This window comes from Sorghum bicolor, chromosome 6 (assembly GCF_000003195.3).
Source record: "Sorghum bicolor cultivar BTx623 chromosome 6, Sorghum_bicolor_NCBIv3, whole genome shotgun sequence".
Lineage (NCBI taxonomy): Eukaryota > Viridiplantae > Streptophyta > Magnoliopsida > Poales > Poaceae > Sorghum > Sorghum bicolor.
Genome location: NC_012875.2, coordinates 46,371,595 through 46,436,700, shown reverse-complemented (window position 1 = coordinate 46,436,700; position 65,106 = coordinate 46,371,595). Strand labels below are relative to the sequence as shown.

Below are 65,106 nucleotides of genomic sequence, written 5' to 3'. Positions count from 1 at the left end.
GATTATGCAAGCGCCTGTCTTTGCCACGGTGTGCGAGGGGTACCTGGGGATCCCTCCCCATTGGAACCTCTAGCTCCACCTTTTCAACGCGAAGATGTCCTCCCGTAACGAGGGCGGGAGAAGAGGCCTTTGAGGGCCAGCGGCTGCACGCTCCAGCTTCGGCAGTCACGCTCCAGTCTATACATCTGGAGCATCATGCCCTCATCGAACTGTGGGTGGCAGAACGGGTGGTTCTACCTCCGGAACGACCATGGCCTGCTCCCGGAGTACACGGGGAAGATGGTGCTTGAGTGCCCCACAAAATGGGGGTGGGGCGCTCCTGCAGCAGAGCAGAAGAAGTTGGACCCCCTCCTTGAAGCCCTCATGAAACTGCAACACGAGGGCGTTACTGCGGCTATGGTGGCGGTTGCTTTCCACAAGCGAAGCCTCCTCCCATTCGCGCAGTGGGTGTTGACACTAGCTAACACCACTTAGATACTAGGTTGTTATCCCTAGCATGGCGCCAGAGTGTACAAAGGTATTTATAAATGTAAAGGCTCTCTAGAAAATAATCTATTCTATCCGCAAGCGCACAGATAAAACACCTCATTGTAGCATTTCACCAGCATAAGTATTCCAGGTATCGTTATTTATAATTTTGCTCTAGGGATCTCAAGAAGATGGAATTAAATCAATGGGCAAAATCTATCAAGGCATAGACTAGAGATAAACTTGCAAGAACATGATTACAAATGAGAAACTCGTCACACAGTCACTTACTTTAGCAGGGGGTAAACCATAAAGATAATGATAATAAAGTATAAGTTCATGGGTAGATAACACAGCGATTAGAAAATAGACTACTCCTCATATATGTAGGTGATGTCGGATTAGCTAGAGAATGGATTCTAAGTTATCTACTAACTACTAAGTCATAATCTACTCTAGTTATCTACAAGATCATGTATAGCATAAAAGACTCTTCATTCATGTATAAGGAACATTGATAAAGTAAATCAGAACATCGCATGACTTACTCCACAATACCGGTTCTGCCTGTCCTATCAACGGAGGGTGGACTATATAAGAATCAACGAAGCTGTCACTATCGCGAACTACCACACGACCCGGCCAATAGGATACATTTGCAGATAAATAACATCTAATCACCACGCTCGCATGTGATCTATCACCTAACTCCCTCGCGTCAAGAGCTAAGCGCTTTGCAAACTTATACATAAACTCATTATCAATTAGAACTATATCAAATATAGAACTAGAGCAAACTAAGAGCATAATAATTAGAGACATAATGCAATTAGAACAATAGAATTAGAGAAAGATATGAATAATACCAATCTTTATTACCGAAGATCCGAATCCACAGCGTAGTGCTCTACTTCTCTAATTGCTGTCTAATCAAACCTCTAAACTTGAAGGATTAGGGAGTAGCTAATTCTAATTCTCTGTGGGAGAGAAGCTCTAAACCCTAACTTTGATGGCTACCTCTGAATAATGATTTCTCCTCTCTCCTCCAGGGGCCAGGGGGTCTGGTTTTATAGTCCCCTCAAGTGAACGTGAGCCATTGGATCAAACCGACATAGATTGTATGGTTTAGATTGATCCTTTAGGTCGGTGGAGTCTTGCCCCGAAGCAGAGTCCTGTTTGGCCTCCAACCCTGGGCGGGCGCCCAAGGGGGGTGGGCGGGCGCCCAGCCCCCGAGCCCGAATCGCCTCCCGTTCGTTCCCGTGGCTTCTGGATCCTTCTAGATTGAGGAAAATTGCGCGGCACGTAATTATCTCATTGTAAACATGACATGTGGGCCTTCTCCCCATAATTCCTGATAAACCCCTGCAGAAATAGATAAACACCAAAGCTCGTGGAATTCTGTCAGATAAAACCCTAATTCTAGATGTTTGTTTCATATTGATCCTTTTTCATGTTTATTTGATTATTAATTTTAGTACTTAAGGACCGTCAACAAACTCCCCCAAGCTTACCCTTTGCTCGTCCCTGAGCAAACAGCTAAACTCAGACGGATCAGGAGTTGCTTCGATGTTTTCTTTCCTGACAGGCACACATGCTTTTACATAAAATTCTTCCAGATTAAAGTGAAGTGGTATGAAGTTTAGTACCTGCACTTAAATCTTAAGTAATCGAAAGACAAAATAGTTAAGTCAAGCACTATCCCTCCTGTCTATACTTCACCTTTGTTCTAGAGTTTTTCATAAGTTTTCAAAATAAAATTCAGAGTTCCCAGCAATGATTCTCTCAAGTCTCTCTATATGTGGTATTTGTGGATCCTTACCATGATATCACTTACCTATAGCTAATGGAATATTTAAGTGGAGCTCATAGGAGTGGAAAACAGCTCATACATATGTTGTCTAATCGAGCCATGGATCCAAAAGAACTCAGCATATAATTAAATCAAGATGTGCATGTGTGATGGAGTAAATGATAGTGAAAATGCATAAGTGATAATAAAATTTAGTTCTCATTGCTCTTTATATTGCTATCTCTCCTCCTCTTTGATCTTTGCTTTGGGAGAACATGGGCTATCTTCTTCTCTTTTTTTTAGATGGGTAGTAGAAACCCCTAATTCTACTGTCGGACACTTGTCCATTTTTTCCGCTCAAGTGGGCATCTTTGTACCCCTAATTCTACTTCGGACACTTGTCCATTTTTACCTCTCGTCTCACTCTTTTTCTTTCTTTTTCGAGGTTCCGGGCACTTGCCCCTTTTTATTTCCTCGTGTATTTTTGCATAACCCATGCCTCTTCTGCATTGAATCTTTTTAGAGAGAGAGAATAACAATATTCGGGACAGTGAGTGAAAATATTTTTAGCAATTTTAATGAATGATGATGAATGCTGTGGTAGATGTGTGCAAGTGAATATCTTAATTTAACCACATGAAAAGCTCCTAAGGGTCTACACAGCTCGATCAAACTCAATGTAAATATAGTGAAAGATGTTATAGCAAGTATGGCTGTGGTAGGTAGTTTTGTTATGCTAGGAACTCATCATGTGATTTGTAAGTTTTCAAAATAAATCTCCAGAACTTAGTGTAGTAGGGACAAGATAAACAGGAGCTCGACTTTATATCATGCCTTTCTCTTACCTAGACTTTAGTTTTATGCTTCCCATAGATAGTAATTTTAGTTTTAGTAATTCCTGGAAGAACTCTAATATAAAAGCTAGGTACTTGTAAGTAAGCAAACAGAGCAACTGTTCATCATTTCCATCATGCATATTTTTGGTCTTTTTATTTTTTTTAGAGATTAAACTTAGCAGGAAAATAAAGCACACTTATCTACACACTCTTTTTATTTTGTTTTCATGTTTATTAAAGTGCAGTGAATAAAAGCAAGAAAATATTTATTTGGTTTTCTAAGTTTTTCCTTTTAAAATAAAATACTAAAATAGAATAGAATAAATAAGAAGAGCAAATAGAAACTTACTTGATAAATTTAGGGAGGAACTCCCCCAAGCTGGATGTTGTCGTCGGTCTTACCCGATATTCCAGAACCGCATCATGGTTGTGATATTGTCGTTCATTGTTGTTGTATCTTGTCTCAGCTCTTGCACTGCAGCGGCATGGTCCTGGTTCCATTTTTGTTGTTCTTCTAGGAGTCTTCCATGTTCTGCTTGCGTGTTCTGGATGTCGAGGAGGGTGTTGTCGGTGCGAGTGAAGAAAGCACCGGCCTCTTGATAGTAGTCATTCGTGAAAGCGTAGGAGGCGTCGGAGTATCGTCCTGCATCAAATTAGGGCGGAGGTCTAGATCCTGAAGCTCCATATGGATCAGTGGAGTACCTGCCCGTATGAAAAGGCGGATTTGTCCACTGGTGATCTTGGCTCTCCGGCCATGTCTCCTCTGTTGGCTCTTGTGGTTGCGCGTGTCGAGCCCATGGGTCTCGAAGGACTCGAGGGTTGTAATCGCAATAATGCAGGTGCGCTGCTTCTTCTGGTCCAGGGTCAGCTCCATACCAAGTGCGTTCTCGGTGAGTGGTTATCCTTTCAGATGCCACTCGCTGTGGAGTTCTCTGGTTCACTGGTGTTGCTGCAATCTCAATCAAAAAGTTTTGCACAGAGTAGAGGCCAAGGTTCGGGTTAGGTAACCGAATCTTGCCTTTATCATCATACAGCATGTACATTATATTTCCCTCTTTCTTTAACATCCGAGCTTGTCTAAATGTGTCATAGCCATGATAAATTCTTAATTCTTCTATGAAGTCCAACGATGAGTTTTCTAGTAAGTGAAGATTAGTGGCTAGACGAGTGATAAGTGAAGTACATCCTACTGGTCCCTGAAGACTAGGTATACTAAGCCAATGTGAAACTAATAGTGTAACAGGTGAAGTGGGTACTTTACTAATAGCAGCATATAAAAGTTGTAAATCTCCTACTCTTACTTTCCTAATATCATCGCGATAGAAAAGATTGTACCCAAGCCATTTGTGAAACATCCTAAGAGTGGGGTGTTCCATGTCACTGGTTTGGGCTTGACTATAAAAATTATCTCTAGATATTTCTCTCCAAAACTGGTGTCTCTCAAAATTGGGTAAATCGGAGTCAATGTTCAGGATGCATCTTGAAGAGAAACCAAGATGGTCGCTCAGCTCTCTCCAGGATAACATAATTTCCTGTTTAAACATCCGAAAAACAATTCCCCCCTCATAGTATTGTAAGGTGCAAAGAAATTCGAGGGTGAGAAGACGAGAACCCAGCTCAGTTATATTCCAAAAATTTGTCCAACCCATCATCTGAAAAATTAAGTCAAATTCAGTGTCCATACCTGTTTCTCGTAGTAGGATTGGATCGATAGTAGGGGTGTGAATGAAATCCTTGTTCTTCAATTGCTGATATACTTCCTTCTCTCTTCGGGTCTTCAGTCCTAGGTCTCCTATCTTGAGAAGGACCTTTACTTGCTGGCCTGATGAAGATGATGGAGCTTGTGTGGGTGTCGGATCGACGCTCATCTCTGATGGCTGTGAGGAGTGTCGGGCGGAACTCCTTGTACCAATGTTCTTGAGAGCCTTCCCTGCATTCTTCACCTTCTTAAACATCCTGCAAACAAAAGTTGGCAAAAACACAACTGGTGGAAAATGTGAGATAAAATGTTAGTGGTCAGCTGTCCGGAGTGTCAGTAGTCCAGGGGTTAATCGTTCAAGACAAGTTTCTATTTTGGTAGAGCCTCCCCCTAAACAACTTTTACTTCCGCTTGGACAGCGGGATCACTATTTGCTAGGTGACAATCACATTCTCAAAAGAACTCCAACCTTCCCTTCCACTCTCCTCTTTCTCTCTACTTTCTTTACTACAAAAGCTCCTCCTCGGGAAACTGAGATTTGTGTGGTTTTCTGAAGTGTTTGTGTGAAGAGAAGGGGAGCTGAAGGTGGCCTTTTATAGGTTGAGTAGGAGACAGGGCGGGCGCCCACTCCTGGTGTCCATCCTGGGTGTGCTTCCTCCACTTGCTTCCTTGCTTTGATCTCACGCAGAATAATATTGTGTTGGTGGTGGTTGGACGGTGTAAAGATGTCAGGTGAGTGGAAACATATTGGTGGATGAAATTATGTGATGGGATGTATGTGAGGTGAAGTGTATGACATGTGGGACCCAAAGAGTGTGGGTCATGCTTCTAGAAGATCAATATAAATAAATATAATGCAGGAAAATCTATGAGAATTGAAACTTAATGAAAATGATATTGGAAAATATTTTTATGCCTCCACAATAATTAATAAATATGGGTTGTTACACCACGAATATTATTTATATGGAGCTTTTTTGATTATTATAATTATGCTATGACTAATGCAAGAATTAATTATGCAAGAATTTAAATATGAGAAAAATAATAATGTTCGTAAATACCGATTTACCTCCCGATGAGGGTTTGGGATTTTTAGGTCCCCCAAGCTGGACCTCCAATTCTTTTAATCTTCTGAGTTTCCTTCCTCCGGAGATGGTGTCTCCAGTGGTTCTTCGTGAACTTCCTTCACTATAGAGTCTCTCTCTAGTCTGGGTTTGAATGTGAAATGTTCTTCTTGACCGTTTATGTTGAACTTGATTTCTCCCTTCCCGACATCAATGTGGGCATTGGCAGTGCTCAGAAATGGCCTTCCAAGGATGATGGATACTTTCGAGTCAGGACTCATGTCCAGTACTACGAAGTCTACTGACACAAGGAAATCTCTGATCTTGACTGGAATGTTCTCGGCGATGCCCAACGGGTGTCGAACCGATTGATCCGCTAGTTGTAGGCACATTGATGTTGGTTCTAGGGTCGCATGATCAAGCTTTTTGTAGACTGATGTTGGCATCACACTGACACTTGCTCCGAGATCACAAAGTGCATTGTTGAAGTGTTGGTTTCCGATCGAGCAATCAATAGTGGGACATCCGGGATCTTCCTTCTTCTTCGGTGGCTTATTGAGGATGGCCGCACTACATTCTTCTGTCAGCTTGATAACCTCAGTGGTGGGCAGTGGTCTCTTCTTGTCAAGAATATCTCTGATGTACTTTGCATATGTAGGTACCTGTATGGCATCGAGCAGAGGTATGTTGACATATAATTTCTGAATGACCTCTACAAACTTACCAAACTGCTCATCCGACTGCAGTCCTCTGTTTCTTCTGGGAAATGGCAAATAGTTGGTGTCGTAAAAATCTTTCCTCATTCTTCTAGTTCTTGGTGGTTGTAGCAGATCTTCTGCTTCAACTGGGCTTTCTTCTTCTATCACTGCTGGTTGCACTGGTGCTGATGTTCTTTGTTTCTCTTTTGGGTATGGTGGATCTCTGGTAGCTTTACCTCCTCTAGTAGTTATATTCTTTACCTGCTCAATGTTAGTAGCAACAGGCAGTGCAACAGCTAACTTTATTAATTTAAGCTCTACCCTTTTATTAAGAGTGTTTTGCTCATCAAAGGCAGTTAGTAGAAAATCCATTTTATTGTGTATATCTTTTAGAGATGATTCATTTGTATCTAGCCTTTGTTTAACTCCATCATTAATTTTGGTTTGTTGAGCAATTATCTCTTTTAATGAAAGTTGCTTGAAAATATTACCTGAATTCATACCTTTGCTATTGGGTTGACTCGAAGTTGGTTGATATTTGTATGCTGTCTCAATAGCCCTTTGATCTTCTTTGAACATGGCCCTCTGGTCAATCCAATGGAGCAAATTTTCCATCTTACTTGATAATGCATTTACTTCCTCTGGTATTTCTTCAGTTTGATGACATTGTTGAGCTTTATCTTGGAACCAGCTTTGGTTTTCTGCTATCTTATCCAAAAGTATCTCTGCTTTTCCAGTTGTAAGCTCCAAGAATGATCCTTTAGCAGATGCATCTAGGCACTCACGAGTCTTCTGGGTTAATCCATGGTAGAAGGTCTGCATAAGTAACCACGTGGCCATTCCATGGTGAGGACAATCTGATATGTATCCTTAAAAACGCTCCCATGCTTCTGAAATGGCTTCTGTCTTCTGCTGTTGGAAACTGACAATATTTCCTCTTAAGGCAGTTGTTTTGCCTATAGGGAAAAACTTTGATAGAAAGGCATCTGACAAGTTCGTCTAGTTGTTGATGTTATCTTGATGAGTGTAGAACCACTTCCTCACTTTCCCTTCTAGTGAGAATGGAAAAAGGCGAAGTAGTATGACGTCTTTGTCAACTCCGTTGATGTGGATTGTGCTTCCAATTTCTAAGAAATTCTGCAAGTGTGCACTGGCATCTTCATGTGCCTTTCCACTAAATTGTGTAGCTTGCACCAAATTGATGAGGCTTGACTTGAGCTCAAACTCAGGTATTCCTTCTTCTACTGCAAATCTTGGACCAGTTGGAATGTTGCCAAGACTTGGAGCAGAGAATTCTTGCAAGGTCTTTTGTGCCATAGCTTCAGCAATTGGTAGCTAGCTTCTTCTTTTCTTGATTGCTTTGGTTCTGATGATGAAGAGTTGAATGTACCCAAAGTCAATCCTGTTATACCCTGTATAAAAATATAAACATAGAAAAACAACAGGGTGAACCTGCCAAAGCAGAGGTGCCTTGTTATGATTTCTCACTTAGTAGCTGTTTTATGCAATTATTTCTCTATAGTCTAGTCTAATATTTTATATGAATAACCTTGATTGATTTTCTAGCTTTCCTTAATATTACCCATTTGTTCCCTTTAATGACTTATTCCTGAGGCTCATATAATTCCTATAATTCCCCGACAACGGCGCCAGAAATGCTTGTTGACACTAGCTAACACCACTTAGATACTAGGTTGTCATCCCTAGCATGGCGCCAGAGTGTACAAAGGTATTTATAAATGTAAAGGCTCTCTAGAAAATAATCTATTCTATCCGCAAGCGCACAGATAAAACACCTCATTGTAGCATTTCACCAGGATAAGTATTCCAAGTATCGTTATTTATAATTTTGCTCTAGGGATCTCAAGAAGATGGAATTAAATCAATGGGCAAAATCTATCAAGGCATAGACTAGAGATAAACTTGCAAGAACATGATTACAAATGAGAAACTCGTCACACAGTCACTTACTTTAGCAGGGGGTAAACCATAAAGATAATGATAATAAAGTATAAGTTCATGGGTAGATAACACAGCGATTAGAAAATAGACTACTCCTCATATATGTAGGTGATGTCGGATTAGCTAGAGAATGGATTCTAAGTTATCTACTAACTACTAAGTCATAATCTACTCTAGTTATCTACAAGATCATGTATAGCATAAAAGACTCTTCATTCATGTATAAGGAACATTGATAAAGTAAATCAGAACATCGCATGACTTACTCCACAATACCGGTTCTGCCTGTCCTATCAACGGAGGGTGGACTATATAAGAATCAACGAAGCTGTCACTATCGCGAACTACCACACGACCCGGCCAATAGGATACATTTGCAGATAAATAACATCTAATCACCACGCTCGCATGTGATCTATCACCTAACTCCCTCGCGTCAAGAGCTAAGCGCTTTGCAAACTTATACATAAACTCATTATCAATTAGAACTATATCAAATATAGAACTAGAGCAAACTAAGAGCATAATAATTAGAGACATAATGCAATTAGAACAATAGAATTAGAGAAAGATATGAATAATACCAATCTTTATTACCGAAGATCCGAATCCAGAGCGTAGTGCTCTACTTCTCTAATTGCTATCTAATCAAACCTCTAAACTTGAAGGATTAGGGAGTAGCTAATTCTAATTCTCTGTGGGAGAGAAGCTCTAAACCCTAACTTTGATGGCTACCTCTGAATAATGATTTCTCCTCTCTCCTCCAGGGGCCAGGGGGTCTGGTTTTATAGTCCCCTCAAGTGAACGTGAGTCATTGGATCAAACCGACATAGATTGTATGGTTTAGATTGATCCTTTAGGTCGGTGGAGTCTTGCCCCGAAGTAGAGTCCTGTTTGGCCTCCAACCCTGGGCGGGCGCCCAAGGGGGGTGGGCGGGCGCCCAGCCCCCGAGCCCGAATCGCCTTCCGTTCGTTCCCGTGGCTTCTGGATCCTTCTAGATTGAGGAAAATTGCACGGCACGTAATTATCTCATTGTAAACATGACATGTGGGCCTTCTCCCCATAATTCCTGATAAACCCCTGCAGAAATAGATAAACACCAAAGCTCGTGGAATTCTGTCAGATAAAACCCTAATTCTAGATGTTTGTTTCATATTGATCCTTTTTCATGTTTATTTGATTATTAATTTTAGTACTTAAGGACCGTCAACAGTGGGTACTGCCCATGTGGGAGATGACCCCCAACGCACCCTCCACTGGGACGTGGATGCTGGAGGAGCCGGTGCTTGCCTTGGAGATCAGCCTCCGGGTCTTGAGGACGATATCCTCAGAGTTGAAGAATTATCGGGTCATCCCGATGCGTCCCGATAGGGATTACATCTCTTTGGTAAGACATCTCCACCCCCATTCCTGCTTTGTCGTTCTCTTCTCTGTCTTTGTCTTTATTCAGGTCACCATCTGCTCGCAGGGGATGGGCGTTATCAAGTACGTCCTACCCCCGGTCCAGAGGACAAAGAGCTCCGATTCAAGAACCGGGCCAAGAACGAGGAGTAGAAGCGCCTAAAGGAGGAGAAGAAAGCAAGAAGGCAAAGAAGGTAGAGGCCTCGGCCAAGCACTGTCGTGAGGCGGAGAAGGCAGGGCTCTCCGAGCCTGAATCCTCCAAGGCTTCGGTCTCGGAGATAGAGGGCGGGGAGGACTCGCATTGGTTGAACGAGCTCCTCGAAGAGGAGGAGGATGAAGAGGTCCCCCCGGCCGGTGGGGGGACAGAGGCCCCTGGGGGGTCAGAGGCCCTAGGGGAGTCGCAGATTCCTAGGGGCGCAGAGGGCGCCACCTACATTATTGTTGACGAGGGCGGGGACGAAGCTCCTCACGGGGGTTCGGTTCCCCCGGGTCCCCAAGGAGGGGAGAAGGCGTCGGACGAAGGGCCTAAGGCACCTGTGGGGGCGCCAAAGGGCCCGACCCAGCGTCGTCTAGAGACGGAGGCGGAGGGCTCGATGGAGGCGCCGAAGGCCGGAACAACCGTCGGGACCACTACGACCCCAGGAGCGGCGGCAGGCGCCCGCCCGACAACCCGCGAAACCCAAGGAGCACCGAGCTCCCAAAAGGGTGATGTGCCCCAGGCAAGGTAAGTGCCTACTTAGGGCTTTTATCCTCTTTTTTATTTTTCTCTTTCTTCTTATCTTTGCTGTCTTTCTGCAAGCCGGAAGCAGAAAGTGGCATCGGTGGGGCTGGCGCCCCTAAAGGCCGTTAAGAGGGGGGCGCAGTTGACCTCCGGGTTGGCAAGGCCTAGGTCGCCGCCCCTCCTGACCCGCGAGGAGGAAGAACGCCCCCAAGAGGGGGCAGAACTGGGGTCGCGGGAGAAGACGTCGGAGCCCCAGGCGGAGGATGTCGAGGCGCCGAGGTCCCAGGAGCCAAAGGGGACACTTCTGGCCCTTGGGGTCGTCCCCCCTTTTGGGGATGTAGACCTGGGGGTGCTCTAAGACCTGGCCAGATCGAGGTTGGTCACGTCGTGGTGGCCCTTAACACGGCACCCCCGACGAGGCTCGACGAGAAAGGCCCGGCCCAGCTAGAGGCCCCTAGGGGAAGGAGGGGACATCACGTCCTAAGGTAGGGCCCTGGTAATCTGGCCCAACCTCAAAGATCTAGAGGGAAGGGCCAGGTTCGTCCTGGAGGACCCATCAGAGGAGTACCTCTGGCGGGGTCTTGAGGAATGCGGGCGTGCCAGCGTCCAGGCAATCAACCAGGCGTCCGAGCTCGTGAGCTGGGACATGTACAAGCTTACCCAGGTAAGAATGTCTTCCCCCTTTTTTGAGGTGTGTTTCTCGTCGCACATTTCAATTGATCCTCTATGTGGTGTTGACCTTGCAGGCGCTCAAGGCCACATCCCAGGAGAAGTCTGACTTCCTTCGACGGGAGCGTGATGCATGGGTGGCCTGGCAAGATGAAAGGGCCGCTCGGGAAGCAGCCGAAGGGGAGCTCGCAAAGGAGTGCGAGGTGTTCACCGACCTCTGGCGGAGGTGTTCCGGGCTCGAGACCGAGGCTCGGGACGCTCAGGCAAAGGTCGCCCCTCTAGAGAAGAGGGTCAGCGACCTTGTCCTGGAGTCTCAAGAGCGAAACGCCACCGCCGAGAGATATAAGGGCAAAGTGACTCGGGTAGAGACCCTGCTCACCCAGAGGACCTTGCTCTAAACCAGGCCTAGGACGAGTTTGCCGAGGCTCAAGGCCAGGTGTCTCTTTGGCAGGGTCATGCGGAAGAAAACTAGAAGCAAGCAGAAGGTAAAAGTCGTAACCTTACCTTTGTTATTAGCGTTTAGGTCTGTGCCTTACTTTTGCCTTTTCACCGTAGAGCTGGAGAGGAAGGTGGCCGAGGCAGTCTCTGCGGCCGATGCCCTGACGCCGAGGTCGCTGAACGCTCGGCACTAGAGGTCGTTGTCGCCTCGGCGTGCGAGGGACTTGGGGTTGAAGCGGGCCCATCGGGGTCTTCTCTGCGGGGCCGCATAGAGGCTCTGTACTCCCGGGCCGAGGAGAGGCTAAGGGACGCTCTCCACGTTGGGGTGAAGAAGGCCCTGGCCGTGTTGAGATCTCACTACGTCGGCATCGACCTGCCGGTGGTCAGTGAGGGCTACGTTCTTCTTGACGACGAGGTGGAGGCCCAGGAGGAAGTGCAGAAGCTCTCCGATGCCGCGGAGGCCCCGAGAGACGCCCTAGCCACCTTTTTTGACACTGAAGTGGAGCTCCCCCCCTTAGCTTGCAGGACCCTAGGCAGGCAAGGTAGTGAAGCCCTTGTATGTAGTTAGTATCTTTTGTAAACATTAGAGGCCAGTGGGCTCTCTCTTTTTATTTGTAGACTTAATAGCTATATGAAATATGAATGTTTTCCTTTTAGAAGTTATATGTGTTTCTCTTTTACCCTAGGGCTGACCCAGCCTCGGCAGCATGAGGTTGGGTGAGCTGCCAAGGGTCTGAGTTTTTGGTTAGAGTGTCCCAAGCCCAAGTCCCTTTCCCCTTCTTAGTGTTCTAAAATCCAGACAAATTCATCTCCTGATCCTAAGAGGTGAGTAGAAAGTGTCTTAGCCCGTGGGCGTGGATCTGCTTTCAAGCTCGTTCCCTCTTAAGACTTAGGTGATTAATATGTGGTTCTTAGTCTCTTAAGGAAGGAAAGAAGGTTTTGGGTCGGGGAATTCTAACTTATGCAAAAAATTTAAGGTCATCACAAGGGGTTCCCCCCGTGTAGCCCCCGATGGAGGTTCGGACTCTAAAGGGCAGAGTTGAGGCTCACCTCTAAAAGGAAACAGACATGTAGTTCATATTTTTTATTATTTCTCTAGGGTAAAGTACAAATAATTCCTTTACAAGGTTTAAGGGTAGAAGCAACGTAGTTGTTCTATGTTCCACACGTCGTTGTAGACCTCCCCTTCCTCGTTGGTGAGCTTGTACGTGCCGGGTCGGAGAACTTTGGCGATGACGAAGGGTCCTTCCTAGGGAGGCGTGAGCTTGTGGCGGCCCTTGTTGCTTTGCCTGAGCCTCAGCATCAAGTCGCTGACTCTGAAGGCTCGGCCTCGGACTCGTCGAGCATGGTAGCATCGGAGAGCCTGCTGGTACCTAGCTGAATGTATAAGGGCTACATCCCTAGCCTCGTCCAGCTAGTCCAGCGCATCTTCTTGGAACGTCTTGTAGCTGCTTTCGTCGTAGGCTTGTACCCTTGGAGACCCGTATTCTAGGTCTGTGGGGAGGACGGCCTCGGACCCGTAGACCATGAAGAACAGGGTGAAGCCTCTGGCTTGGCTTCGGGAAGTCCTTAGACTCCAAATGACGGCCGGTAGCTCTTTGAGCCACCTCTTTCTGAACTTGTCTAGCCGGTTGAAGATCCTGGGCTTCAGACCTTAGAGGATCATGCCATTGGCACGCTCTACCTACCCATTGGTCTTTGGATGAGCCACTACTGCCTAGTCCACACGTATGTGGTGTCTGTCGCAGAAATCTAGGAATTTTCGTCCGGTGAACTGTGTGTCGTTATCTGTGATAATGGAGTTGGGTACTCCGAATTGGTGGATAATATCCGTGAAGAATAGCACGGCCTGTTTGGCTTTGATTCTTGTGATGGGTCGGACTTGAATCCACTTAGGAAACTTGTCAATTGCGACAAACAAGTGGGTGAAGCCCCCGGGCGCCTTCTGTAGAGGCCTGACGAGGTCGAGGCCCCAGACAGCAAAGGGCCAAGTAATGGGGATCATTTGCAAAGCCTGAGCCGGGAGGTGGATTTGCCGAGCATAGAACTGGCATCCCTCACAGGTCCGCATGATCTGAGTGGCGTCTGCCACGGCGGTGGGCCAGTAGAAGCCTTGTTAGAAGGCATTTCCTACTAGCATCCGAGGCGCCGCGTGATGGCCGCAAGCCCCCGAGTGTATCTCCTGAAGGAGTTTTATTCCTTCTTGGCGGGTGATGCAGCGCATGCATGTACATCTCGCCATTGAGAAGAACAAAAGCCTTGGCACGTCAAGCTACTCGTCGTGCCTCGGCTTGGTCCGAGGGTAGAGTGTCGTCAATGAGGCGCTGCAGGAAAGGATAACGCCAATCCGGCAGGTCGTCTGGTGTGGGCACCTCGGGCTCGATGTCCATGGCCTCCGGCTCGGAAGCTGTGGTGGCCTCGGAGCTTGGAGCTGGGTTAGCCGCGGGGTGATCCGAGCCTCCATCTTCTTTGTAATCGATGGAGGGCTTGTAGAGGTCACCGACAAATATGTCCAAGGGGACCGTAGCCCGCTCGGATGCCATCTTTGCAAGTGCATCGGCGGCCTCATTGTATTTTCTAAATACATGGTTGAGTTCGAGGCCATCAAATTTCACTTCCAAGTGTCGGATCGCCTTGCAGTACGCGTCCATCTTGGGATCGTGGCAACTCAACTCCTTCATGACTTGGTCAATGATAAGCCTTGAGTCACCTCGGACGTCGAGCCGCTTGATCCCAAGCTCGATCGCGATGTGGAGACCATTGACAAGGGACTCGTACTCTGCTATGTTGTTCGAGGCGGGGAAGTGGAGTCGGATTGCATATTGCATCTTCACTCCGAGGGGTGAGATGAAGACGAGGCCTGCGCCGGCCCTAGTTTTCATCAGAGACCCATCGAAGTACAAGGTCCAGCACTCAGACTGGATCTGGGGTGGAGGGAGCTGAGTTCCGTCCACTCAGACACGAAATCAGCCAAAACTTGAGATTTTATGGCCTTCCAAGGCTCATAGGTGATCCCATCACCCATGAGTTCTATAGCCCACTTAGCAATCCTGCCATTAGCTTCTCGGTTTTGGATCACCTCTCCCAAAGGGAAAGATGAGAATACCGAGATGGGATGAGACTCAAAATAATGGCGGAGCTTGCGTCGGGCTAGGATTACTGCGTAGAGTAGCTTTTGGATTTGGGGGTATCGGTTCTTGGTGTCGGAAAGTACTTCGCTGACGAAGTACACCGGTATTTAGACCGGTAGGGCGTGCCCTTCCTCCTTCCTTTTGACCATGATAGCTGCGCTGGCCACTTGGTCAGTGGCTGAGACGTAGAGGAGTAGTGGCTCCCCCTCGGTGGGGGGCACTAAGATAGGGGGGTTGGTGAGCAAAGCCTTGAGTTTGTCAAGTGCTTCCTGTGCCTCGGGGGTCTAGGAAAAATGCTCGGTTTTTCTAAGCAACTTATACAGAGGGAGCCGTTTCTCCCCGAGGCGGGAGATGAACCAGCTGAGGGACGCGAGGCACCCCATGACTCTCTTTACCCCCTTGTTGGGTATTTTAAACGCAAACAGAAAAATCCGCAAGCGCACGGATACCGATGTAGCCTTCACCCGGGAGTATTCCAGAGTATCGATTTTCCACAGGGAACGTGAGTGTACTAATTAAGATCCAAGATCGCCCAAAGATAACTATATAATTATTTTCGGTGGGAAGAGAGGAAGTTTCCTGAGAGTTTTCTAGTTGATCTAAGAATCAAGAATTACTTCAAAGATTATTTATATCGGGACATCAGAGCACTAACCACAGTAAGAGATGAGAAGGGGGCTAGGAAGGTCTGACTACGGTCCTACAAACACCGATCCGAACGTGGTGGAATACGTCGACCGTTAGGGCTGTCACTACCCTAAGGCTACCACAACAATCCGCACGATTGGGTGCAATTCCAGGTAATCGCAAGACTAAACACCACGTCTAATCTATTAATTACTACTCTAGCGTTATAAAGACTAGAGCACTTGATGCAAGCGGGAATCCAATAAATAACTTGAATGTAAATAAAAGTAATTAGAGAACTCAGGAATTATGAATTGAAGAACCTGGAGAACGATGAAGAACGAACCAGTTGCTGCAAAAGTATAATGTTGAGGAAGATCTGACAGATCCGGCTCCTCCTCCGCTCTCCTCTTCTCTCTCCCTATTTTCTAGATTACAACTAGAACTAACTAGAACTAGAACTAGAGGAACTAGAACTAGAACTAGATGAACTAGAACTAGATCTAGATGAACTAGAGGTAGAACTAGAAGAACTAGAGGGATCCTCTCTACTTGGATGAAGAATTGAAACCCTAGCTTTGATTCTGTAGAAGATATATGATCTCCAGGGGCCAGGGGGGTCTAGTTTTATAGTCCCTTCAAGTGAATCTGGGCCGTCGGATCAAACCGACATTGATCGTGTGGTTTTCCTTGAAGTATTAGGTCGGTGGAGCATGATCCCCGAACTTCACCCTGATTGGTGGAAAGAGGTGGGCGGGCGCCCTCAGGACTAGGGCGGGCGCCCAGTGCCTGAGCCCTCTCGGCCTCCGCTTCGGTCCCATGGCTTCTGGAGTCTTCTAGATGATAGAAAATTGCGCGGCACGTTAATATCTCTATGTAAACCCGACGTGTGGGCCTTTCCTCCATATTTCCTGATAACCCCCTGCAGAAATAGACAAACACCAAAACTTGTGGAATTCTGTCAGATAAAACCCTAAGTCTAGGTGTTGGTTGCATTTGGATCCTTTTCTATGATTAATTGATGGTTAAATATGTGCATTAAGGACCGTCAACAAGCTCCCCCAAGCTTAACCTTTGCTCGTCCCTGAGCAAAGATGAACTCAAGAGTTTCTGCAGTGGTTTCATAACTTAAAGATACACATGTGTTTAAACAAGATCTCATCTCTGGTTAGAGTAAACTGTTAAGACTTAAAACTTACTCATTTGCCTTTCACCATGGGACTTGTAACCGTCACTTCTGTCTTGAGTAGTTAAAAGATAGAACAGTCTAGTCAAGCACCATGTCTCTTGTTCTTCGATTAACTATAGCTCTCGAGTTTTTGCAGATTTTCAAATAAAACTCAGAGATTCCTTGTATGACTCTCTAGTCTCTCTTTTGTGGTATTTCTGGATCCTTACCAAGGCAATAAAGGTGTATGCCTTCTCTCAAAGTATGTGGTATTTTTGGTATGAGGCATAGTGACATTGCCTTCTCTCTCGCCCTACTCTAATAAGGTTTTTGATATCTGGAGCTCATAGGTGGGAGATAAAGTATACATACTTACAAGACATTTATTGCATAGTCAAACCATGGATCCAGAAGAACAAGTCAATAAGTCAAATCAAGATGTGCATGTGTGGCGAATGAATGGTGTATGGTGATAATGGTGATAACAATGGTGAAAGTCTAATTCTACTTTTGCTCTTTTGAGAGGATACATACCTTTCTTGCTCTTTTGAAACTTTTTGAGGAGAATGAGATGCTCTATATTTTCTTCTTCTTTCCTCTCAGGTGGGTATCTTGTACCCCTAATTCTACTGTCGGACACTTGTCCATTTTTACCTCTCGTCTCACTTTTTCTTTCTTTCGAGGTTCCGGGCACTTGCCCCTTTTTATTTCCTCGCATTCTTTCTTTTTTTTCTTTTTTTTTCTTTTTTTTAGAGCACTCATCTCCTGAAATAATATAGCAAGTGGTAGTAACCAAGATAACTTGAGCATTTATTTCACAGGGAAAAACAGAAATAGGAGAATGTTTTTGGCTATTCTCTCCCAGATTAGGAGTAGAATATTTTTAGGTGATTCTGGAGATGGAAATGGGTGGATATATGTGGATGCGTACTTCCAGAGTAGAAGCAACATGTGTGAGTGAACGTGCAAGTGAATCTTGATTTAACCACATGACAAGCTCCTAAGGGTCTACACAGCTTGACCACACTCAATGCTCATAAGCAGTAAAAAGTAAATGTGTGGCTCAAAGTCTAGCAAGCATGTATATATGGCTATGGTAGGAATTTAAACTCTCATCATACAGGAACTCATCATGTGATATTTTAAAGATTTTCAAAGATAAAATTCTCCAGAATTCTAGCATCTCTAGGAACAGATAAACAGCAGCTCAACCTTCCCATATCGTATCCGTTAACGACTTAGACTTTAGATCAAGTACTCTCCCCACAAGTTTAAGTTTAGAGCAAATGTTAATTAATAACAGTCATGCGTAAACTTAAGAGAGATTTCAATTTTGAGAAATTAGTCATGGCAGAGCAACTATTCATCATTTCTAGGTGAGAGCTTATCATGAGGGTTCATAGCAAACTTTATTTATTTATTTATTTAGCAAACTAAGCATATATATATATATAAGCACAAAATTTTTATTTGGGTTTTTATGATTATGCATCTTTTTATTATTTGAGTAAAGTATAAACGTGAATAGAACACTTAGCTGGATAAATGAGGGTGCTCTCCCCCAAGCTGGATTTTGACATAATTTCTTCTGATGTAGCTAGCAGGTGGCGGAGGTGTATTTGAATGTCGGCAGCACCTTGACAGTGAGTAGGATGTCCTCCGTCTGGTAGTCTTCTTTGATCTTTGAATTCTGTGGAGCTCAAATAGACAACAAAGCTTTGTGGAACTAGTTAAGTGTTAGCATAAATATCTAGCCTTTATCATGTTGAGCCTCCTCAATAAATGTTACTTCTTTAGTAGGATCATAAATTTATTTTTATATTTTATTTTTATAGGACAGGAATATATTTATTTCATTTTTATGCCACCACAGTGAATGTACTTATGGGTTGTATGCCATGAGCATAATCACATGGGGCTTACTATTTTTTTAACATTTTTATTTTCTTTTCAAGATGATATGAACCTGATTAACTAAGCAAACTATTTTAAAATAATTAAAAGGAGAAAGATAACTACCAAGTTTACCTCTTGGCAAGGCGTTCGGTGTTTTTAAGTCCTCCGAACGGGACTCTCCGTTTTCTCAGTTGTCCTGGGATTCGCTGGATGGCGTAGTCGGTGGTTCCGGCGGCGCCTCCTCTTCATGTATAACTATCTTCTCTCTCCACACCTGCCTCGGTGCTACGGTCTCCTCAGGACAGTTCTCTTCAAGTTGTATGTCTTCAGACCTTACAACTTCTCCTTCATAGTCTACCCATCCGTCCTTGATGATTTGCCTCCTCTGGTTGCGGTTGCGTCGTCGTCTTCTTATCCTGACCTGCTTAGAGTCTTCAACTATATAGTTAGGGTCAGTAAAACAGTGGCGTACCTTCTCTGAGGGGAAGTGCATGTGGACTTCTCTGGTTCCAATGTATATGATTGCTTTAATGGTGCTAAAGAACGGTCTTCCAAGGATGATGGGTGGATCGTACTTGTCTTCTCCCATGTCAATAACCTTAAAATCATCTGGAGCTGAATGTATGTTGGTTGTAGGGACATGGTTCCATGCAGGAGCTGATAAGTGACTGCGGCCATTATGTTGATGTTAGATCCGGTGTCGTAGAGTGTCTTCTGAAAATAATATCCGTTGATTGTGCACTCGATGCTTGGAACACCAGGGTCGTCCTTTTTGATCAAGAAAGGAGTCTCGAGTTGACGATCTTGACCTCCTTGAGCTGCAGTGACCATCTTAGCTGACTCGGTACACATTTGCTTGTTCTTGTTCCTCCTGTTGGTCCTCTTCCTTGGTTCATGTCGGGATTGCTCTGAGATTTATGTAATCTTGTTCTTGAAGGAAAACGTCTCCTTTCTCCCTTTTGATGTAGAAACTGATCTTGACAGCACTAGCGTAGATGACAGCTCCTGAGCTGTTCAGGAATAGCCTCCCTAGGATGATGGGTGCCCTCTCATCAGTATCAGTCTCTATCACCACGAAGTCTGCTGGGGCGTACAAGGTACCAACTCGGACGTAGAGGTTCTTCAATATTCCTTTTGGGAAACTTAGTGTACGATCTGCAAGCCTGGGCATAATGTTGACGCTGGAGCCAAAGTCGCAGAGTGCTTCTGGGAAGTCCACCATGCCGATGGAGATCGGGATGACGGGACGTCCTAGATTGCCTCTCTGAGTAGTTAGGCCTCCGTTGATTCCAACCTTGGTTTTGTTGAGGACGGTTGTAGTAGTAGTAGTAGTAGTTGTTGTTGTTGTTGTTGATCTAGTTTACGTCCTCAAGCATCTCAGGACAGTGATTGCCTGAGTGTCCAGTATCTCCAGTGTGTTTGTGCTCGTAAATCTAGATCCTTCACTTGGTGGAGTCTGGGAGTTGTAAAAGTCCTTCATATTTTGCTCGAAGTGTACTTGCTCATAGAGACAAGGCAGAGATCAAGTGCATGGGCCCTGTTGGTGGAAAACACCAACAGAACCAAAAGTGTATTTGTTCTTCTCTAACCTTAAGCATAGTGAGCAAGACAAAGTTGATGGATAATGAGTGCAGCATTTATAACATTTGTCAGATCAGATCACTCAACCTAATGGAAAGATAATCTATCTATATTTATGTTTTTATATATCTTCCAGAGATTGAATGTGCAACATTTTAGCTTATATGATTAGGAGTGTGGGATCACGAAGGTAGAAGGACTAAACATGTTGAATCAGGTTGGTTAATCTAGAGTTGTAAATCATACATGTTTGTCTCTTTATTCATGTGAACGCTAGAAATAAGGAGAAGCTTATAAAAGTGTTAGTCAAGTACCTTAAGATGTTACCTTACTTGAAGAGTGACGGTACAATATCACCTTGTGGAAGCTTTCCTCTCTTAGCGGTTGTGCATCGTGTTTGTGGCACCTGAGACACATGAGGTTTAACAATTTACACAAGGAAGACATAGCTCACAAGAGATGATCCATGGAGGGTGCTGTTGGGTATTTTAAACGCAAACAGAAAAATCCGCAAGCGCACGGATACCGATGTAGCCTTCACCCGGGAGTATTCCAGAGTATCGATTTTCCACAGGGAACGTGAGTGTACTAATTAAGATCCAATATCGCCCAAAGATAACTATATAATTATTTTCGGTGGGAAGAGAGGAAGTTTCCTGAGAGTTCTCTAGTTGATCTAAGAATCAAGAATTACTTCAAAGATTATTTATATCAGGACATCAGAGCACTAACCACAGAAAGAGATGAGAAGGGGGCTAGGAAGGTCTGACTACGGTCCTACAAACACCGATCCGAACGTGGTGGAATACGTCGACCGTTAGGGCTGTCACTACCCTAGGGCTACCACAACAATCCGTAGGATTGGGTGCAATTCCAGGTAATCGCAAGACTAAACACCACGTCTAATCTATTAATTACTACTCTAGCGTTATAAAGACTAGAGCACTTGATGCAAGCGGGAATCCAATAAATAACTTGAATGTAAATAAAAGTAATTAGAGAACTCAGGAATTATGAATTGAAGAACCTGGAGAACGATGAAGAACGAACCAGTTGCTGCAAAAGTATAATGTTGAGGAAGATCCGACAGATCCGGCTCCTCCTCCGCTCTCCTCTTCTCTCTCCCTATTTTCTAGATTACAACTAGAACTAACTAGAACTAGAACTAGAGGAACTAGAACTAGAACTAGATGAACTAGAACTAGATCTAGATGAACTAGAGGTAGAACTAGAAGAACTAGAGGGATCCTCTCTACTTGGATGAAGAATTGAAACCCTAGCTTTGATTCTGTAGAAGATGTATGATCTCCAGGGGCCAGGGGGGTCTAGTTTTATAGTCCCTTCAAGTGAATCTGGGCCGTCGGATCAAACCGACATTGATCGTGTGGTTTTCCTTGAAGTATTAGGTCGGTGGAGCATGATCCCCGAACTTCACCCTGATTGGTGGAAAGAGGTGGGTGGGCGCCCTCAGGACTAGGGCGGGCGCCCAGTGCCTGAGCCCTCTCGGCCTCCGCTTCGGTCCCGTGGCTTCTGGAGTCTTCTAGATGATAAAAAATTACGCGGCACGTTAATATCTCTATGTAAACCCGACGTGTGGGCCTTTCCTCCATATTTCCTGATAACCCCCTGCAGAAATAGACAAACACCAAAACTCGTGGAATTCTGTCAGATAAAACCCTAAGTCTAGGTGTTGGTTGCATTTGGATCCTTTTCTATGATTAATTGATGGTTAAATATGTGCATTAAGGACCGTCAACACCCCTTTAGGTTGCGGATTGGGCCCATGTTAGCTATGGTCGAGACCTTCTCGGGGTTAGCTCGATCCCCCGCTCAGAGACTATGAATCCGAGGAGCATGCCTCGGGGGACCCTGAAAATACACTTTTTGGGGTTCAACCTAATTCCTTTAGCTCTGAGACATTGGAATGTTTCATCTAGGTCGGCCACAAGGCCGCTTGCCTTCCTAGACTTGACTACGATGTCGTCTACATAAGCCTCTACCGTTCTTCCTATGAGGTCCCCAAAGACCTAGAGCATACATCGCTGGTATGTAGCCCCTGCGTTCTTAAGGCCAAACGGCATGGTGACGTAGCAAAATATTCCGAAAGGGGTGATGAAAGAGGTCGCGAGCTGGTCGGACTCTTTCATCTTGATTTGATGGTACCCTGAGTATGCATCAAGAAAAGATAAAGTTTCACATCCTGTAGTAGAGTCAACTATTTGGTCAATACAAGGTAATAGAAAAAGATTCTTAGGATATGCTTTATTTAAGCTAGTGTAGTCTACACACATCCTCCATTTTCCCATTTTTCTTTTTAACTAGTATACGGTTAGCTAACCACTCACGATAGAATACCTCCTTGATGAACTCGGCCGCCAGCAGCTTGTGGATCTCCACCCCGATGGCCCGACGCTTCTCCTCGTCGAATCGGCACAGGCGCTGCTTCACGGGCTTGGAGTCGGCTCAGATGTCCAAGGAGTGCTTGGCGACTTCCCTCGGTATACCTGGCATGTCCGAGGGACTCCACCCAAACACGTCGGTGTTTGCACGGAGAAAGTCGATGAGCACTGCTTCCTATTTGGGGTCGAGGCTCGAGCTGATCCTCAACACCCTGCCTTCGGTGGCCTCGGGGTCGAGGAAGACGAGCTTGGTCTTCTCCGCTGGCTCAAAGCTCCCGATGTGACGCTTGGGGTCGGGGATGTCCTGGTCGACATCGCTGAGGCTGATGATGATGGACAGCGACTTGGCTAGAGCCTCGGCCTACTCAATGCACTCGACATCACATTGATAGGCATGCTAGCTTGTCATGCTGACGGTGATGATGCCATTTGGGCCCGGCATCTTGAGCTCAAGGTAGGTGTAGTTGGGGACGGCTATGAACTTGGCGTAGCATGGCCTCCCTAAGATCGCGTGATAGGTCCCAGGGAACCCGGCCACGTCGAAAGTGAGGACCTCCTGCCTAAAATTGTCGGGAGTCCCAAAGCAGGCGGGCAGATCGATCTGCCCGAGGGGATGGGCACGGTGCCCTGGCACCACTCTGTGGAATGGTGATGCATCATTCCTTAGCCGAGACTTGCTGATCCCCATGAGGGCTAGGGTCTCGGCATATAGAATGTTGAGGCCGCTGCCTCCGTCCATGAACACCTTGGAGAGGCATGTCTCGGGCGATGATGGGGTCGACGATGAGCAGATAGCTCCCAAGATTCGGGATCCGATCCAGGTGATCTTGTCGATCGAAGGTGATGGCATTCTCCGACCACTTCAGGTACGAGGGTGCGGCTATGTTCACCACACAAACCTCTCAGAGCTCGCGCTTCCTTTGACTCACAGTGAGGCGAGCCGCGTGTCCCCCAAAGATCAAGAGACAGTTTTTTACTTTGGGGAAGCCTTCTCCCTCGGCATCGTTGTCCTTGGGGGGCTCTTCTATGCCTTCTTTGGTCGCAATGCCAGTGTAGAATCGACGTATGATGGTGCACTCCTCGAGGGTGTGCTTGGTGGGGGCCCTTTGATAGGGGAATGGCTTCTTCAACATTTTGTCGAAGAGACCGGGGCCAGCAGGAGCCCGCTTGGGGTTCTTGCGATCAGCTGCGGCGACAAGGTTGTCGTCCGACTGACCCTGCTTTCCCTTGCGACCCTTTTTCTTCTTTTTAGGGTCTTGGGAGCCTGAGGCCTCGGTGGCCTCGACTTTCTGCTTTCCCTTAGCGTTGCCATCGGAGAAGATTGCCCCAACTGCCTCCTCGCCCGAGGCAAAGTTGGTGGCGATGTCAAGCAACTGGCTATGCTCGTGGGGTCTTGCGTTCGAGCTCGTGTACCAACTCCTTGCAGGTGGTGCCGACGATGAAGGCTCCGATAATGTCAGAGTCCGTGATGTTGGGGAGTTCGGTGCACTGTTTGGAAAATTGCCAAATGAAGTCACGAAGGGACTCATCTGGCTTCTGCTAACAGCTCCTGAGGTCCTAGAAATTCCCAGGGCGCACGTATGTGCCCTGGAAGTTCCCGATGAAGATCCTGACCAGGTCGGCCCAGTCGTGGATCATACGCTCAGGAAGATGCTCGAGCCACGCCCTGGCTGAATCGGGTAGATGCAGTGGCAAGTTGCAGATGATGAGTAGGTCATCCTCCGCTCCTCCTAGCTAGCATGATAGGCGGTAGTCCGCTAGCCAGAGCTCAGGGTTGGTCTCCCTTGAGTACTTGGTGAGGATTGCTGGCTGTCGGAACCGAGCCGAAAACTTAGCCCTACGGATCGCCTCGCTGAAGACGCGGGAGCCCAGAGGCTCAGCGCATCACTACGGTCGTGCTCAGGGTCATACCTCCCGCCTCGGCGTGGTCGGTAGCGTCGAGACTCGGCCTCGTCCCTATCGCGGCGCCTGGCCTCGAGGGTGGCCCAGACATCCACATTGGTCCCGACGCACTCGTGGACAGATGGGGCCTTAGCGCCCCCTTGCGGATTAGGGGGTGTCGGGCCTTGTACGTTTTGTGCTTTGTTGGGAGGGGGTTGATCCCCCAGGCATCTTGCCCTTGTGTCGTGGGACTGCGATGCGGAGCTTTCCGTGTTTTGTACTACGGCTTGCTCCAGGAGGCCTCGGAGCCCCTGGCACACTCTTCTTCCCTCAGGGGTCAATGGCTCGGGCATCGCCCTGAGGAGCAGCACGGCGGCCATCACATTCTGGTTGGCCATGCTGAAAACTAGGGGGTTATCCCCCCATCGTCTTCGACAATGCGTCGATTGACGTCGCGGGCACAGCGCCTCGCTGCCCCTCCGTCCCATCGAGCGGATTGGTCCTGCTCTAGGGTTTCACGCAGTTGCCGGAGTCGTGTGCGTTCCTCTTCGAGCCTGGCCTCTAGCTCATCGAGCTGCTCCAGGTCAGGTCGTCGAGCCTCTGCTGGAGCAGACGCGGCTCCGCGAGCTCCAGGATGACCTTCGAGGGTCATGTTAGGAGGAGGAGTCACGTTTCATCGCTTAGAGGGTTCTATGCCACCTTGGGCATCAGAGGTTGTTCCTTCAACCTCGAGGTTGAAGCACTCTCGTGATGGGTCGTAGTCACCATCATCGGAGTCGAAGTAGCCGAGGCAATAGTTTCTTGCCTCAAGGAAGCGCATGAAGGTCTCCGAGGTTGCCAAGACCGGAGAAGTCAGCGCCAGCCCATTTGTCCTCACCTGAGGTGGGATCCTTAGGGTATGATGAAATGGGCGGCGTGGCGATAAGGTCCAGAGTAGACCTTAGGTGATGTCCTAGGAGATCCGCGTATGCACTCAGCGAGGTGCTTGCAGAGGAGGCATAGGTGGCGGCTGTGCTTCTGAGTCCGAAGGGGAGCTCAGAAGGCGTAGCCGTAAGCTCTCCCGTCATTGTTTTAGGCGACGTGGGAGGGAGCTGTGAAGTTGAAGCCCCTGGGTCCCCCTTTCGGAAGGGAGGTGGAGGCTGTGTCTTGCCCTTTGATCAGGGCGGAACAGGGGGTCGCGATGTCCCCCTATTGGTTCGTGGAGCAGAGCTTGCTGCTCCACGGGCCCTACCTCTGATGCCGCGTGGGCCAGAGGAATGAGCGATCTGATGTGGAATGTGCGGGGGAGTGCTGGACGAGTCCTGGCTTCGGCAGCAGGGTCAGAGATCCTAGACCTCAGATGCCCACGCCGGGCTCCCCCTGCATGATGTCCCGAGCGCCTCTCAGGCACTAGCAGTGGTGGGATTGGCTCAGGATGAGGCTCAGTGTTATCACGAGGTGGGAGGAGGACCATGTCATAGCCAGAGCCAAGAGACATGAACTCCAAACTCCCAAACATCATGATAGTGCCGAGGCGAAGTGGGCGAAATCCGTCTGCCATCCGGGCTTTCCCTAACAGGGAAAGGAGAGTAACACGCAGAAGGCCCCTACCTAGCGCGCCAACTGTCGACGTCTGGACTCGGAGTCCAGGCACTAACAAGTGATGAGTCTGCGTGCCCTCCTAAACCCGAATGGTGATGCAAGAGAACATAGAGGATTTATACTGGTTCGGGCCTTGTCTGCCCTACGTCCAATGAGAGAGTCGGAGTGTGTATTGCCTTGCACCCGAGAGTGCTTGTAGTAGGGGTGTACAAGCTGGTTGTGAGAGATGGCTAAGTCCCAGGTCTCGGCTTTGGGAAGTGAGTGGGAAGGAGGCTCAGTATACTGAGTCCCTATCTCTATGTATGTGGAGTGGAGTGCACTACTTATGGACTACACTTGTGTCTTTGGTGTGATTATGAGTGTTGTTGTCGTCGTTCTTCTGATGGGTGCCCCGCCTCCCTTTTATAGACACAAGGGGTGGCACGGCTTTTACATGTGTAAGCTTGTGAATTATCTTTGGTGTTTAGAGCAGTGATAATGCAGACCCTATAGAGATCGGCCACCTCGTCCTTGGGGTATGGTTGACGGTGTGGTCATTCCTGTGGAGCGTCGCCGAGCCCTGTTTGAATCGTGGAGGTCGGGTCAAAGGCACTGCAGCGTGTCCTGTAATAGTAAAATAGTAACAGCCAGAGTATGGTCACAGTGGCAGGGATTAATCTTCCCCATACCTCTTTTACTGTCAGGCAATGCCCTATAGTGAAAGAGGTAAGGTGCCACAGTGACCAGAGTTGTTGGAATAGTGGTCGACATGCCCTGCTGCAGCGTGGGGGGCATGGCACACGTCACAGCAGGGGTACGGCCACCGTGTACTGGAAGCTTGGCTCTGAGGCCGAGGCTCGGGCGAGGCGTTGATTACGCTCGAGGCTAAAGCTTGGTCGGGACAGAGAGTGCGCCCGAGACCCAGGGCTCGGGCGAGACAAGGTCTGCGCTCGAGGCCTGAGGGGTCGGGCGAGGCGGAGTCTGCGTCCGAGGCCAAAGGGGTCGGGCGAGATGGAGCCTGCGCCCGAGGCCAAAGGGGTCAGGTGTTCCTTTTACTCTTTTTTGCCGCTTTTTATCCCCTTAATTTGGGTATCCTATTTTATGGTACCAAACAGTAGCTCCCGAGCCTGTAGAGGGGCTGGGATGCTCCTCCGGAGGCTCTTTCTAAGGGTTAACTGTTGGATTAAGACTCTTATTTCCTCCGAGGGGTGCGCGCGAGCGCACCCGCCAGGTGTAACCCCCGAGCCTTGGGAGGAATGGTGTTATTCCTTCAAAGGCTTTTACTCCTCGATGGTATTGTAGGGAGTATCCGGAGGATATGGTACATGTTCTTTTCATGCAGTGCCTGTTCCCCTACGCGGGTGAAGCCCCCGAGCCCTTCCCCATAAGGGTCGATCAGGGTCTTTCCCAATTTCATTTTGCGCCCCTCATTCATCCTTTTGCTCGGAGGAGGGATGGGTAGCGTCGTACTACCCTCGGTGGGCGAGTATCGACGCTCCCGGGGAGCTACTAGTGGGTAAATCCAAGTGGATGTCCGAGACCCATTCGATAGGGGTCGGCTTGCGGCCTTATGGGCACATCTCAAAATACCCGAGGGCAGTCACGGTGGATGTCGGAACCGTTCGGTAGGTTTCGAGGGCTCAATGCCTCCCTCGATGGGATCCCACTCACGCGACACCCACATAGGTCTCGGATACAACTGTTAAGGATGCGCCGAGCCCCTGTGGGGCTCGGGCCGCGGCCTCTATCGTGCTCATCCTCAGTCATCCCTTGCTCGGTTATCCTGAGGCGACTGTTCGAACCCACTTTGTAGGTCAAGCTCGGGCGACGCGTTGATTACGCTCGAGGCTAAAGCTTGGTCGGGACGGAGATTGCGCCCAAGACCCAGGGCTCGGGCGAGACGGAGCCTGCGCCCGAGGCCAAAGGGGTCGGGCATTCCTTTTACTCTTTTTTACCGCTTTTTATCCTCTTAATTTGGGTATCCTATTTTATGGTACCCAACAATAACAAACAGCCAAATAAGCACAGACATGCAAATAAGCACATATCAATACATGTTGTAAAAGCTCAGACCAGCTAATTGTAACATACCATTGTTCCTATACTGTTCAACATCTAGACAGTTTCTAAAACATGCCGGTGCTGCTATACTTTTCAATACTGTGCCTGTTCACTGTGAGTGTGCTTTGTTAGGCCTTTTTTTAGTTCCCAAAAAAAAAAATTCCATCACATCGAATCTTTAGACGCATATATAAAAAAAATAACTAATTGCATAGTTTGTCTGTAATTTGCGAGACGAATCTTTTGAGTCTAATTAGTCCATGATTGGGCACTAATTGCCAAATAAAACGAAAATGTTATAGTAGCCAAATCTAAAAAATTTGGCGAACTAAACAAGGCCTTAGCATATCTGATCCTGCCAACGTATTAGTGAAACATATTACCTGCCAATATTTGGAGCTTGTTTATGACTACTATATCAGTGAAACATATTACCCTTTTTATTAGAAAAATCAGTAGGAGATGAGCTTTAAACTAAGGTAGAGAATCAAGCCGGATACCTAAACGGTTCTTTATATGTAGCCTTGCGAGATCACTAAAAGAAAGGCAAGAGAAGAATGAATCAAAAAGGCAGCAGCAGTAGTAGTTGCATTCTTCAGGCACTTGCTTAATTGGAGGACAACTGCATTTACGATCATTTGGAAGAGTATGATCAGAAACAAAGTGATTCCAGTTGCACTAATATACAATTATACACTGATTAATATTGATGGTGACAAGGGTTTTAACATGATCAGAGACAAAGTTATTCCAGTTGCAACTAAGGTCCGTGCCCTAATCAAACATAGGTATCTTTGGTATTTTATTTTTAGAGTCAAGGGCCAGCGCCCCCGTCTTTTAACATTCACCAAAAGACAGAAATATTCATTACAGCACAGTTTGTAATCTCCCTCATACCTCGAAAACCAAATACCAGGACTCAAATGTAACAGCTACAGACCTGACTGAAAAGAGCAACAGGCCTTAACAGCTACAGACTCAACAGAACAACCTAAAAGAACAGCCCCAAAGAACGGCACTCATGCATTATATCATCATCAGACTGGTTCGCACGCCAGCCTACATGAGCTCCAGGCTTGAACATCACCAGAAGGAACCAGCACCGGCATCATCTTCAGAAAACTCTGCACTTCTCCACCACTTGCAGCTTAGTTGGTATTATCTTTTAGGGGCAGATTAGCATCTAGAATAGAAACAGCACAAATCATCAATTAAATTAATAAAAAAGAAAAATATTCACTAAAGACAAACAGAGTAACTTTTATTTAAAATGTGACAACCAAATAACGGCAAACATGGACGGAGCTCACTGCAGGGCCATATAGGTAAGAAAAAAAAACTTTTTGGGCCAAGAAAGGAAACCAGTTAAAATCAGGGACAAATAAAGAATTCTCTTTAGATAAATCCAGATAGCGACAACCTTATGGTTTGTAGGGTATCCAAGAAGGATGCATTGTGTAGATGTGGGGGCTAGCTTGTGGGAAGTTGTGAAGGAAAGGTTTGGACAACAATGGCATCCAAAAACCCAAAGGTAATCATATGATGGTGTTTGCGTTCAAAATAAAACATATGATGGTGTTGACCCAAATACGACTTCATGAGGACTTTAGACGTCTAAGGTTTCTACGGGGAGGTGATTAAGGACGTATGTGACTGTAAGAAGAGTGTCGGCCCAAAACATGGGAGGTAGACTTGCTTGGAAAAGCAAGGTATGGATGATGTTGGTGGTAATTTTAATGATGTGCTCAGCTTTACCGTTTTGCTAGGACATGTAGGGACAAACGTAGCTAGGTACCGAGAGTGAGAATTGAGGAAGAAATCTTGAGTGGATACATTGTCAAATTATTTGCCATTGTCGCATTGGATACATGATACTTGAGTACTGTGATGTGTAGATACATAGGCACTGAAAGGTTTTAGACACAGAAGGTGTCAGAGTTTTGGACAAGAGTGAAAGTCCACAAGTGACGTGTGTAGTCATCTAAACAAACAAGATAATACTTGTTGCCGAATATACTTTTAATTAGAGACGTCCATACATCACAATGGACAATTTGGAAGTTTTATTTGTGTGCGACAAAGAAGACTGAAAAGGAAGCCTCGCGTGTTTTCCAAATTGGCATGCATGACAAGTAGGAGTAGCTGATCCATTGCTAGAGATGGCGTTTGTGGTGGTGAGGTGGTGGTGAGGTGTTGAAGAACAAGAGTGCCAGCATGACCAAAGGGGCTGATACTAGAGTGTGACGTCGGAAGATGGCAAGATGAGGGTATGTGGCACTACTTGAAGGACATGGCACAACTTGTCGGACATATTGCATCCAAGCATCACTGTCTTGGTTTGGAGATCCTTCACAGGGAGGCCAAAACGGTCAAAATTGCTCAAAACCATTATCATCAGCGGTAAGTTTCAAACAGAGACTAAATTGGCAATAAGGCGTGGTGATACAGACATTGTTTAGGTGAAGTAGTCTAGAGGAAGAAGGAATTGAGGTAGAACCAGACGAAGTAATAGGTAAGCGAGAATCATCATCCATGTGACTCCAGAAGAAGGTATGGGCTGAGGAGCGGATAGATTACCAGAATCAGAGACCAGGTGCAAAGAATCACCTGAGTCCATGTAGTATGGGCAGGTCGTGTTCCCTTGAGGGGCCATGGCATTCATCGCTTGGATGAGAGGCCTGGTCCAATTCTGGAAGATGAGATTATTCCTTGTCCAAATGCTCCAGCGAAGTAAGATAATATTCTCCATAAAGAAAGGAACATGCAACTGAGATTTGAGAGCATCCAAAATAGCATAAGGATGGACTATTGACTGGAACTTAAAGACTCGACTAGGGGGACAGACGTTCCCCTGATTTTCGTCTTAAGAAGATGGTGCCGTGACTCGAACCCGGGCTGGCTCAGCCAACCGCTTCTTTGGCGTGTTGTGCTGACCAGTTGCACCTTGAGAGTGTTGGCCTATTGACTGGAACTTGCAGATGTAGAAACATGCTTGTGCAAAAGGACAGTGTAGAAAGAGATGTTTTAGTGTATTTTCTGTTGAACTTGTACATAAAACAGTCATATGATTCAGATCCTTGGAAATTATCGGATGGGAGATGAAATATAACATTATCAATCTCTGCATTTGAAAAGGGCTCTTCAAGATGATTCAGATCAGAATTATGATGCAGAAGATCAGCTAGATTAAAAAAAACATTTGCTGGAAGTCCATTAGTCCAACATGCCCAATCTTTCCTTGAAAGATCTTCTGAAAAGTTTTGCTTTAGAAGGATGGCCATGGAATGTTTCACCTTGATTTAAATACTTGTGATTACGTTCACCTTGATGGTGGCTGCAGCGAAAAAATTTGTCCCTAAATCACCTGGTTTGATCCATTTGACTTTACTCTGTAGTTTCCAATAAATTTTCTGCGGATGGAGTAAGTGAATTAGATTCCTATCCAAGATATCTTTAAAGTTCCATTCTTCAAGGAAGAGATCTCTGTGCTCTTCTAGAACTTCCACGAAGGGCAGAATGAGTTTCACATTTTCTATGGTATTCTTCAAGCTTGATAAATGTTTCTGCTATTGCTTTAACACTCCCCTTAGGTGTTTGAATTTAGCAGTAATCAATTTAGCTACATCAGTTTGTTGTATAGGTGCATTCCATCATGTTCCGTCCAATAATTTTCTAATCTGAAAAAATGTCCCCTTGAATGTCTGTACCAATGGAGACTAAGCACGGGACATAATCTAAAGTTTCCATAACAAGAGGTCGAACTAATGTATTGGGACAACTCAGGGTCCAAGAGCTAGAAGTAAAAAAAAACAATATAGGCGTTCTGAGAGTGGTAACTCGTAACGCTGCTTATTCGCCCAAGTGAACTATCTACCATGAAGGGGAAGGTCCACTAACCCAAAAGCACTAATTGCCTCATTTGAACAATAAACATTTCAGTAGTATCACCACCCGGCTTATTTCTGTTTGAGGGGTCACGCATGAGATTAAAGTCACCCAAGATCAACCTGATAACAATAAGCCTTGTTGGCTGGGATATTTAGGAGTTAAAACTCCATGGGTATTAGGAGTAGTTGGTGCATATGTCAGCACCCTTATCTTAGCATCTACTTTAGCATATGCTGTCTACTTTAGAATATGATGTGGCTTTCTTAACAGCCAAGTTTGCTACTCTATATGTATCCCCAACCTGCCATAGTTGTGGCAACTAGCAAGGCTAATGAAATCAAGATCTAGCCACAAAACCTGTGTTTTATCTCCAACACAACCAATCCATGTTTATAGGTATGCGATTAAGGTCAATAATGGCTCAGATATAAGAAAAAAAATGCATAATATATTGACATCATCTAATATAAGTATATATGTTAAACAATATAATTTTCTTATGTAATCATACCTTTCTTTATAAGAGCTTTCTGATCCCCATCAGCGTCCATGTACTGCTGAGGAGTCTTCTTGGGCGCCAGCCAGCCATCTTACCAAAGATACGCATACGCCAAGTCCGGTATTGGCTAGAAGAACCAAGCTCATTTTCAAATTGATCCATACAATCTATATCCACTGTCCTACCAAAGACCTGGCTCCGGCATTGACCAAAATCAAAGAGACCATTTTTTCTAATTTGATGTCTAGGATCCCAATCTATTGCTTTACCGAAGCGGGAAATGCTGCTGTTCATTTCTGAAAAGAGAGATAATTTAACCCTAGAATCCCGGGAATCCTTTTCTTCAGACAAACTCATATCGTCATCTGTTTCAGTCTCCTCATTTTCTTCAGACAAACTCGTATCATCATCTATTTCGCTCATCTCATTATCAGTTTCATCTGATGACACCCAGTTATTGTCTGAATATGGAGGACACCACCCAGAAGTATTTTCAAGACCATTTGGTTCGAATTTGCCCATAAGGTATGAGGACCATAGCGGAACTCTTATTTTGTTCCTAAGCTCTTGGACAGATTTGATCTCAATTCCTTTTTTGTTCACAATTTGTGGTTCTTCTCCTCCACCAAGTATTGTGTCCACACAATATAATAACTGAGCTGAATAGAATCCATAGTTTTTGACCAGCAAAGATAATTTCTTTCCCAATATACTCTGCTTATTGTCATAAGAATCTAATATAGCTTGAAAAACGTCCTCTAGTCTTATAGCCTCAGGGCCATGTACTGCAAACACAGCTATTGCCCTTAACACATTTGTAGAGATTACTCCATTGCATTTATGCAAGACTTCGAAATTCTCTATCACAGGCTCAAAGCCAATTCTGACCGTAGAGACATCGCGATCTCTACAAAGAGCAGTATAGTTATCTCCAGTATCAATAAACCTGTAGTTTTGATCTTCTATGAACTGCTTGTCAATCTTAAAGCCTCCAAAACGGTCCCCATGCCATCCTTTTATATATAAATTCCGCCCAGACAAAGAGACTGTAAGGCTGCGATCATCATATTTGTAAATGAAATGAAAGGTACCTTTACCAGGGGTCGTAAAGACCTCAGCCCCTGGTCCAAAATGTTTGGAAATATCAACTGGCTTCCGATTAGAGCGGCACCATTTTCTCGCTTTTCTGATGGCTCTTTTATAGCTGCGTGTTGATCTATCCAAATCATTAGGATCCAGCACTATTGTAGCTGTGTTTCCTGGATGACATTCCCCCATCAGGTCTTTTCTGTTATCCTCAATCAGGTCTTTTCTCCTTTGCATGTAGGGAGAGAAATGTATTTGTCGTACAATTATCTGGAAGGAAATGACAAAAAAAACATCTGTAAAATGTAAAGAAAAAAAAGGTGATGAGTTTAACATGCAAGTATCCAAACTATCAGCACCTTAAAACTTTGGCTTAATTTGTTCAACTACTCCAGCGCCAACATTTTTGCATCATTCCATGTAATAGCACAGCACTAAGTCTTAAGAGTAAACTTAATTGTTTAAATTGAAGAAAACTAAACTTGTTCAACTTACAGTTGAGCCATGTTGCTCCTTAAGGCAAATCGAATACTTCTCAGAATCATGCTTTTTCTCTGATATACTCTCATTGCATTTGTTTCCAATTTCCCCTATGAGCTTTTCTGCCTGAATTTCCAAACATTCAGAAAAATTATGGCATAAGAATAACTTGAGCATTCTAGACATCTAGCACAAATAATTTCTGAAATAGAAGTTAACTTACCTTTTCTTTTTCGGCATTAGTAATTTCTATCTTTTCACGTTCATATTTCTTACGGATTTCATTGATCGCCTGTAAAATTCATTTGCAAAAACTGTAATTTATTTGCGATCCAGATGCCAAAGTACTCTGAAATTAATAGAAATGTAATACCTGGTCATTTTTGAGAGATAGCTCTTGCAAATGCTTGGATAGTTCTATCTTTTCACCTTCAGGCATGAGATCATACTGTTTTTGTGCCTTACTAAGTTGGCACTCTGTTGCAGAAAGTGATGCTTCGACCTGGGCATTGGATTCAAAAGGCTGTGTTAAGTACTTATGTTATCTATAAACCATCATATTTTGATATTTAAAAAATCTAAATAAACACAAACCTGTAACTTTTGGTCCTCCAAAGTCTTCTCTCTTTCTACAGAACAAAGATAGAGTTGCTCCTTCTCATCCAGAACACTATGAAGCTGGTTGATCTTATTCTCAAGTGTATTAACCTGCTGGTCACGCTTAGTTATCTCTCCTTGTAGAGATTCAGCATTGTTAGATTTCTCTTCCATAATGAAATGCACTTGGCCTAGATGCTCCTGGTTATTTGATTCTAGCTTCGAAATCTTTTGAAGCAATTCTTCCTGCATATACAATATCATGAGCAAGGAGAATCAACTAATGTCTCAATTAAACAGGAAAAAGCAAGATAGGAATTTGGACCAGCATTGTCCTTCCAACATGTTGAAACTTCATATGCATTTTTCTAAAACAATTTTCAAAACGCACTTTGCCAAAATCTAGATGGAAAGTTACCTTGTGATTTGGCATATTTCCTTAGTAATCAAAATAGATGATCCAAAATGTTTTCTCTGATTCGTCTAAGAAATTAGTGATACCATTTAGAGAGAAAATTTATTATTAGGATGAAAAATATGAAATACAGCTACTAGTACTCCGGAAAATAGGATATACATGCACTGAATGAAGATTTTGTTCAGATATTTGCAAGCAACAAGAGTATATAACTAGGATTACAATCAAATGAAAATCAAAATGTTCCAAAGCAACCCAGTGCACAACAGAAGGGCTTGAAACCTACATTTTGTCCATAGTCCCATGCATATAAAATAAATCAAAGCATAAAATGAATCTCAAAGAAGACAAACTGACAAAAGTGCACAGCAAACCATGGTGCAGTATATCCATTTAAGATTTAAATTCAGAAATGAAACTAATGGTTATATTTAATTTCTGTTTGAATTAATGATCGCACAGCCAAATTGAAAATTAAAATGAAAATGAAAATATAATATTCTTTCATTAGTGTAACTGGACCATATGTGCATTACAAACATGATACTACTTTAACAGTTATGGATGCATTACACTTGCTTTTCCAAACATGAACTAAAAAGCACTGAAGGGTGTGAAACAGCCAATGTAATCCAATCAGAATAAGGCCCAATTATTTGTGTTTTAATTACAGGCCACAAAGGTGTAGAGACATAGTAGTGTAATACCATTAAGTTATTTCGTCAATTTGATTCTCTCAGTAGGGGGCAGAGCACTATGTTAGAATGCGGAACCTAGAAAAAATATTTTCTATTTAATGTATAACCTACAAAAAAAACTATTTGCACAAGGAGTCCATTCCATGAGACAATTGACCTTACTTAATGAGAACATATGTGACTACATAATTATGTTCAAGGCTTAGCATTCTATGCAATAAATACAATAAAACAAACATTGCATGCATGTGACATATACATCACTTAGTTATGAACGTATCCAAACTTGGTGAGTAGGCAGAACCTTCTTAGAGTTCACTTCTTGATCAACTCGTGCTCTTTGCTTCTCCTCCTGTACCATAGAATGTTTTGTATTTACTAAAGTGACTGTATTCAAAACTACAAAAAAAACTGATCATCACCTTGGACTTCTGAAGCTCCAGTTCCTCCTGCATCCTCTGGCATTTTTCCTCATGATGTATCCTTAGTGACTTGATTTGAAATTCATGCTCTTTCCTGAGCAATGACAGCTTCTACACATTTATACAGATTTCATCAGTATGGAAAACTTCCATGATCAAACCATGTTGCTGAATTTGTTACTGACCTCCTTCAATTCATTCTCAGCCTGAGACTGAATGCGCTGCAGTTCTTCTTTGAGATAAGCCCAGAGAGTTGACTGTTTATGCTCATTATCCTGCTGAATTCTTGCCACCTGAATATCAGCAAATCACCGCATTCACGGTCATTTCAGAGGGGGGTGGGGGTACACAGGTTTAATCAAATTATCTAGTATGTACTCCCTCTATTCCAAATTGTAAGTCATTTAAACTTTTCTAGGTACATAGCTTTTGCTATGCATCTATAGCTACATAGTTTTTACTATGTATCTAGAAAAGCTAGAACAAATTACAATTTCAAACAGAGTAGCATTTAATTATATACTATTTTTGACACCATGTAAATAACAGTTAAATAAGATTTTTGAAAAAAAAAAATATTAGTATCTCACTAGTTCTGCAATGTATGTCCATAAGTTATAGCAATAACAGTTTGAAAGTTTAAAATTTTACATGAACATAATTCTAAAATGGTTTATCTGATATCATGCTGCGGAACATCATATATAAGCTGCTGCGAAACCAAAGGGAAACCAAAGTGCTATTGGAGCCTCATATTTTGTCAGCAGTATGCTATGGGTGTGTGACAGATGAATATAATGTAAATCACTAAACCCATCTTCAGTGCTTACCTTAAAGAAATAATCTTTAAAGTAATTGCTACCTTAGGTTATTTTGGTATGGTTTTCTTTTTATCTACATGGCAAGGCCATTTAGGAGCTGCAATTTAAAGAAAGGAACACCTAGAACGTCTGGTAACTTTTTGATGTACTAAACCTTTTCAGCAGAGAACCCTTAAAAGAAAGTTTCCATGCAATTATGTATAAAAGTCCAATCTATCAGCACCTTAACGCTTTGGCTTACTTTGTTCAGCTGTTCCAGCACAAACATTTTGCATCGCTCCATGTCATAGCACATGCGCTAAGTCTTAAGGAAGAGTAAACTTAATTGCTTAAAATGAAACTCGTTGTACTTACCATCGTGCCATGTTCCTTCTTCAGGCAAATCAAATACCTCTCATAATCATGCTTGTTCTGTGATATGTTTTCGTTGCATTTGTTTTCAATTTCCCTTATGAGCTTTTCTGCCTGAATTTCCAAACATTCAGAAAAATTATGGCATAAGAATAACTTGAGCATTCTAGACATCTAGCACAAATAATTTCTGAAATAGAAGTTAAACTTACCTTTTCTTTTTCGGCATTAGTAATTTCTATCTTCACAAGTTCATATTTCTTACGGATTTCATTGATCGCCTGTAAAATTCATTTGCAAAAAACTGAATTTTATTTGTGATCCAGATGCCACAGTACTCTGCAACTAATAGAAATGTAATACCTGGTCATTTTTGAGAGATAGCTCTTTCAGATGCTTGGATAGCTCTATCTTTTCACCTTCAAGCATGAGATCATACTGTTTTTTTGCGTCGCTAAGTTGGCACTCTGTTGCAGAAAGTGATGCTTCGACCTGGGCATTGGATTCAAAAGGCTTGTTAAGTACTTATGTTATCTATAAACCATCACATTATGATATTTAAAAAAACTAAAAAAACACAAACCTGTAATTTCTGGTCCTCCAAAGTCTTCTCTGTTTCCACATAACAAAGATAGAGTTGCTCCTTCTCATCCAGAACACTGCAAAGCTGGTTGATCTGATTCTCAAGTGTATTAACCTGCTGGTCCCGCTTAGTTATCTCTCCTTGCAGAGTTTCAGCATTATTAGATTTCTCTTCCATAATGGATTGCACTTGGCCTCGAAGCTCCAGGTTATCTGATTCTAGCTTCAAAATCTTTTGAAGCAACTCTTGCTGCAAGTAGAATATCATGAGTAAGGAAGCTTACACGTCATCAATATTTTTTCATTAGAAAATGAATTGTAACTGGGCCAGATAGTTGACAAACCTTGTGATTTTCAGCAAGGGTAGAATCTTCTAGCAACTTTTGAATTCTCCCTTGTAGTTCAGAAGCTAATTTTTCTAACTGATTGATGTTGGAGGCAGAAACTTCAGCTTCAGACTCTATTCTTCTGATCTTATCTTCAGCCACTTGCCGTTCCTCAACATGTTGAACCAAAACAATTTCTTGAGTTCTCTGCAACTCTACAAGTCTGGACTTCAATTCTTCAATTTCAGTTTTCAGAGCATTGTTTTCTGACATCAAATCTACATACTGGCTTTGGAGATGTTCAAATTTATCCTTATAAGGTCTTGCCATTAGCATTTTCTCATCTTGGGCCATTTCATAGAACCTTTCAAATGAAGAAATCAGCCTAGACACATGACTTGACACAGAGGCATGCTCTTTATCTAGCTCAGTTACTTTAACCATGAAGCTGCTAAGCAATTCCTTAAGATTCTTATTGTCCTGGCATAGTTTTTCAATTTCCAGAATGTGTCCCTTATTCATAAGCTCCAAGCTGTTCTTTTCACTTTCACTGCTTGCTAGGTTTCCTTTCAGGCTGATACAAACATCATCTTTTAGCTTCAGCTCTTGCTCCATGCATTGCAAGCAGGAGTCAAGACATGTCAAGCGGGATTTATTTTCATCAACTGAACCCTCCAACTGCTTGATGACGGAATCTGCATATACAAGTTGTGATATATTATTGAGGTTAATATAATGTTGCATGTTAGGCACACCTCAAAGTGGAAAGCACTGGATGAAATATCATATACATTTCCTTAAACTCCCACCACAGTTTGGGAATGAGACAAGTCGGGTATTATAGAAAAAGGAACCAAAGAAGTCAGCAATTTTATGGACTTATTCATCACATTTCTACGTTTCTACTACTTGCCCATTCCCAGCTACTTTGTTCCTGTATACTATTGATGCAGTTTAATTTTATGACCAATACCAATTCTGACGCATCATTTGTTACAGAAAATTTAACTTATACCTTTTTCCTTTATCGTAGTATCATTTGAATACAGTCGTTCCTTGTAACTTCGATCCATCTCTTCTTTCTCTTGTTTGATCTGCAACATCTCCTGTCGCCCTAAAATTAACAGGACAAAAGACTTTATTGTCACATTATTCCAGAGACACTTAGAACATTGCAGATTATTGTTTACTCAGATATTAATGTATCATATCAGTGTACGCAGAGGTACAGAACATATGCACATTTTATAGTATAAGGTTATTAAGTTGCTGATTCTAAACAGATCTCCATTAGTTTAGGGTTTAGGGTTTTAGGGCTGCTTAGTTAGGGTCTAGCTTCAGCTGATTTCTATGAGCCCAGTAAAGGTGTGTGTAATTGCCTCACTCATATTTGGTCCCCGTATGAGTGAGGATCTTGTTGGGGACCTACCCTATTTTTCTTCTCTATAATGCAATGAAACGCAGCTCTCCTGCGGTTTTCAAAAAAAAAAAAAAAAGAGACTTAGTTGTCACATTATTTCAGAAACACTTCGAACATTGCAGATTATTGTTTACTCAGATATTAATGTATCATATCAGTGTACACAGAGGTACAGAACATATGCACAGTTTATAGTATAAGGTTACTAAGTTGTTGATTCTGAACAGATCTCCATTAACTTGTACTGGTTGTGGATTGTTCAGAGACCGACCAACCTGAAATTATTTTTTGTTCCAGATCCTCCAGTTTTGTTGATAAATCACGCAACAGGCAGTTGAATTCATCCAGATCTTTGGAATTCTTCCCAAGCATCTCCTCAAAAAACTTCTTATCTTCCTCAGCTGTAAGTGTATTGTTTCACCAGTGACCAGTCAGATTCGAACAACAGTTGGGCCAAGTAAATGTCACCATAACTTACCTTGTTCTGTCTGACTAGCTAGCTGCTGCAGTCTTTCAGTCAGTTGATCACATAAAGTCTTTGTTGAAGAGAGTTTCGAATCTAATCCCTGCCAGAGCTTCGAACCTTCAGTCTGCTTCACCTTAAGCTTTGCATTTTCATTCACAGCTTGTTGAAGTTTTCCCTCTAAAAGATTTATCTGCTCTGCTGCTCTTATCAATTTGATATGCTGAATTCATATAAAACGATATGCATCAGTAATAAGAAATCCTGATGTAGAAAAACAATCATACATGCCTATAAACTCACTTCACACTTGAGCCAATTTAACCTATTGCACCAGAACATTTGCAAAAGGTAAATGCAGCAATGACATATACTGTGTCACTCTGAATTTAATAGCACTATCCGCGCCAAACAGATGATTTCTTATTAAAACACATAATAGATTTCTAAGAGGCATATGTATGAAGCATAAAATATAGATAAAAAATAACTAATTTTACAGTTTACCTGTAATTTACGAGACGAATCTTTTAAGCCTAGTTAATATGTATTTATTTTGCAAAATATTTTGCAACTAATCACTGAAGTTATACTAGTCACTTAGTCAGCCCACCGATCGTGTTCCAAACCCACGGCAATATGCTTATTTGACTTTTGTACCGATCGTGTTCCAAACCCACGGCAATATGCTTATTTGACTTTTGTAGTACTTCCTCCATCCTAAATTGTAAGTCATTCCAAAAATCTTGGAGAGTCAAATTTTTCTAAGTTTGGTCAAATTTATATTATAAAATAATAATTATTATGGTATTAACTAAGTATCATTAGATTCTTTTTTAATTATATTTTCATAGTATATTCACTTTACGTTACAAATCTTAATATTTTTCTCTATAATGTTGGTCAAACGTGAAAATGTTTTGACTCTTCAAGATTCTTAGAATGACTTACAGTTTGGGATGGAGGGAGTATATGAGAGGTAAAGTAGGAACGGATGTTGTTTTGTGCCAACGGCAAAGAAAACTCACGGGCGAGATTTATTCAAAGAAAAACATATGCAGCAACAGTAACAAATTGCTTTGATTTTGCGGGAGCAAAAAGCTAAAACAATTGCTAAACGTGAAAACTGCACATACGTTTGAAGGTCCGATTTTAATTCCGAGAGTACAGCAGAAACATTTGCGACATGTAAACTTGTGATTAGCATGGTACTTGTTCGGATTACATGAGCATTAAAAGCAAAACATGCAGGTGTGACATGCACCTAATGTGCTTGAACCAAGTAGGAGTATAATTTATTTAAAAATGCAAGCTAAGGGCGTGAGCTGCTTATCTGCTGACTTTGCTTATTGGCAAAGTATCTGATTTGGGTGCTCGGTGTTGCACAGGAGTCCAATGTGTGAAACCAATTGTGCGATGCCCAGCTTTGCGAGAGGAATCCGAAAGCCTTTCATTTCCAGAACGAAAACGCCCCTGACCTATATTATTATGGGTAATAAAGATAGAAAAGCTGATGGCCAGACCGTTCGTGAAAAAGGAAAAGCTGATGGCCTTCGCTGGACTGTTGGCTAACGATAGAAGCTGATAGCATTTGCCGTGAAGCTTTGGCATGCTTGTGTGTAGACAAAATGGAATAGTCTTTTGGATGTCAATTGCACCCTTCATCGACCTAAGGAGACCCGATTACATCTAGTGCTGAGTTTGATTTTTTGCTTCGAATTAATTTAGAAATCCTGAGGTTCCAGATTTGCAAGTTCTGATGGCTTGATACTAGTGAATGGATGTCGAGTCAAACGACTTCGAAATATGGCCAGCAAGCCAGGACACCGACGTCAGTACAACTTATTCAAACATGGCTGGGCTTCTATAGGCTCCAGCAAACGTCTGGCAAAGATCAAATAGTGTACGTGGAACAAACTAATCTGACCAGTTAGGCCGCCTTTGAAACTTTGAGATTTTTGTCTGTTCCAAAGGGGCCCTTAACCGAAAAAACAGTACAACTTCTCGACGATACAAACAACATGGCGAACTGCATCCTTCTTGATGGGAGGACCACCAACCCGCGACAATACACCGGCATAGTTTCCACCGCCTTACAACAAGAATGATCTGCACGTGCTAAATCTTCTTCCAGAGCTCGTCGCATATCTCAACTGGTGGCTTCGTGTTCTCAAACTCGAATTTCTCCATTCTCCTGCTGTTCTGGTCGATAATCTCTGATCATAGCTAAGGACTTCCATACAGCCATAGCTTTGTAGGAAAAGATGATATAGAGTGCAAGCACAACCAGTAAGCAGTACAGAATATGTACTTATTTGTGAAACGTTTGGCCTTGTTTAGTTCGCGAAAATTTTTGGATTTCTATAAATAGGGAAACGGTAACAGATTGAAAGGATACTTCCTGAAACCTTATCTTGGTCTTCCAAATTTGGGACGACATTTGTAACTGACATGCACATGGAAAGCAGACGTCTGCATGAGAAGTGTAGTCAGTCGCTTCTTTCAACTCAGAAATAGAGTAAGCAATAGAGACAATACTGCTAAGGCATAAAACTCACTAAGTAGGCCCGAATTCTCAACTTACTTTGCTTTCTGCGTGTCTTTCTTTTTCTTCTTGACAGCATCCGTTCTTTCTTTTATAGAAACTCTTTGGTGGTCTAGGTCATCAAGCTCATCAAGTAGCACTGTGTTGATAGGATAATGTACATAAGAACATCAAATTCTTAATTCGTAAGATAAAATTTTCAGAAGAATACAAATTCTGAGTCAAGAACTTATCTTAACTCTTCACGAAGCTGCTTCTCTTCCTGCAGGTTTTCTTCCATCTTGCTTTCCAGTGCATTAAGTTCATCGTCAGCAATGGTTTCAACTTTTGCTTTGTCAGTCTTTTCTTTGCAGAAGTCTATTTTTTCCTGATACTCTGCTATGCAAAATGAACAATGCATTAAGATGGCAATAATGTCCTATCTCTTGAGTTCATTGTCCCACAGCAGGTTTCAGGTGCCACCAAACAGTTTCTTGTTAATTCTTTCCCAATCTGAGGCCCTAATTCTGTTTTGATAAATATATATGCAGCAAAGATTTGAATAAGTGTGTGCCTCTATGACCACACACAAAACAGGATACACTACCATGAATTTTTAGGCTAGTATATTCACGGATGCATCAAATTCAGAGAACAATGCACACATTAAGCTTGGCAATGTTCAAAAGATGGTAGCGGGTTGAAGAAGGGAAACTGCTAGAGGTGCTGTGGCTTGGAAGCAGAACATCTGATGAATTCTTGACAGACTACCCTCTGTCAATTGTAAGCTTCCCAGGTAATTGATCACCAAGACTGACAAATCTAGAGCTGGATTTCTAACAGTTTGGAAACATCCAGAACAGGTTAGCTGGCTACTGGAGAAGGAACACACTACAGTGCTTGGTATGGGAGATGAAAATCTTCGATAGTGCAGCTATAATAGTGTACCTTTACACTCTAATCTAAAGTAAGCTTCCCAAGTAAATGGTCACTGAGAAAGGTATACCTGGAGCTGAATCTTTAGTTACATTTGCAGGTTTAGATAGGGTTGTAGCTTCTAACTTGTTTCTACTCACGAAAACCACATATGCAAATGAAAGGATTTCATCAGTGGGTCAATGAACAATGATGACCAGAGTCAATGACGAAATTGATGATTTGAATGATGAAATTGATGATATGCCTTGTTTCCTTTGCAGACCTAATGCCCTTCATGTAAGATTCAAGTAATTAAACCTAAATAAATAACCGAAATCCCCCAAATCTAAACCAGAAATACGCCTATATCAACCGAGGAGAAACGCTGGAAAACGTCAAAACAGAGCGAAATAAACCCCAGCAGGACAGGGGACAAGCGGACCTTTGATCTTCAGCTCGAGGTCGTCAGCCTCGGATCGGCAGGCGGACAGCAGCCTCCGCACTCCGGCGCCGACCCGCGCGTTGATGTCGCGGTCGGTGCTGACGCGGAGGACGCCCACGAGATCGTCGGCGTAGGAGAGGAGTCTTTCCACCTCCTGGCTCTCGCCCGCGCCCGCCACCATCAGACTGGTCTGCGCCGACAGGCGACGGGAACCCTAGCTCCCCAGTCCCCACCTCTCCCGCCGGCACGTTGCCGCGGCTCACTTGGGGATGCGAGCGCGTTTGGTTCCGCGATGAACGGGGATGGAATGGGACGGCTCCTATTTTGACGGTGTTTGGGGCCACTCAGACAGTCAGACCTGCTCCTTTTCGAATGGGGATGGAGGGAACGGGAACGGAAACGGCATCCATCCCAAATTTCGAATGGGATCGCTCGCGCAGGCCTTGTAGTTAAGTTTTCAAAATTCTCCGTCACATCGAATCTTTCGGCACATGCATGAAGCACTAAATATAGACGAAAATAAAAAATAATTAGACAGTTTAGCTGTAAATCACGAGACGAATCTTTTAATCCTAGTTAGTCCATAATTGGATAATATTTGTCACAAACAAACGAAAGTGCTACAGTACCGAAAAGTTTTCACTTTTCGGAACTAAACAAGGCCACAGTTGTGCTCGACTTCCTCGCCTAGTCGCCGCCTCGGCCTTGTTAGTTCCAAAAATTTTGCAAAATTTTTCAGTGTCACATCGAATATTTAGACGTATACATAGAATATTAAATATATATAAAAATAAAAACTAATTGCATAGTTTGGTCGGAATTAATGAGACGAATCTTTTGAGTCTAGTTAGTCCATAATTGGACAATATTTATCAAATACAAACGAAATTGCTACTATTTCTATTTTACAAAAAATTTTGTAAGGCCTCACCAAAATTTTGCAAAATTTTTTTGAGAACTAAACAAGGCCTTAGCCCACTCTGTAAACTGGCCTTTTTTTCTTTTTTTTTTTTTTGCTTTTTGCGAAACGTAAACTGGCCTGTTTCAGCTTGAAGAATCATCTTTTGCTAAAAAAAAAAAACTAGAAGAATCATCTCTACATGTCTCTCGAAAACGACAAGGGACCGCTCGAGCGAGTCACGGGCAGATTTGCAGGCGAGAAACAACAAACGTCAAATTCAGCATTGGATACGTCTCGATGAACAGAAGCGCTTGTGTGCGCTTGCGTTCCATGTTCAATGCAGACAGATGTGCATCTCTCATGGAATTTCTATTCTCGTACGTGGCACCGTATGTCATGTCAATCTCGAAAGCAGCTAGCTAAGGCCTTGTTTAGTTCCAAAAATTTTAGAAAAACGACACTGTAGTACTTTCGTTTGTATTTGACAAATATTTTTCAATCATCGACTAACTAGGCTCAAAAGATTTGTCTCGTCAATTCCGACCAAACTGTACAATTAGTTTTTATTTTGTTTATTTTTAATACTCCATGCATGCGTCTAAAGATTCGATGTGATGGGAAATATAAAAAATTTTGTAAAATTTTTTGGAACTAAACAAGCCCTAAAAATAGACAACACCAGCCAAACAAGACCATTAGAATGGACGAAATATCAAATCAGGCTCGTACAAGTAATACTGTCAGTGAAGTATTATCTGATCCATAGTCTCATTGATTGGCACATCACACAAGAACCTCAAGAGGACATTTTGATTATTTGCCTACAATTGCAAGGTAACGCAACACCAATGGCCTCCGCCTCGATCCGCCCTTAATTACCGAGGGATCTGACGATGAGCATGGCCACCACGGTGAGGTTGTCGGCGTCGTCGTCCACCTTCCGCAGCGGCGACATGCCGTTCCCGCCGGCGCCGCCGAACGCGTCCTCGCAATCGGACGCCGCCTTCCGGACGACCTCCATGTCGGACACGTAGTCCCGGAACCTCCCCGTGGCGAGCGCGTGGACGGCGCTGTGCACGACGTTGAGCGCCTCGATGTACCGCTGGCGGCACGTGGCCAGCGCGCGCCGCGACCGCTCGGGCCAGCCTCCCCGCCGCTCCAGCTCCTTGATGGTGGCCACGGCGGCCGTGTAGTTGGCCAGCGTCAGGTTGGTGGCGATGGCGGCAAGGCCGCGCGCGTCGGCGCCCTCGCTGCCGGGCGCCGCCTGGAGCGACGACACGCAGAAGGACGCCAGCTGCTCCTTGTGCTGCGCGCCCGACGTGGCCTTGGCGCAGGTCTGGTCCACGGTCTCGGAGGCCAGCGCCGCGCGGGAGCCGGCCAGGACAACGACGAGCAGGAGGAGGGGAACGGAGACGGAGACGGAGACAAGCCTCGCCGCCATCGTTGCTTGCTGGGAGGGTGCGTGTGCTGCTACTGCTAGTGCCAGGTTGGTGTGTCGTTGCCGCTTAATTTGCCTGCAAGCTTTGGATGGGTTTTTGTAGCCATGTTGGGATGTTGAAACTTTGGACAGAGGATTCTCTTTCATTTAGACGATGTTGAAACTTTGGACAGAGGATTCTCTTTCATTTAGACCTTGTTCAGTTGACAAAAATTTTAGATTTTAGGTACTATAGTATTTTATTTGTATTTGATAATTATTATTTAATCATGGACTATTTAGGTTCAAAAAATTTATTTTGCAAATTATAGGTAAACTATATAATTAGTTTTTTTTATTTTTATATATATTTAATACTCTATACATGTGACGCAAGATTCGATGTAACGAAGAATTATGATTTTTTTTTTAGACAAGGCTTCGCGACGATAGCCTGATAGGCTAATAGGAGAACGCTAAGTGTATCCTAGACTCAGCCTTAGCTATAGATTTTATACCCAGGCTTTGTCTAGTTCAAGTCCAAAATCCAAATTTTTTTTTTAAGATTTTCCATTACATAGAATTTTATGGCATATGCATAGGACATTAAATGTAAGTAAAAAATAACTAATTATACAATTTACCTGTAATTTATAGGACGAATCTTTTAAGCTTAATTATTTTATGGTTAGACAATAATTACAAAATAAAAACAAAAAATCTACCATACTCAAGACCAAAAAAAATTTGTCAACTAAACAAGGCCTCGCTTGGGCTCAAAATAAGTGTAGTTTCTGCCTTTTGAATAATTATATATATTTTTAACTTTGACTAAATATATATATATATATATATTAATATCTATAGTATATAATTAATATTATTAAATAGATTATCGAATCTGGATTATAATAAACATATTTGAAGATACTCTCTCCGTCCCTGAAAGAATCAATTTCTAGAGTTGTCCTAAGTCAAACTTTTTAAACTTTGACCAAATTTCTAGAAAAAAATGCTAAGATTTATAGTATCAAATTAGTATTATTAGATTCATCATAAAATATATTTTCATATAATGTGTATTTTATATTATAGATGTTGTTACTTTTTTCTATAAAGTTAGTCAAACTTTAAAAAGTTTGACTGGCACGGATCCTAGGAATTGATTCTTTCAGGGACGGAGGGAGTACAAAGGAATGTTATTAATAGTTTTATAAATCTAGCTAAAATTAAGGAAGTTTTGATTGGCACAGATAGCATAGCGGCATTTATGTAGTAGCGCCGCAAATGCTCTATCATGTGATTTGGTAGGAGTATAGAAAGGTTTTCTAAAGTCAAATATTTTAAAGTTAACTAAAAAATTGTAAACAAAGTATTATAGCACCAAATTAATGTCATTAAACCCAACCGAAAATATTTTGTATTATACGTATTTAATGTCATAAATACCTTTTATGTACAAATTTGATCTAATATAAATAAGTTTAACTCAAAATAATTTTAGGAATTAATTTATTCAGAGATGGAAGTAGTGTATAGAGGAGAGAAAAGCAATAAATATTTCTTTAGACAAGACCATCTTAATTCATAGTTTATATGCAGAGAAAAGAAACTAATGACTATTTTCTTCATTCTAAATTAAATCAACTTCTAGTGTTATTTTAAATCAAACTATTTAATATTTTATATATAGGGAATAAAAGAGTATAAATATTGATGACACTAAGTTAGTATCGTTAATTAGATACATCATGAGACATTTTTTATGTATAACTAGGAGAATGCCCCGCGCGTTGCTGCGGGAATTACCGGTAAAATTATACTATCATAATATATGCTAGTGGATGAATTTTAGTATTATAGCATGGACAACTAAGTTAAAAAATGATGTGGTTTGATAATGTGAATAACATAGATACGAGATAAATGATATGTGTTAGTTTGATTTATTTAGTGGATAATGATGTGAACACTCTGCATGGCGAGATTATGTATTAGTGGGATGATTTAGTAGATGTTGATGTGAACACTTTGCATGGTAAGAAAATTAGTTTGTAGGATGCTCTAGTAGATGATGACGTGGTTGCTTTGTCAAGAGAATTAGCTAGTGAGGTTTATCTATATAAGAAATATATATAAGAGATATAGATGTGCTTATTCGGTGTAGATGTGTGTGGTCGTGGAGTAGAAGCTAGCTTCTTGGATGATGAGTTCATCTGCGGTTGGCTCACTGGCAAGTGCTCAATCTATTCCAAAGACGTTTGATTTTTTTATCACCAAGTGTGACTGCTCGTCTTATACAAAAATTTATATAAAATATTACTTTTTATTGTGGCTTAGATTATTAATAAACGTTCTTTAAAAATGATTTAAATTTAACTATGTTTACATATTTTTTGAATAAGACGAGCGATCAAAATTAAGATAATTTTTTTTATAATTTGAGACGGAGGGAGTAGAACAGCCGACTGCACAGAACCCGTTCAGTTCTTGGACAAAGGCCTTGGCTTCCCTTCCATGCTCATTGTGAGTTCGAACGCTGAACATTGTAGGCTTGAAGAGGGTAGACATGGAACGATGAATTCTTGCCCGGCAGACGTAGCGCGCAAATCCAGGTAACGTAGCGCTCCATCGTGCTAATCTCGTTACGCATTCCCGCTTGTGCTGCTATCTTCCTCCACTTCCGGACTTTGACAGCCGTTTTTTTCCGCTGTTGGCAGCGTGGCACACGGGGCCTACGGCAAAGACGCCTGCTTTCTCATATGAAAACTGGGTATCTTTCTGCAGTTCTCGGTCTCTTGGCTCTTGCCACATGCCTCCGTCCTGTCTCCACACTTTCCAGTCTCCCCTCACTTGAAAAACAAGTACGTACTGAAAATTCCTAGTCCACTTTTACGGGAAAAAAAAAGAGAACATCGTGCGTGGAGCAGAACGCTCCGGCCCCGTGCGAAGAGGATAGGTAGATAAGCAACGAGTGGGCCTCGATGAGGAGAAACCTGGGCCACACACCGGGCGCCGCATCGGGAGCCTTCGTTTCGCCACGGTTCGGTTCAGTTCACTACCACGCTCGAAGGCCCACCACCACCCAAGTGCCCTCCCGTTCCTGAGTGGGAGATGACGAGCCCAATGGTGGCCACCCCGGTCCAGCTCCGCACAACCGGCCGCCTCACCTTCTGCTGCTCCTCCTTCCCCAGCGCACCAGGGACAGCCACCACCACCAGGCGGCCGCGGCGATTCGCGGCGGCGAGGGCGTCCGCGGAGACGATGGCGACGGAGAAGCTGGGCATCAAGGTGGAGCGCAACCCGCCCGAGTCCCGCCTCTCCGAGCTCGGCGTCCGCCAGTGGCCCAAGTAAGCGAGCGTCCCGCAGTCCCTCCCTCCCTCACTCCCTCCTCCCGGGCGTCTCGATCTCTATCTAATCTCGCCCGCCGCCCTACGCCGCTACACTGTGCCCGTGCCCTTTGCTGACGGCGACCTGCTGGTGAATGAATGGATGGACGGATGGGTCAGGTGGGGGTGCGACAAGAGCAAGTTCCCGTGGACCTACTCCGCCAAGGAGACGTGCTACCTGCTGCAGGGGAAGGTGAAGGTGTACCCCGAGGGTCACGGCGAGGAGTTCGTGGAGATCGCCGCGGGGGACCTTGTCGTCTTCCCCAAGGGCATGAGCTGCACCTGGGACGTCGCCGAGGCCGTCGACAAGCACTACAACTTCGAGTAGCCGCCGACGACGACGACGACGATGTGTGGTAAGCGGTGGCAGTAATTGGTGATGGCCTAGTCCAAACGTTTGGATTGCTCCCGCTAGCTTCCTAGTTCCTACCACGTGCTTGTATTGTAGTCTTGCTGTGCTCTTGTACACTGAACCTCTGATGCTCCATTCAAGAGTTAAACAGCATAATAAAGCTCCGGATTAGCGGACTACAATGTTGCACTATCTGTTCCAGATTTGAGGCAGCGCACGCCTATTCACACTGACATTCTGTTTGGCGTTTTACTCCTTACGACAAGCGGAACCTGTACATGTCATTCATGCCCTGCCTGGAGCCTTAGACCCATAGCTTCTTATGTAACAGCATGGTATTTTCACGAAAGTTTTTCTTAGGACAATTACAGTATCGCACTCACACAGTTCCTACATAACTAACCTGAACACTTAAATGTATCTTAGCTTGCAAGCCTTATTTAAATATGTTTTGCCTTGTTCAATTTTTTTGCTTTGCTATTTCAGAAAAGGTAAAAAACTTCTGCTAGCTTTGTGCTGTAGCAAGCTAGTGTCTCTATTATCCAAGTGTAGTAACATTGGAATCATCGCTTGCCACTGTCTCCATTGTCCAAGCTACATTAGAATCATCAACACTTCAACTCCAGATGGTAGGTTTTTGGAGCTATCTAGCACTAGAATACATATTGACAAGGTCTGCTGTCCTCATGATGATATAAGAAACCACCACCAGTGGTCCTGTTGGACACCAATCTGGGAGAATTCTTTTTGGAGGGTCTCATGGAACCATCGGCACCATCTCCATCTGTATTTCACAACGGTGAGGGTCCTCTCTCCCCTGATAACATGGTGCATTCCTACATCTCTCACATGCTCTTGGAGGAAAACATTGATGATCAAATATTGTGCCAATACTATGATCACCCTTCGTTACTCCAGATGCAGCAGGACTTAGCCCATATTCTCTCCTCCCCTTCCTCCAGTGCTAAAAACAGCACAATCAACAATGGAAACTCAGAGGGGACTGAGAGTTTGTTGCATGGTTCTAGTGGCGATCCAATCAGTGTCAGCTTGGGCTTTGACATGGGTGCTGATGTGGTGGGGTTACTCCAGATGCAGCAGGCCTTAGCCCATATTCTCTCCCCCCCTTCCTCCAGCACTAAAAACAGCTCAATCAACAAGGGGAACTCAGAGGGGACTGAGGGTTTGTTGCATGGTTCTAGTGGTGATCCAACCAGGGTTAGCTTGGGCTTCGACAAGGGTGCTGATGTGGCTGGGGCATTTTTGAAGGGCATGGAAGAGGGTAGGAAGTTCTTACCAAGTGACAACAAGGGTGCTGATGTGGTGGGGGCATTCTTTAAGGGCATGCAAGAGGGTAGGCAGTTCTTACCCAGGGGCAACAATTTGTTAAAGGATGATCACATGTTACAAAATTCCAGGGAATCCAGTGACCAAAGAGGGTTTAAGAAGAGTTGTAACAGGTGTGAGCATCTAGAGGAGGTTGGGAGGTGTAACAAGTGTGAGCATCTGGAGGAGGTAGGCAGGATCAGCAAAGGTATGATGATGATGGAGGCGCCAGAAGAGATTGGCATGCAGATGTTTGATGATATGTCGTTGTGTGGATATGAGACATTCATCAGGGACATGGAGATATTGCGCATCGGCATGAACAATAAAGTAGTGAAGAACAACAGAAAGGGCTGTAGCAAGGTAGCAAGGGATGTGGTGGACCTACACACTTTGTTGATCCATTGTGCACAAGCGGTGGACACCAGCAATCTCAAGATTGCAGTTGAGCTACTGAAGCAGATCAAACAGCACGCATCAGCAACAGGGGATGCCACCCAGCGGTTAGCTCTATGTTTCTCCAAGGGGCTAGAGGTCCGTCTAGTGGGCACAGGAAGCCAGGTTTCAAAGTTGCTCATGGCAGAGCGACCATCAGCTGTGGAGTTCCGCAAGGCCTACAGCCTTTACATAGCAGCCTGCTCCTTCAACAAGGTGGCACACATTTTTTCCACAAGGAGCATCATGCAGACCATGGTGGGGAAGAACAGGCTGCACATTGTGGACTATGATGATGTGAATTATGAGTTCCAGTGGGCAGACTTGATCCGGTTGCTGGCAAACAGAAATAGGGAAGGCGACCCACCTGAGATGAAGATCACTGCCATTAGCGGTTCCCAGCCTAGGTCATGTCCAAGTCAATGGATCGAGGAGCAGGAGCACCGGCTCAACATGTGTGCTAGTGAGTTTGGCATCCCATTCACATTTCGAGTCATGACAATGAAGCGGGAGGAAGTTTCCATAGAGAACTTGAATATAGACGAAGATGAGGTGCTCGTCGTGAATGACATCTTTAATTTCAGCAGCTTGGTGGGCGAGACCGCATTCTTTGGTGACTTGAGTCCTAGGGATACTGTCCTCAATAACATCAGGAAGATGAAGCCCAATATTTTCATCCAGAGCGTTTTGAATTGCTCACATGGTACCTCCTTCTTGTCACGGTTCCGAGAGGCACTGTTTTGTTACTCAACAATGTTTGACATGTTAGACGCAATTGTCCCACGGGACAGTGAACAACGATTGGTGCTGGAGCAGGGCATGCTTGGGCGTTGGGCACTGAATGCCATTGCCTGTGACGGTGTGGACCTCATTGACCGCCCTGAGAAGTATAGACGGTGGGAGGTGAGGAATCGACGGGCCGGTCTGAGGCAGCTGCCGCTCGAACCAGACATTGTTAAGGAACTAAAGGACATGGTCAAGAAGCACCACCACAAGAACTTTTTGCTCAGCGAAGATGATCAGTGGCTATTGCAAGGATGGAAAGGTCGCATCCTCTTTGCCCATTCAACATGGGTAGCAGACGAAGCATCTTCTGAATGAAGCTTTAGTTTCTTGCTGCTGAATGATAACACGGTCTTCAGATGCTCTCTGAGAACCATTTATTCATGTACACTGTTGGTAGTTTAGTCATTCAGTGCTGGTGCAGCGACTCCTGAAAAGCAGTTTATGTTGTTATTATGTCATTGATGTACCTGGTATTCAGGACGTACGTTACACTAGATAACTGCCAGTGCCAATGTTCAGATCAGATTATCAGAATGTTGCACTTTGGTCTTGAACTCTATAGAACAAACATCTTCGACACTGTTTTCTTGCAGTAGCAGAATACAACTGCTGCTGTAGGAATAACTTCTTGAATCAGTCCAATTAATTACTGTGTGCATGTGACGTGTTTAATGAGCTAAAAACGTTTTACGGTAACCTAGTACTATATAGTATACTAGTATCAGGTTTGTTCGTGATCAACTAGGCAGTACTTGCACTTGGTATTCAACACATATTAGTCTCATGAAGTTGTGCATGCATGTTTCGTCTGCATCATTTGTCTCTGTATCTGATCACGAACGGGCAACACTTGATGCTTGTTTGCTTGCTAGAAGGTTTAGTTCTGCATGAACGTTGAGATTTGCAACTGCATTATTAAATGCTAGTCCATCATGCCTTGCTCCTGCACGGGCTATTAATAATTTTATAAGGTGTTAAAAGTCCATGAATAAATTTGGGATTCGAAGCTAATTAATCAAAACTGTCTATCTTTGCTCTCTCGTTTGTTCGAACACAACACACACATATTTTTATCTTTATTATCTGCTTGTGATATACTATAATTACTAATTGCTCTATATCCATTTTCGTCTCCGCTCATAGTTCTGCGTCATATTCATACCTCCATTAATGTTTTCTCTATCTTTAGTTGAAGATTTCTATATAAAAACATCAAATTTATTAGGTTAAACCATGAAATTTGTAATATATTTTTACATAATGCCAAGGTTAGAGGAGCTTGACTTAGGAGATAAACTAAAATGAGCTTGAAAATAACAGACGGAAAGTCATAAAAGGAAGAAAATTTTATTTTATGGCCATTCAGATAAGTTCAAAATAAAAAGAGTCATATAAAGAAGATGTATTTTTCCCAGGGCTATAAAGGTAAATGGCTCTAATTTTTTAGTAGCAGAGTAGATAATTTTGCTAGAAAACTGAATAGATCAAATGACAGATAAAATAAAAAAAAAGATCAAATGACTATTGTTGTTGATGATGACTAGCATCCACCCGGGTTGATGGTCAGATGCTTCTTTTTGCGACAGTTTATAAAATTATTTTTCTGGTGTACATATCCCGTGAGAATTAGCGTGTAGGATCTGGGAAGAGTTAGACGACTAATTGACTACCAAACAAAACATGACCATTTTACTCCGCCCAAAAGATGTACTTCTAGTTGTACTTCTAGAAAGTTTGAGAAAACAAGTGGGGCAGATATTCCACATTCGAGATGTACTTCTAGATTATACCTTAATTTATAGATAGAGTAAAAAATAATCATAGAATTATCCACCGCAACTTGAGATGGATTTCATAGGTGTATGGTGACTATCATATTTTTGTTGTAGTGTCATGTATGTATGTGAGTTCTTTCTTATTGTCTGTAGTCTCATGTTGGGTTCATCGTGCACATGGCAGTAAAGCCAAGATACTACGGTCTTGTCTCAAAAAATCAAAAACTTTTTAAAATTTTTCGTCATATCGAATCTTGCGATATATGTAGGAATTAAATATAAATGAAAACAAAAACTAATTGCATAATTTACCTATAAATCACGAGACAAATCTTTTAAGTCTAGTTACTCTATGATTGGACAATGTTTGTTAAATAAAAATAAAAATACTACAGTATTAAAATCAAAAACCTCTAGCTCTCCAAGCCTATATCCTTAACCTCATCGGCAAAGCCGGCACCCGGCAACACACTTGCAATGCCCGGTCGCCCCGGAGGAGCAAGATCTTCTGCTGCTGGGCCTCATCGCTCATGGAACCCACCGCAGCACTGCCCCGCTCCTTCAGCAACCACCTCTGCCCAACGCTCCACCTCGACGGCAGCCAAGACGATAATGTTCTCCCCTTCATCGCGCGCATGCTCATGGAGGACGACGCCGTCGATGAGTTCTTGTACCAGCAGTACCCTGACCACAATCCCGCCCTCCTCCAGACCCAGCAGCTATTCGCCCAGGTCCTTTTCGACACCTCCTCCACCAGCGCCCTCGCCGCCGTGCAGGCCGGCGCCCAAGGCAACGACCTCCAGGATCCACCCTCCTTGAACAGCACAGCCATGGGTGCCGTGGAGCCGGCCAACACCTTGTCGCCAGCGGAGGGCAGCAACTGCTTCAAGGACGCGGTGAGCATGGCGTTCTTAAGAGGCATGGAAGAGGCCAACAAATTCTTGCCCGGCGCCGGCGGCGGCTATACGGCGGATTTCAGGGGCAGGAAGAAGAGGCTTGACGTCGACGGAGATGACGAGCAGGTGGAGGGAAGGAGCAGCAAGCAAATGGCAGCTGACGGTGATGAGGAGTCGGAGGAAGCCGCCGTGCGAGAGATGCTAGACAAGCTGATGCTCAACGGCGACGACGAACCCATCCTCGCCGACGACATGCAGGAGCTGCGTGCTGCCATGGACATGGCGAAGACGCCGCCGCCGCCAGGGAGGCCGGCCGGCACCAGGGCGGATCAGGTTCAGCAGCAGCAGGCGGTGGACGTGGACCTCCACTCCATGCTCATCCGCTGCGCGGACGCCGTGGCCAACAACGACCGCCGCACCGCGTCCGATCTTCTACAGCGGATCAGGCGCCACTCCTCGCCGAGTGGGGACGCCACGAAGCGGCTGGCGCACTACTTGGCCGAGGCGCTGGAGGTCCGGCTGAACGGCACGGGGAGCCTGCAGTACCGGCCGTCGTCGGTAATGGCGAAAAACGCCTCCTCCGCGGGCGTCCAGCTCAAGGCGCAGCAGTTCTTCATGGCCTCGTGCTGCTTTCTCCCGGTGAACATCCTCTTCTCCAACAAGACCATCTACAACGCTGCCGCGGGGAGGAAGAAGCTGCACATCGTGCACTACGGTCTGGACCACGGGCTCCAGTGGGCGACCCTGCTCCGGTGGCTCGCGCGCAGGGAGGGCGGGCCACCGGAGGTGCGGCTCACCGGCATCGACGTCCCACAGCCCGGGTTCCGTCCAGCGCGGCTCATCGAGGAGGCGGGGCGCCGGCTCACCACCTGCGCGCGGCAGCTCGGCGTGCCGTTCAGGTTCCGCGGCATCGCGGCGAGATCGGAGGCGGTCCGCGCGGGCGACCTGGGCATCGACGACCCCGACGAGGTGCTCGTCGTCAGCAGCCTGTTCCATTTCAGGACGCTGACGGACGAGGGCACGGTGGCCGCTGACGGCGGCGAGGCAGGCGCGGACCCCATCGGCGCGGTGCTCGGCGCCATCAGGGAGATGAAGCCGTCCGTGTTCGTCCACGCGGTCCTCAACGCGTCGTACAGCACCGCCTTCTTCGCGACGCGGTTCCGGGAGGCGCTCTACAACTTCACGGCGCTGTTCGACATGATGGACACCATCTTGCCCCGGGACAACGGCAGGAGGCTGCTGTTCGAGCGGGACGTCCTCGCGCGGAGCGCCGTGAACGTCATAGCCTGCGAGGGCGCGGACCGGGTGCAGCACCCTCGGAGCTACAAGCAGTGGCAGGCGAGGAGCCGCCGGGCAGGGCTGCGGCAGCTGCCGTTGGATTGTGACATTGTTCAGATGCTCAAAGACAAGGTGAAGAGGGGATACCACGAGAATTTCGTGATCACTGAGGATCAGCAGTGGCTTCTCCAGGCATGGAAAGGGAGGGTGCTCTACGCCATTTCCACGTGGACGGCAGGGAATGAATTGGCAGGGACTTAACGATCTTTGTTTATGCATTATGCTTGGGATAGAATATTAATTTGTGTTTCCGATGTACTCACTCCGTTCAAAATTATACTCTATCCGTCGCACAATGAATGTCATTATCGTTGTCTGAGAAGTCGAATTTTAACCAAAACATAAAAAAATACTGGGTGTTTTATACTTCCGGGGGTAGTTACTCCCACTAAGCTTATTGAGTATATATCCACTATCTAAACCCGTTAAGTACTTGCGCTAATTGCACTGCCCGCTTGCATGTGGATGAAGTGGCCAATGGACGTTGCATCTCCACATTTTGTGGCGTGAGTTTGTTGAATAAAGTATGGACACATACTTCATGCAAACATACAGACATATGGATCGATACTATTCTCACGTATATAGGCATACTAAATTAATTAGTATGCATGCATACGGTCACATATCACTATAGATTAATCAATTAATTAATTAGAGTATGTATTCATACTACTAGAAGCACGTATATGCATTTATACTCAGAGTATATGCATATACTTTTCTTCACGAGAGAGTATGCATACATACGTGAGTACTGTATATATACATATACCTACCAAAGGAGTATGAGTGCACACGTGTAATGAGAGTATAAGTACATACATTTTTTATAAGAGTATGCATGAGTACATAATTATTTTTATGGAGTATATGAAATCGTACATGCTTATAAGGAGTATGTAGTCATATACTGGATCTAATCTGGAAAATGTATCCACTGGTCTAAAAAGTATAAGATGATAATCTCATTTAAGGAAAACTATGGAATTACAACAGCCATTGCTCCTGTCTCGCGCTCTACTATCTGCTATTGAACTGATGGGTAATAAAAGTTTGCAACTTCATTCGCACGGAGTATTTACCAACGAAAGTAGTATCCAACGATACACTTATATACGAAATACACTATTTTGATCAAAGAAAGTATCAGGTGATAACATGAATAAAAAACAACTAACAACTTTTTGCAGGTTCTGCTTCATGCAGATTTGCGCATGGCTGTGTGTGCTCTTCAATCTTCTTCCTGTTGCCGCCTTGGGAAGGAACGTAGAGTAGTTCCTGCTCAATCGACATCGATGATGGAAAGACTTATATCGTCGTCTCCGACCTCCAGAACAAGGGCCACCATGCGCATGTTCGGGAATGGGCCAGGCGCTCTGCCGCACTCATCAAGAGAGCGGAGGCACAACTCTTCTCAGGGGAGAACGCCACGGTGCCCCACTACCACCATGATCTTGCTGCCATGGTGCCGCCGCCATGCCTCCATCTGGATCGAGGCCACGCTCAGTATAGAGGAGAGAGAGATATGAATGAATTTGAATGCTATCTCATCTAGCAAGTCCGGCGAAGGGATAAATAGATTACAAAATATTTACTTGATGACTGGATACACTTTATCGGGTTTAATGGTTTGTAACCCGCTAAGGTAGCAACGCATGACAGGAGTATATGGTTTGGAGGAGTGAGTAACTACTCCTAGGGAGTAGAAAAAATTATATATATATATATATATATATATATATATATACCTCCGTCCCAAAAAGAATGCAACTATGGGTTACGTACCACGTAAAGTGGTTCATGTTTGATCAAATTTTTAGTAAGTAGTATTCATATTCATGGTTCTAAATTAATTTATTATTGAAAATATATTTTATAATTAATCTAGTGGTATTTTTTTGGTATAATGAATATTGATATTTTTTTATCTATAATTAGTCAAACTTAGGTAGTAAAACGTAGTACTGTGCTAGAATTGTATTCTTTCTGGGATGGAGGTAGTAATTAGTATTGTTAAAGGAATCATTGAATATATTTTTATACTAAAGTTATTTGTAGATATAAATATTGCTAGTATTTTCTATAAATCTAGTCAAAATAAAAAAAATTGACTGATATGAATACCATAATGTCATTCCTTTTAGGATGAAGTAAAATCCTTGTCTTTTCTAGATACATAGTTTTTGCTATGTATCTAAATACAAGGTATATCTAGATATATACAAAAGCTTTGAATCTGGAAAAGGTAAAAACGACTTACAGTTTGAAATGAATGGAGTATTATCTCATAGTTTTCACCAATGGGACAGCTATACATAGACAAATAAAATGTTCCTGGATTTGGAGACAACTATTATGGCCATCTTCGCAAGGAAAGGGACGAAGATAGCACTCAATGGGTCACGCGTTTGAGGAGTGTGCAACCCTTCCGTCCTCGTTCTCGCCTTCGGCTTCCACCACCTACGGATGGTGGCTCCTGCCACCTCAACGTACCACTTGTCTCCTGCCTCCTACCCTCACCCCTCAACCATGCCCTCCGCTAATCACATGGGTAGCTGACGACCACTTTGTCTTGACACCCCTAATGCCAATCCTGCCCAACCATCGTTTCCCACTGCCCTGGTGGGTGGCACCCTTGCTGTCTTGCTCTGCCACTAGGGACCTGCCATTGTCTCGCCCACCGCCACCCCGTGTCACGATCGCTACCCCTTATACCCCCTCTAGAGCCGCCGAGGAGTAGATCCCCTAACCCTAGGGCCCTAACGTTGGCGAGCTCCTTGTCTCCATTGCCGATGGCTGGTTAATGGGCTCATGGGCTACAAGGTCACGCCATCTGCGATCCACGTAGTAGAGTTTGCGCAAGGAAAGGGCGGGGAGGTTTACCAATAGATTAGGTGTTCAAAAACATTTGCTATTTATTTAACGTCTATTGTTTACATCATGAGGCAAATAGGCAGCGACTTCATTGGATGTAACAGCTCAATAATGCTCCCTGTTGGATTTCAAGGAAGCTGATGAGTGTCTAGAGAAGACTGCCACATTTTCAATAATGGGTTCACTGTTAGAGTCTTTTACACACTTCAGTGGCACTTCTGTGTGTATTGAGTGTTACGTGAGTTCTTTTTTTGATTGGGTGCTTTCTACAGACTTCTCCTACCAGATTTGTCGGGTACCACAATCCGGGGTACCTAAAGTAGAGAACTAAAAACCCCATCCACTCTCCTTAGTAAGAGGCCAGGCCAACGAAACAGTCACTCTCCGTCCCGCCCGAGACCTAATGATGAGGCCTCGAATGGAGCCGAGACCAGTACATTTTCTTCGCCTCGCCTGAGACCCAACATCTTGGCCTCGGATGAAGCCGAGACTCAGCAACCTCTGACTCGCCCGACCCCTGGGTTCAGGCACCCTTCTCCCATTGGTGCGCTCGAGACCTCTCGTGACATCAGCCATATTGGGGCCATAGTACAATAGGATAAGACGGGAGTCAAATCCCCACCACAGCCACACCGCGCTGAGTAGGGTATGACGATCACTATGCTATCGACTCCCGTCACTGCACCAATTGCGCCCATCACTATGCTGTATAACCAAGACCCGAGAAGACGTTTAGACGTCAATCCAGGTTCTTGTGGCCATGCACTCGTTAGAATCTAGGGCATGGCCTACGACCAAGTGAAAGGTTCTAATATGGCTAGAGGGGGGTGAATAGCCTATTTAAAAATTCTACAAACTCACTAGAGCAAGAGGTTAGTAAATAACAAAGCAAAGCCTTTTGCTCTAGATCTAATGGGGTGTTTGCAAGCCACCTAACCAATAATTCTAGTTGCAATAATCACAAGGCACACAAGAGCTATGTCACTACAAGCTACACTAGTGAACTATGCTACACAAGGCAAGACTAGCAACTAAAGTAGTTACACTACTTTGCGGTAAGTAAACAGAGAGGAAGAGATATTTATACCGCTGTGTAGGGGATGAACCAATCACCAATATATGAACAATCAAGCACCGGGAGAATGCCAATCAAACATAATTGAGATGCCGATTTTTATTCTGAGGTTCCCGTGCTTGCCGGCACGCTATGTCCCTGTTGTGTCGACCAACACTTGGTGGTTCAGCGGCTAAGAGGTGTAGCACGAACCTCGTCCTCAATAGGACACCGCAAGAACCTACCCACAAGTGAGGTAGCTCAATGACACGAGCAATTCATTAGAGTTACCTTTCGGCTCTCCGCTAGGGAAGGTACAAAACCCCTCACAATCATTAGGAGATGGCCACGAACAATCACCAACTCGTGTCAATGCTCCTCCGCTGCTCCAAGCCGTCTAGGTGGCGGCAACCACCAAGAGTAACAAGAAAACCACAACCAAATCGATCCCCAAGTGCCACTAGATGCAATCACTCAAGCAAATGCACTTGGAATACCTTTGCCTTGATCTCCATAGGGTTTTGTTTTCTCTTTCTTCTTTTCCAAGTTGAGCACTTGATCATCTTGTGGTCATCACCATCATCACCATGATCATCACTTGCTCTATCATTTGGCATGTACCAACCTCATTAAGTCTACACACACTTAGTATAGAGGTTAGTACTAGGGTTTTATCAATTATCCAAAACCAAACTAGGGCTTTCACCAAGGGGTCTCAGGTTTCTACATCGGTCAGTGAACAGGGGTTGGGACACCCGCTATAGGTATGAACATCGTCCACAGGACAGACATGACTCGACACGGAAGCCACACGGACAAACATGCCTCGTACGACAACAACGACCGACTACAACACCAGAGGAATGGGAAGCCACTCCATTGCCGTACGACACCATACGCTAGCTCGGCCTTGAGTTCTACGGTAGTAATACAACACATGCCCATGTATCTCTTGCCTCCCCTTGCGACTATAAAAGGAGGGGGCAGGGTCCCATTCTAGACGGGCTCTCAACACAATCAAACTCAGAGAACATAACGAAACTCAACACCACACCACAAAGCCACAACATCTCTACGTGAGGCCCGGGTGGTAGGGCCACATGTCCAAACATCGACAAGAATACAATCACCCTTGCACACTAAATTTCCCATCAAGTGCTACTTTTACATCTTTCATCTGTCTTTAGGTTGAAGAATATGTCAATGCTTGTCCTTCGGCTGAGCTCAGAGAAACTCCAACGGTTTTGTAATTGAGTTAGGCATTTTTGTTTTTGGAAAAATCCCAAAAGTTACTCTCTAATGGTTTGGCAATTGGCTTTGGCAAATTTGGCAACTTGACAAATAGAGAGTCAAACTATGCATGTATGCAAAAGTCCGCGAGGCTTGGCATTAGTGTTTTTGCGCGACGGAGACACTCCTCCCCCGCGCTTATCCTTCTCCCGCACGCCTACTCCTTCTCTTGCACGCCACCGTCGGAGTTCCCGCACGATTGTTCCATGGTGTCGCCATCTTCCGTCGGAGTTTCAATTGCTGGCTTGGTGGAGTCTCTAGCGACCTGGAATCCATCGGTGTCTTGCTAGCTAGCTAGTCTAGACGTGCCTCCCTAAGAGGACTTGTTGGACGGCTGGATGCAATTGCCGGCGACCAGGCGAACTGGCGAAGAAAAACAAAAACCGCGCGAACTAGCAGCGGCACGCGAGGAAAGAAAGCAGGGGCAACAAGTGGGCCCATAATTCTATTTTTTGCAAAAGAATTATGGAAAATAGTTGGAGATGACCTCTTTTTAGCTTTGCCATTTTTATTTGTGAGTTGGCAAACTCCATGTGTTGCCAAAAAAATACAAAACCGTTAAAGTTGCTTTCACAAAAGGACATTTTAGTACTACATGGATCATTAAGCTTTGCTGACCAGATCCAAATGTATCCCCTCCTCTTGTTTCGTCCATGCATGTGGAAGCTAGGACAAAGGTACGCTGTAGCTTGTGGGTGCTCAGACACGCACAAAAATTTGAAATATCACCATTAGGAACAAAATCATCATGGTTGCAGTCTTGCAGATTAAATTTTCACAGTTATAAGAGAAAAACATCACTCTCTAGTTTGCTTCAGCTTTGCCCATATCTAGAAGTTTCGTTGACAGATTCTTTACGGGTCAGAAGCAGCTAAAACCGGTTTAGGTGCTGACACTATTATTTATGCAGATGCCGGACTGAAACAATTAGGGCCGTGAATAGTTTAAGCTGTTAAGTGAGTGTAAATACAGTGGACCTTTTTCATTGGCAGGACTTGTATCACGCCGGAACAAGAAACAGCAGGCGCCGCCCTGGAATAATATGATTTCATCGCCGCGAAGACCTTGTCCTCCAGACCTCCACCAACAAGACAGTGCCGCACAGTGGGCATGGCAATGGCGGCACAGGTGACAGGTGCATCGTCGCACCCGTCGCGTGTTGTTGTGGCATACCTGAATTCGTCACTTCGCTTAGGACATGCGCAACCTATAAACGGGTTGCTGTCTGCAATTTCTATTTACTTCACATACAGATAACTGAACATACAATTTATGAGTAAAATTATTTAATATGTGCATGCTGTTATAACTAAACATGAATATAACTTTTGTATGTCAATGTCTTGCCGGATCACCTTTTAAGTCCAGTATTAGAGCAACTCCAACATTAAGCCAAATTTCAATATTGTTTAGCTATTTTATAAAGTAGAAAACTCTTAGTCTTGCTATTTTAAGTTAGATAACAAACGCCCGTGCTTATATATATATATGATAATGATAATTCCTTTTTACTCCCGGTAGTAGTTACTACCATGTGTATATTTCTAGATTTAGAGCATATATGACCCGATGAAGTGTATGTAGACGAAGTATATGATCATACTAAACCATCTAAGATAGTATGTATGTTAAGTATACATACATATATAGAGTATGTGGTTATACATATTATATATACTACAATAGTGGCATTTTAGTAATATATATTAAAAAATATGAATTCTTTTGAAAATTTTTCACATGGTAAGATCTAGAGTATCTTAATATAAGTATATGAACATACTCAAACCGATAAATAAGTATGAATATATACGTAATGTGGTTTATTGAAGATGAGAGTAATATGCTTTAGTACAACAAAATAATTATAGAAGCTACATGTATGAATTATTTCAATCATGATATGTTCATTGTGTAGATATGCTCATGTAGAGTCTAACAAATTGAATTTCGGTTCCATGATTTTTATATAATTTATTATGTTTTTCAGAAATTTAGCCGAAATAAATAAAAAATAAAAAAGACAAAACCTTCATAGCAAAAACTTTGTACTAAAGCATACCATATTATATGTTTACCATATAGATCTACTCATGTAGAGTCCAACAAAATTAGATTTTCTATTTTATATTTTTTAATTTACTATGATTTTTCAAAGATTTAGTCAAAATAAATAATAAAAAAAGATAAAACCACCATCACTGTAGCAAAACCATCATTCATTATAGCAAATCTGCCTTCAAAACCGCTTGTGAGAGGTAAAATGCATGGTTTGAAAATTTGAGACATATGATTTGCCTAGTTTTTGAGTTAAGAAAGAGAAAATAGACTATCCTGAAAGTTAGGTGAGAAAAAGTATACTTTTTCCGGAAAATAAAAACCTTTGAAAAACTCTTTTGGGCCATGTTCTATACAAAACTGAGTTCAACTCTTTAAGGCCTTGTTTAGTTTCCAAAAAACTTCAAGATTCCCTATCACATCGAATCTTACGACACATGCATGGTGTATTAAATATAGATGAAAACAAAAATTAATTGCACAGTTAGCCTGTAAATCACGAGATGAATTTTTTAAGCTTAGTTAATTTATAATTAAATAATATTTGTCAAATAAAAATGAAAGTGTTACAATACCCAAAAACAGAAAATTTTGGGAACTGAACAAGGCCTAAATCTCCCCCCTTCTTTTCTCTAGGGCTGAGCCCACTCCTTCCCCACGCCCCTTGCCTCGCCTTGGTGGGCCTTGGCCCAGCAGACGCGAGCAGCAGCAGCCCACCCGCGCCTCCTCCTCTCTCTAACTGCCAAAGTCTCCAGCGCCCGCACCTGAGTCGCTGCCCAGTGGAGCCCAGCCGTCAGGCCCTTCTCCTACCTACGGTCTCCGCTCCCTCAGCCATCACCGGCAACGGAGCGACCGAGCCGGTCCGCTGCGGACCAAGCCTCCCCCGCCCGCGTCCCCTGCACGACCGAGCCTCCCCTCTCACCCGGCTGGTCAAGACCGCCGCAATTTCCGCGCATCACGACCCGGCCGCGCCCCTCCTTTTCCCCTCCTGGCGAAATCAACACCGCCCTCTCCGGCCTCCATAGCCGGCATGGATGCGAGCTCCGCGACCCGGCCATCCTCCCCCTCTCCTTCTATAAAAGAAGGGCATCGGCTCCGCAGGAGCACGCCGCATCCACCTCTCCCCTCCCTCTTTCCTCTCCCTCGCCGCAGAGCCCTCAAGCATCACCGCCGCCGCCATTAATGGACCTTCACCCCGAGCTCTCGATCTCCCTCGTTCGACCAC

At 44.2% G+C, this 65,106-nt stretch overlaps 6 protein-coding genes and 1 long non-coding RNA gene across 7 annotated transcripts; 3 read left to right on the top strand and 4 right to left on the bottom strand.

Annotated features, from left to right (window-relative positions):
* On the bottom strand, window positions 34,107-34,446 carry LOC110436282. Its single transcript, XR_002454114.1, has 3 exons — window positions 34,379-34,446; window positions 34,229-34,297; window positions 34,107-34,131 (listed from the first exon to the last, which is right to left on the bottom strand). It is a non-coding gene; the product is annotated as an uncharacterized LOC110436282 (long non-coding RNA).
* LOC8075866 (synaptonemal complex protein ZEP1) lies at window positions 35,914-40,445 on the bottom strand. Its single transcript, XM_021463598.1, has 13 exons — window positions 40,407-40,445; window positions 40,119-40,326; window positions 39,916-40,041; window positions 39,236-39,334; window positions 38,239-38,915; window positions 37,896-38,144; window positions 37,676-37,804; window positions 37,525-37,593; window positions 37,316-37,426; window positions 36,326-36,433; window positions 36,141-36,251; window positions 36,023-36,070; window positions 35,914-35,928 (listed from the first exon to the last, which is right to left on the bottom strand). Exons 1-13 carry the CDS (start codon window positions 40,443-40,445, stop codon window positions 35,914-35,916), a joined length of 1,989 nt encoding a protein of 662 aa, XP_021319273.1.
* On the bottom strand, window positions 41,878-44,319 carry LOC8075865 (myosin-2). The gene is made up of 5 exons (XM_002446500.2): window positions 43,988-44,319; window positions 42,882-43,023; window positions 42,688-42,789; window positions 42,502-42,575; window positions 41,878-42,319 (listed from the first exon to the last, which is right to left on the bottom strand). The coding sequence occupies exons 1-5, from the start codon at window positions 44,166-44,168 to the stop codon at window positions 42,222-42,224; spliced, it is 597 nt and encodes a 198-aa protein (XP_002446545.2). The 5' UTR covers window positions 44,169-44,319; the 3' UTR covers window positions 41,878-42,221.
* On the bottom strand, window positions 45,558-46,533 carry LOC8080361 (pectinesterase inhibitor). Its single transcript, XM_002446498.2, has one exon. It carries the CDS (start codon window positions 46,471-46,473, stop codon window positions 45,760-45,762), a length of 714 nt encoding a protein of 237 aa, XP_002446543.1. The 5' UTR covers window positions 46,474-46,533; the 3' UTR covers window positions 45,558-45,759.
* Window positions 49,297-50,269, top strand: LOC110436317. The gene is made up of 2 exons (XM_021463053.1): window positions 49,297-49,655; window positions 49,815-50,269. Exons 1-2 carry the CDS (start codon window positions 49,420-49,422, stop codon window positions 50,020-50,022), a joined length of 444 nt encoding a protein of 147 aa, XP_021318728.1. The 5' UTR covers window positions 49,297-49,419; the 3' UTR covers window positions 50,023-50,269.
* On the top strand, window positions 50,420-53,251 carry LOC8075863 (scarecrow-like protein 34). Its single transcript, XM_002447867.2, has 2 exons — window positions 50,420-50,845; window positions 50,965-53,251. The coding sequence occupies exons 1-2, from the start codon at window positions 50,462-50,464 to the stop codon at window positions 52,906-52,908; spliced, it is 2,328 nt and encodes a 775-aa protein (XP_002447912.2). The 5' UTR covers window positions 50,420-50,461; the 3' UTR covers window positions 52,909-53,251.
* LOC110436485 (scarecrow-like protein 33) lies at window positions 54,899-56,803 on the top strand. The gene has a single exon (XM_021463597.1). The coding sequence runs from the start codon at window positions 54,899-54,901 to the stop codon at window positions 56,801-56,803; it is 1,905 nt and encodes a 634-aa protein (XP_021319272.1).

What these genes read in the sequence shown, in the direction of transcription:
- LOC8075863 (XM_002447867.2), top strand. Translation starts at nt 50,462, where the DNA reads ATGTATCTTAGCTTGCAAGCCTTATTTAAATATGTTTTGCCTTGTTCA. An exon ending in TCCATCTGTATTTCACAACG is followed by an intron (nt 50,846 to 50,964) that starts GTGAGGGTCCTC and finishes TCGTTACTCCAG; the next exon opens with ATGCAGCAGGACTTAGCCCA.
- LOC8080361 (XM_002446498.2), bottom strand. Translation starts at nt 46,473, where the DNA reads ATGAAAGAGAATCCTCTGTCCAAAGTTTCAACATCCCAACATGGCTAC.
- LOC8075866 (XM_021463598.1), bottom strand. Translation starts at nt 40,445, where the DNA reads ATGTTCTGGTGCAATAGGTTAAATTGGCTCAAGTGTGAA. An exon ending in TGGAGGACCAGAAATTACAG is followed by an intron (nt 37,805 to 37,895) that starts GTTTGTGTTTTT and finishes TCCAATGCCCAG; the next exon opens with GTCGAAGCATCACTTTCTGC. An exon ending in CTGAGAATGAATTGAAGGAG is followed by an intron (nt 36,252 to 36,325) that starts GTCAGTAACAAA and finishes ATAAATGTGTAG; the next exon opens with AAGCTGTCATTGCTCAGGAA.
- LOC110436485 (XM_021463597.1), top strand. Translation starts at nt 54,899, where the DNA reads ATGGAACCCACCGCAGCACTGCCCCGCTCCTTCAGCAACCACCTCTGC.
- LOC8075865 (XM_002446500.2), bottom strand. Translation starts at nt 44,168, where the DNA reads ATGGTGGCGGGCGCGGGCGAGAGCCAGGAGGTGGAAAGACTCCTCTCC. An exon ending in CCTCGAGCTGAAGATCAAAG is followed by an intron (nt 43,024 to 43,987) that starts GTCCGCTTGTCC and finishes TTTGCATAGCAG; the next exon opens with AGTATCAGGAAAAAATAGAC. An exon ending in CAGCTTCGTGAAGAGTTAAG is followed by an intron (nt 42,790 to 42,881) that starts ATAAGTTCTTGA and finishes TCCTATCAACAC; the next exon opens with AGTGCTACTTGATGAGCTTG.
- LOC110436317 (XM_021463053.1), top strand. Translation starts at nt 49,420, where the DNA reads ATGACGAGCCCAATGGTGGCCACCCCGGTCCAGCTCCGCACAACCGGC. An exon ending in GGCGTCCGCCAGTGGCCCAA is followed by an intron (nt 49,656 to 49,814) that starts GTAAGCGAGCGT and finishes CGGATGGGTCAG; the next exon opens with GTGGGGGTGCGACAAGAGCA.